The following is a 71,632-nucleotide window of genomic DNA, read 5'->3' as shown; positions in this document are numbered from 1 at the left end:
TATTAATGTCAATTAAACATAGAAAGCGACATAAAAACATAAAAAAATGGAGTCAACTAATTTCAACGCGACCATTTTTTTGCAAATCCAGGAATTGTTTTCCAGAATATGGCACATTCCATCTTCCAGAAACAAGGACTGCATAGCTTGTCACCATATGTGTCGACGAGGATTTCATCATCTATCCACTGCTAGTTTGGCAGATTCATACAAGCACAACTCCTTGATTGTAACTTAGCAAAAACCCGGAAGACCGGTTCGTGAAACTCGTGAGGCTTCTTATAAGTCCACAGATACCTGTTGATGTGCTGCATAGTCTTCCTCATCTTCGTTGCCTCTGCTGGAAGTAAACCGTGAATGGAGTTAAAAACATCATGGCTGCCATCCATAGTTAAAGAGAACATAACCATGAAGTAAGTAGCCATGAGGCATCCTCCCTTTGATGTCACCTTTATTAAATCAAACCCTGCTTGGAAGCTGTCTTCAAAGAAGATTAAAGAAACGCCTCTCAGGAATTGCGATGTAGGATTCATACACTCCCAACAACTCTTAAAGAATGCATCAACATTTCCATGTTGATCCCAGACCCATGAAATATTCTAATTAGATCAACGGCTCTTAAAAACACACCACAATCAAACATTCCATATTCCAAAATAACAAGACAATTCCTGTTTCCTCCTTTCAAATAGTATCTCCAAGTGTCAATTCATTCCACCTCAATTGCATCTGCATAATGTCCACGAATCGCTAGCATATACTCAACTCCCAAGTATTATGTGTTATGAGACTCAAAACATTTTTTCTGCGTTTTAAAAACCACTGACCGAGCTTCTCACGTATGAAATCCAAGAGGAATAATATGGGATAGCCACAAACCTTCTTAAGTGCACCATTTATAGACTCTGCGATATTGATAGTCTTAATATTGTATCTGTCTCCAACAAAATGAACTCAGGACCAAAAGGAGACATGAGCTTCTTCCAAATAGTCAGCAAGCTCAGGCTTGATCTGTCTTAACTCCGCCATGTACCGGTTGTAGTCATAGAGGTTGTAAGCATAAGCCACACGTTTGACCAAGTACAGCAAGTGTTTCCCCTTAAACTTTTTTACTATGTTATGTTGTAGATGATAGTAGCATATCTCTCGTTTAGCCCAAGGAAAAACAGTTTGACAAGCTTTCTTAATAGAAAGATGCTTGTCAGAAATTGTAACCAAAGGATAACCATCTGAGATACATTCACGCAGTTTAAAAAAAACCATGCTCATGAAGCATCATCTTCACCATCAACAATTCCAAAGGCCAAAGGAAATATCTGAAAGTTTCCATCTTGTACAGTGGCCACCAACAAAATACCTTCGTATTTCCCTGTTAGATGACATCCATCGACCACAATAACTCTTCTCATGTACTGAAAACCTGCAATCGATGTTCCAAATGCGAGAAATATATATTTAAATTTTTTTTATTGGAATCTACATGAAGAGCTGATACAGTTCCCGGATTGGCTTTGTTAACTGAATGTAGGTAAGCTGGGAGACTCGCACATCCATCTTCAGCTGTTCCCCCGACCAATTGTCGGGCATATATCAAAGATCTATATGAAATCGTATAATCCATCTTGATGCCAAACATATGCTTCATTGAATCCTTGATATGATATGGTGTAAGACCGTCAAAGATGCCCAAATGACTTATAAACAGCTTGCCAATATACTTCAGAGTAGACTTCCCACGCTGAGTCATTCACTGTCCTATTGAACATGTGTGGTCTTTCACATATTTTGTCACCTAAAACGAGGATGCATCATTCTTCACACTCGCTCTAACCATCCAACCACATCCTTCCACTCGACATTTAGCCATAAACAAGGTCTTCGTAGACTTCTCTGTTTTAAAAGCAAATTTTAATATGATCGCAGTCAATCTAACCTCTGATAACAGCTTGTCCTTTGTAGGGAAACTTGCTCTAACATATATATTATCGAACATGACATGGGCGTGCTTCCTGTTTCACCATATCCGTTTATGACATTATCAATACAGACTTCATCTTCATCATCATCTTCTTCTTTCACTTTACCGTAGACACTATAATCTTCCCCGTCAGAGTAAGTTGCATCTTCTCCATCTTCTCCATCCTTGCTCACATCAGAACTGGCTGCCTCATCATCGATAGAATGTTCTGAATTTTCTTTGGACTCCTCACCTAAATCTTCATCTGAGCCTTCCTGGTTCTCCTTAGTATCTATCTCCACTCGACGGATACACAAAGACGTACCATATGCACTTTGCTTAACGCAATCAAGCTTGAAACTTGTCTGTCATTGGTGACATGCATTAGAGGTGTATCTGGAGCCATAGTTTGCAACATTAATTCTGGTAGTGAGTAGGTTAACTCGATGAGCTCAGTCTTCTTGCCCAAGTTATAATCATCTCGCGCCATCTCAGTAAGCTCCCCCAAGGTGCAACCATTGTTAAAAAAAAACATTCTTCCACCTTTGCCCATGTCAACCACAAAATCCATGAATTCTTCTCAATCTTCCATTCCCCATACACAACAGGAATTTGAGCCATTCTCTAAAAATAACCATATAAACCATATTAGCAAACACTGCAGAAAGACTTTTGTAGCAAGAGTAGACTTCTCCTGCAAAGAACATTAGTAGACTAAAACTTGAAGTCTACTTTGATAAGATAAGTAGCTTAAAAATCAAAACTTCTGATTCCACAATAAATATCGAATGAAATGAAATGAAATTCACTGGGTAGTTCAATCTCTTACTAAAAAGCATTTCTAATCCAAAAAATTGAAAAAATACTTTATAAATTTGCTTAAAACGCATTTTTAAAAAAAAAATGCAATAAGTAGACTTCTACAACAAACTTCAAACGTAGACTGGAGGAGAAGTCTACTTTTTAATAGTGAAGTCTACGAAAGAAGTCCACTTAAAAACAGGTTATTTTTGCAATTGACCAATCCGTTGACTTTTTCTTCAGTAGACTTCAGAAGTATACTTCTGGCCAAAAATGTTACTGTAGCATTTGACCCAGCCATTGACTAACAAAGTAGACTTCTATCATAGACTTCATTTAAGAGTAGACTTATCTGACAGTCTACTTTTGAAGTCTACTTTTTCAATAGAAGTCTACGGTACAAAATATGTTATTTTTGCAATTGAATGTCTTGAGTAGACTTCACAGGGAAGAAAAAGATCTCTTCTAAGTTTGACCAGAAAACATAAGTAGACTTCCGGAATTTTCTGAATTTTTTTAAAATTTTTTTTATTCAAACACTAAAATGACCTATACGTTTTTAGTCAAACTATAAAAGTAACTTAAACGTAGACTTCTTATGCAGACGTAAACAGTAGACTTCATAAAGAAGTCTATATTAAAAAGTCAAAATACGGTCAACTACAAAAATAACCTCTTTTCTTTCGTAGACTTCTTATGCCTTCAAACGAAGTCTACTAGGATTTTTTTGGTTTTCAAAGAATATCGAATAGACTTCTCGTGTAGTTTAATGAAGTCTACTTTTAAGATGTCAATTGCAAAAATAACCTTTTGTTGACTAGTAGACTTTAGTATACTTCACAAAAAGTCTACTTTCGCGATATGAAAACTGAAATATGGAGAAATTGAAGTGCGACAATTACCTTTAACAAAATTGACCTCGCCTACGGTTCTCTTAAGCACCCAGAACTCACGATTTCACCAAAAATAAACAACCCAGGTGTCGAGTTACAAGAAATCACCGAAAATTCATGGCTTTTCGCATTATAACTTAGCCCAGATGTTTTGAAGAAGAAATTATGAAAGAATGAGGGAGGTTATGAGTGAATGAGTTCAAATATTTACTTATTACAACTTTGAAATTGGTTGAGAATAATCATATTTCGTGGTTGTTCATGGTGGTTGAAGAAATATAAGAAGATGGTATTTTCGTAATTAAAAGGTATTTAGGAGGACTAAGAAGACTTTAGCCAAATTAAGGAAAATCGAAAAATAGATGTATAATAGCATTTTCGTTAATAGTTTGTATAGAAAGGATAAAATTATGACAAAATGACAAAAGTTGTAGAGAAAAAAAGTTAATTTAGTATTTGATTTTTATAAATTAAATTAAATCTGAAACTCTCCTTAATTATATTTCGTTTGATGGTTGACGATTTACTAGCTTGATCGCTATAAGTCATTTGGTCTGTGTTATACAACCATAGACTTCGTTCACAATTTTCACAATTTTCTCCCTAATTAATAAATTAACAAAGACCAGTCATCAGCATACACCCATCTCTTTTTATATGGTTTTATGTACAGTACATTTATAGCTGGAAATGTTTCACTATAGAGCCGGACAGAGCCGTGCTTAGCTTGTTAGGAAAAAGGCATTTGCTTCAAGCCCCTGATTTTTTTATAAATATAGGGCCCCCAAAACCTAAACTTTCAACAATATATTGATTAAAATATTATTTAAAATTTAATGAGTGTAAGATTTTTTTTCCTAAATAATAATTGGTAAGAGATATTTTATATTCCCACTATTTCAAATAAATAGATAATTAAGAAAAAAATGTTTCAAATAGATAGATTTTTAAGTTTTTTTATCTATTTTATTGTTTAATGGTGATAAATTGTAAACTTAAAAAAAATAGTTTATTGAATTACTATTTGTTTAGAATTATATATAAATGCTAATCATAAAAATATGCATTTATGATTAAATTATAAGATATATTTTTAATATTTTTGAAAAGTTTAAAAAAATCTATTACTTAAATACCAATAGAATAATAATAGTTTTGGTGTTTTAAATTTTTTTTTTTTTGCTAGATCGAATTTCTAATAATCGTCTTACGCTCTTGTAACTCTGAGCACGGTACTGGAGCCGGAATATATATTTTTTTACTGAGAGATGAGAACTCAATTATTCAAATTTAATTCGGTATAAGTCACTCGCATTCTCCAATCATTACTGCTCGTATATTAATATCAAACCTTGTTTTATCTCTAATTATTTCTTTGTTAAAAATAAATGAATATATGTATAGTTGTGCTCTGTGCATTTCTAAAAAAAAAATCATATATATTTGTACTTTTTAAAAAAGAATAGGTGAAATATTGAAAATATAGCTTAATAATTCCTATAAAATTTGTTTAATATATTGTAAATTAAAATTAACCTCAGTAAAATTTTTGGCTAGCTCCACTACTGTATATAACTTCTCTATATTTAATTACAGGAGCAGACGTAGAGAAGTTTTGGGAGGACAGTACTTGCTATCCATGATTTTCTCAAAACTAGTTTAATTGTTTACATTTTTTGCAAAGAAAACTCTTTTTGATAAATCATTTTATGCTCTGTTGTTTTTTTTTTTTTATGTTCGGATAAAATTATATCTAAATTCGCTACTATTTGATAATATAGACATATAGTAGATCAATAATGTTGTAGATATTGTAGATAATACTATATCTACGCATATTTGCTTGGGTGGGGGAGGGGGGTTTAGGTGAATTCATTGATTGGTGCCTTACTTGTATGAAGTGTATATGTTAATGCTCTTTTAAGTATGCTTCTTGGAGCACGTGGCACATCCCAGACTGGTTACTACCACTACCTACATAATTTGAATATTTGGTATGTTTCATAAGATAAGCTTCAAAAATCTTATCAGCTCATATAGGTATGTAATTAATAACATAGGATTGGATTCTACAAATATATTCCGATTAAGACAGTTATGACTAAGTCAAAAAAAGACAGTTATGACTTATGAGGATCATATATATTATATTCCACTTCAAAAGTTAACATTCAAGATGGTTCCAAATAAAAATTTATATGCATGGAAGCCATACACAAGGAGGATGAATTCTTAAGTATGATCAACAAATGATAAACATCAAAATAAAAATTCTTAACATTAAAACATTAATTGAATTAAATTACACTAACAAATATTGACAAAATTTCTGGTACATATTAGAAAAAAGCACAGTCACTGATATCTTGTTACAGATATTTAAGTATTCCTCAGGAAAACGTAAATAAACATCTAATTAGGGAATAATAAACTAAAGTGTATTCTTGGAGTATCGCGATCGCTTGTTGTGTTTGCAAGATAATTAAGATGAGCGAAAATTACAGTGTTGCTACCAAGTGCCAACCAATTACCTCTTGTTTCCTATAAAAACCTTATTCTCATGTGCATGTGACAGCCATATATATAATGGCTGCCATTAATTTGAATTCTTAGAGATTTTGTTATGTAGATTATTCTCAAATTAAATTCGCAAAAGAAAACATATATTTCAAATGTACAAACTTCGATAGGTCCATTGAAAATGGTATATCCATACATAATATACATCTAGTTTATACATGATAACTCTGAAAGGTTTAAAATGTATTAGATATGAATCGACCTAGTATTACGCCACCCTTCTTGTATAATGTAAGAACAATAGTCACATTCTGTATATATTAGAGACCTTAAAATTCTCCAATATTCAAAAATAGTGTCCATCTATATATATAGTAAATGCTATAAATATAATTTCTACATGATAATTGGAGGGTTTCCCTTTACAGACGTCCGTCTCTAGAAATAGTGATTAGAATAAACCAAATGGCCCGATTTACTTTCTTAAAGTAGAAGGCGGACAATCTCTTATCTTTAAGAAAATCATATATGCTTTTCAAAGACGTTGAAAGGAAAAACATTGATTACGTTTTTGAATCACACCTGCTGCTTTGATACCTAATTGTATAATTAATTAGTATCCGATTGTTCAGTAATACACAATTCGCGCCAACAGTTTACTTAACACATCTGCAAATATCTTTTTGTTATTAATTAAACAAACCAATAGAGATCTCTTTCAAAGCAAGCATGCATGTTCTACGAATGAAAGTCCGACAAGTTAGATATTTGAGAGTTCAAAAGAGTTCGTGAGAAGAGAAGAATTAGGTTCGTCTTGAAGGCCGTAAAAGTCTCACAACCCAAGAATCCTAACTTGGGAAAATGGCGAAACGGTTTGCGACACGTGTGTGGATTGTATGGGTTGTAATCTGGTAATAATTGGCAAACCAGGATGAGTCATCAGGGCAAAAACTCTTTGCTCCAATTATACCAAAGTAGCCACGACTAGACCACTTCTCCTTTTTCTAAAAGTATTAAATAAATAAATAAACAAAATCCAAATAAAATGGTTAACTATAAGGTTGAAAAGAGAAAACGAATCGCATTCGGAGAAGAGATCACAAATGTATAAACGATTATACATGGAGGATGGAGTAATAAGTTTGCTTATGTACGTAAATATCTCCATTGCTGCGGAGATTGATCTCTCTTCAGGCAGATTGATTGGGGGAAAAAAAACAAAATACCATCGTTACGATTGAAGCTATATAGATTGTAATACTGGATGCTGGTAGATAGCCATATCGAGTAACACAAAACAGAGGTTATGTATCATTTGAGAATTTAATGTTCATGTGATCAATGAGAATGGAATGCAACAAAGAGAGAAAATGGTTCAAGCTTTGATTCACTTAAATCCCTTAAACACGCTCGACTTATGTCTTCGAGCAGAAGATATACCGATTCTTCACTGCTAAAAAGAAACCAAGTGTACAACACAGGATTCACAACGTAGAGTTCTTTAGATGAAGGTTTCGTGCACAACAAGACATCTTTGCAGGAGGGTAGAACACAAACCGGAGAACCAAACTCCGGATCGACATAGTTGTGTAAGCTGAATCGTTGCCTGAGCCTCCAAGCATATGTCGTTTGTAGCATATTGAGGTTGTGTGTTGAGGATCAAAGCCAAGTTCGGGTTGTCATGGAAAGTAGAATAAGAAGATATCAGAGAGGTCCATCGCTTGCTCACGTTTTTGCAAACCACGAAATCTCTAGGGTTACGTTACGTAGCCTGGAGAGAATCTCGAGCAATAGCAAGCTCTCAGGTAAATCATCTATGAAATTTGGTTCTCCTATTTCTTTTCTTCTTCTTTCTATTCAGTACAAATCTCTCTTTGATCTCTTTGTTTCTCTCAACGATGGCATCTCTGATCTCGCGCTCCACTATAATTTTCCTTTAGGATTGTAGTTACTAGACTTTTACCCGCGCATACGCGCAGGTTTTGTTCACATAATATTTTTAAAAATATGTTTGTGTTAATATATATATATAATTATAAAAATATGGTAATTTGTTTGATTGTTTAGTATTAGATTTTTTAAAAATAAAATCTTTGTAAAACAAATAACTGTTTTTAAAGATTGGAAGTAGGGTAAGACGGAAAATTATTTTTCTATTCTAGAAATCATAAAAATGATATAAGTAAAAAAACGTAGATAGAAGCCATATTTTTTTGGTTGAATTGCTTGAAAACATATAATTACCTCTGTTTTTTAATGTTCTCATATTTATGACATGCACAATTGCCATGATTCTGCAAGAATCACCCCATACTTCATGTTTCACAATAAAATGCAGCTATAATAATATGATATTTGACCCATAAAAACCTTCAAATCTTTAAATATAGAGAACATTACATCTTTACTTTCTTTCATACAACAAACTTCGAAAAATGTGTTCATGATGAGGATAAGCCGGAAGAAAAATTATCAAGTTAGTACAAAAAATATTAAAAGTTTTTAGACGAATACCAAAAGATTATAAATGTTGTTTATTTATTTATTTTAGGAATGTGGAAAGACTTAATTTTAATGTAACTTATAGTTATGAACATAAATACATATGAAATAAACATTAAATAGAAAAGTTAAGTTAGAAGTAGTGGTATTAATTAGTTTTTAATTTTTATTTTAAAATTTATGATTTATTAGTTGGATGAAATGACAGGTGTCCTCCATTCAGATGCTGATGTGACAGCAGGATGGAGAGAGTTCACCTAAAATCATATATATGATTTTTCATACCTATGTAAAAAAAGCTTGCTAAACCCTAGTCAATGTTAGACTATTTTTTTTAACTTTCTCATCTTTTCCTTTTTATTTTGTGATGATTATTTTCTGCTCTAAAAATTTCCAAATTACGGTATGTTTTAACGAAACTTCCTTTGAAAAAAACAATAAAAATTATAAATAACAATGTATGCCTCTGTTTTTCGATTAACTCTGTTTTGGTGTTGTCATTAGTACACTCTGTTTTATCTTTCCCATTTTAATCAGACGGGAAAAAAAAACGAGAAAAGAATAATGTTGTCAAATAATTAAATAAGAAACAATTTTTGAGTTGGAACAATTAGGTCCATGGTCATCAAGTTTTTGAATGCAGTGAGCTTAGTCACACAATCAGGAGTTATCCACATGCTGGATAAAATCAGGATTTATCCATATGCTGGCAGAATGCCTGAGGACTGGAGAATCAAAGATCTCTCTATCTCTCTCTCTGAACTTGGTCTTCCCATTAAGTCAAGGGATCATATGTTGCTCATAGCTCCATTGATTTCTTCTTCTAATAGATTATCATTTATGTTTCCGATATAGCTATGAGGATATATGAACCAGTTCTTCAGGCCTTCAAGCTAATGAGGAGAAAGAGAATCGGAGGCATACCCGTCATTGGAAGAACAAGTGAGAAGTCAGTAGGCAACATAAGCCTTAGAGATGTGATCACTTTCTCCTCACTGCAGCAGATCTTGTGACTATTGTACACCCTTAATTACAAACAATCAAACATACATTTAACTCAAACTATGACAAAGTAACATAGAAGACAATCCCCATACAAAAAGTTTATCATATAAGCGTTTTGATATTTAAGCAACAACACAACTATTGTCAACAAACAAGCATGACTGGTGTCATATCAAAGCAGCAACTGGCAGCAACTAGACACAGATCACATATAGTAAGTATGTGGTGTAAATCAAAGAACACACAACCATAATAATAGTACTATCAAAGCAAAGCAAGCAACACATAGACATATTAAGTAGGTGATTCGTAATCAGAGGAAAAAGTCTCACTCACAGAAGCTGCTTCAAACCGATCTTCTTCCTCACAAAAGCGTTGCCGGCAGCTTGAAATGATTTGCTCGTTCTCTAGATCAAGATTTCTCCAATTGTTGTTTGTTATCTCTAGTTTCAGATATCAACAAACCTCTTTGTAAGAAGGATTTTTGTTTTCGTAGAACCTTTAGATCCTGGATATTAGCGATTCTGATCACTGATCCCTCCAGCTTAGTTGCGTGACAATGGTTAAATATTCTGACAAACTGGATTCGTGCACTAGACAAAATATGGTGAGAATCGTCGGAAGGTAGGGACAACGGCCGAGCTATTAACAATGAAATATTCTCTGCCAACAGAAAGCTATTTTACTTTAGCCAACCACAATTTTACGTGACATTTGTAGTCTTCAATTGGTTATTTCTTTTTCTTTTCTCATTTATTTTACAAGTGTACTTCTCTTAAAAAGCGTTATTCATGTAACCGTTATTCTACAGTGCCTCCGAGTACAAGTTCAGCTCTGATTTTTTTGGTCATTTTTTGTGCGTTCTTTCACTGTTTTTATTGGCATGAAAAGGTGAGTTTACATTCAGAGTCGGATTTTGAATACTCTAGCTTTATGTTATGCGCAACTATCTTTTAGGTTGGATAAACACATGTATGCATGATTATTTGAGGTATTTCTCTCATGTTATAATTTTATTTTTGGCATTAAAAAAATTGTTGGATACGAGAACAACATTAACTGCAAAATGTTGAATATATAAAGAGACAATCTCATATATAACGAGTAATTTGGACAAGTAAATTGACAAAAATAATCAAAACAGAAGAAAAAATCCTAATGTAGTCAAATAATATGAGAAATCATATTAACTCAAATAACATCGCCATTTTTTTGGTTACCATTTGGTGCAAGAAAAAATAGTATTCTTCTGGTGCATTGTTGAAATCATTACAGATACTATATGAATGTCCGCGTTACGCGTGGTTAGTTTTTATAATTTTTTGAATAATGTTTTTAATTCCGTAACTACTTGGTTATTTTGGTTGAAAATAACCCTTATAAGTAAAAGCCGAGATGCAATATTGTGGTTTGAAACAGAAGTAACCAATGATAATTGGTTACATATTATTGAGCAAATAAAACTTGTTCAAAATCTAGGTACTCTCGTATTAGAATTTTCTCAGTCTTAATTCAATTTCATAAATCTCTTTTTTTTCTAAATGATCATGTCTGTTTTTCCAGTTTTAAGTTTTTTTTTTCTATAAAAATATTATTCTTTTTCATCTCCTTTTCAAAGCATTGAAAATAAACAAACATACTTACGTTTAACATACTTGCGTTTTGATGTGTACATGTCTGAAGTAGATTTTCTGGTATTTCATATTTGTATTTTCGGCTCTTGTCCTTTAATAACATCATTAATTTTGAAATACATATTTATTTGTTTATAAGAGGAAATAAGGTGTTTAGTTAGTATTTGTATCTTCTTTTTTGAAGAGCAATTTTGTTGTTGATTCTGCTTTTTTTCTTTTGTTCGGACTTACCAATCAAATTTATCAAACATTTCATTATTGTAACTATTCTTTAATCTACATACACTTGTTGTTGACTGAAAACTGGATTACACAATTCGTGGGTAGTTTTTTTTTATTCTCTGTCCACAACATCTTTTTGCTCAATAATTTTGACTTTTTGAGTGACAGAACCAATAATTTTAAAAGAAGCAGAGATACAAGTTTATCGCTCCAAAGGATATTAAATATTCCTAAATATTTACATATTACTCAACCGATACTTGTCCATTTTGGGTACAGTAAACTGGGCTTATTGTTGGTCCCTGCTCATAATTAGAGAAGCCATAAACTATCAGTGAGAAGTAAAGAAGCCATAATCTCACCGCAGGAGCTGCCTCCAGGGCTCCATCTGCAGTTGAAAACGTCACATGCTTTATGCCATTTGCTTTCATGAATTTGGGGCCGAGCTGCAAAAACCAGTTGAATCATTCCCAAATATTATATTGAAGCTATATACATCCTGAGAGAAAGTTAATGACAACAGCGCACCAGAGGAGAATCTATATACATCCCAAAAAGAAAACTCAAACATCAAAGTTATGATGCCAACAAAGCCTTCCAGAGTCAGAGACTCACAAGGGAATTCTGAATCCTATACGCTGACTTAACAATGGCTTACAAATGTCAAAGAATGGAAAAAGAGAATGAAAGTCAACTATTTTTTTCCTCTCCACTATGAGCATATACCGCTAAGAATCCCTACATTATGAACATATCAAAGCCCTTCACGAGGAACTAATCCTGAGCATATTCACTAAGTGTGTCAACAGACTCAAGACCAACGATACCTAGATCCAGATCTCCTGAGAGCAACTTCTTGACAATGTCTTTTGGCCGTTGAAACCAAATTTCAGTGTTTGGTAACTGGAGGACATGAAAAGATTACCAATATAAGTCATCACGATAGACAAAAACCTTCTAAAAAAAAACACACTGTCGTTTTCAGTTTGTAATCAATTCGCCTATTTGGGCTGAAATAAAATGAGTCATCCTCCTCGTAATAAATTAATTTATATACACAAAATGTATGAAGTATGTACTAACAAATTTTTCTAAAACTAAATTTTATTGATATTCGTAGTTCATTAATTCATACATATCTCTCAGTTACGCTTTGGGGGAAATGTCGGCATAAACTCCTTGGATTTCTGGAGAGGTGGTTCATTGAACCAGCCGTGGCTAAGTGCCTCGTCAACTGTTAGGCGCTTCTCGGGGTCAAAACTCAATAATCTGTTCAACAAATCAAATCCCAATTCTGAAAGAACTGGAGCTCCTGTAAAAGACGCAGCAGGAAATTTCTTACGAAGTAAATTGTACGGTTGCTTACGAAACTTGGCTTTTGCACCTGGCAGCGACGTGAATCCAGGCCAGGTTGTCTCACTTGGTGTTCCAAGAACCGCAAAGATCTGTTGAAGCTGGTCAATGTCATTCTGGCTTTTCCCTCTGAAAAGAGGTTTCAGAGACAACAATTCAGCCATAATGCACCCAATCGACCACATGTCAACTGCTGTTGAATACTGCTTCGTTCCTAGAAGAAGCTCCGGGGACCTGTACCACTGTGTAACAACCAGCTGCGTGTAGGGCTTTATAGGACTACCATATTGCCGAGCCATTCCAAAATCGCAGATTTTCAGCTCCCCACTGTTGTTCAATAGAAGATTCGATGGCTTTAGATCTCTGTGGATAATCCAGTTGCTATGGAGGTATTTCACACCCTCCAACAACTGTATCATCAGACATTTCACCTCACTTGTGCTAAAAGGCTGCTTCATCCTGTCCATTACGCCCCTCAAGTCATGCTCCAAGTGTTCCATGACCATGAAAACACTTCCACCGTTTCCCACCACAACTTCCTTGACGTTCACAATCGATGGGTGACTGCAAGATAAAAGGATGTTGATTTCCCTCAATGAAGTCAATGGGAATCCATATTCGTCTTCCATGTTCATCTTGATCATTTTGAGTGCCACAATCTCCTCCGTCTTCCTGTCCTTGGCTTTGTAGACAACACCATAGGTTCCTTCGTTTATCTTACTTAGCTTCTGGTATTCGTTAACATCTCTACTACCGGATAGCATGCTCAAGCCTCCCTCTGGTTCATCAGTTTCTGACTTGTTCAAATCAGAAACAGAACATTCTGCTTCGCCAATATCCGTATCAATAGGACTCTCCAACTCATGCTCTGAATGTTCATGAGCACTAAGGGGCTCCAAACTGCGACATCCACCACCAGACCCGGATGAGTTGGATCGCCGTTCCTCAAACGGCTCCACTTGCAATTCTCTGCTCTCGGGAGTCAAACTGCTTCTATTCCATCGGCAATTTCTAACAACATCAGCTATCAACTTAGGGGACTCCAAACAAGTCGCCCATTTAGACGTAGCGATATTTGGTGCCTGAACCACCTGCTCGTCTTCCAACTGGCCCTCCTCAAGATCATCAAAAAGATGCTGGTTAGACAACTGAGCTTTTACAATCGGCACAGACACTGTAGATACAAGCTCAACACAGACCTGATCATCAGAAGATATCTTCTCATTAACAAGCTGGTTGGATGTTATTGACTTCTCATGAAGTGGAGGGCGAACCACTTTCTCTGCTCTCTCCCATGCCAAAGGAGAACACTTCCTTCTCTTCTCAGATGGTCTTTGAACACCATCTTCTTCTCGGGCTTCTCCTCTTTGAGAAGCCAGGCGTGGTCCCTTTGACGAATCTCGTCGTCCATCCTTCCACCTGCGATCAAATTCTCTTGGTAAATTGGTTTGACGCCTCTCACCATCTCTGCGACCATCGCGTGAATAAAACTCACGGGCACGATCAAGGGCTACGGAACTTCTGGAAACTTCGACTCCTCCTGCCGCCATCGTATGAATAACCAATTGAAAATTCACGATTGAGAACAAAAAAAACCTCAAACCACCAATCTTCACAATAAAGAACACCTTACGAAAATCTTAACGAGCGATACGCAGATTCGAAGATAGCTTGAGATTTCTTCAATTATCGAATAAGAAAACAATCAAAACAATGGAAACAAAAAGAGAATCTCGACGAAAACAAACCAGATCTGGGAAACCAAGACGAAGAAAAGGAAAACCCTAAAAGTCAATTCCAGGAAGAATTATGTCTCTCCTTCCTCTCCGCCGATTAACACAGATTCCGGAAGGGGTTACCGGACGGCAAATCAGAGAATGAATCCAGAAGATTGTCGAATCAACGAGCCAAAAAGATCGAAGAGAAACTACAAAATCTTCTGAAATCCTCAATGAAAAGAAAGCAAAGACACGTTTCCTTTACGGCCTTTAGTTGGCGATTGTCTTATCCTTCTGTATACACGAGGTCAACTAAATCGGCCGTCCAATGATTTTCTTCTAAAAATTATTTATTTTTATAGGTGTTATCGAGGTGGCAGGTGTAAAACAATCACATGGGATTTAACCATTTTTAACCGGTAGATATGGTGAAACTAATCGAAACCGCTAGATTTTTTTCTATATCAGATTTAACGGTGACGATGATGCTAACTCAAGATGATCGAACGATTAGCATTTAGACGCGGACCACGCGGTTAACTTGATTTTTCAAATATTTTCTTCTGGCATGTGATCTTAAACAGTAAGGAAACAAATCTTCCTAGATTAACCATTGATATTGATTCCAACTTTAAACCATCTATATTGGGGTCGGTTTAGGCTACAGGGTTTTCTTTTGTGGGTTAAATAAGAATTGAACTAATTGATTAAAAAATAACTAAAAAACAAAAAAAATCCGACCTGCCGGAATCGAACCAGCGACCTAAAGATTTGCTGTCACAGACTACAGTCTTCCGCTCTACCAACTGAGCTAAGGTCGGATGTTGAAATCAAATCACATCATTACTTTATTAACCAAACAATACCATCGTAAAGCTATTCCAACCAATCGCTCTTAATTACTAACTCCTTCGGCCCACCTCAATGTTCATAGAAGTCCTTCGAAATTGGCTCCAAATCCAATATACGTGTCCGTACTTTATGAACGCATTGTAATGTTTTTTTTAGCATTACTTTACCTCTTGTATGATCTCAAGACATGGAAATCTTGCGGCCACGTATATAGTACTAGATATTTGTGTGTGTGTGTGTGCAAAAAACAGTTTTGGAAAGAATATAAGAATCATCACCAGCAAGAAGACTGCTAAGACGACTGCGCCCACGGCTTAAACATTTCGTAGGCCCTGGGGCAAAATTTAAAAATAGGCCCCTAACATATCATTATTTATCAAAAGCAAGCAAAATACAGCCACAAATAATCAAGTTTTTCATTGTGCTCTTCCTTCTTTCCAAGTTCTTCTTGCAATCGTTTGTTCACAAAAAAAAACTATTCACCGTAACATATATCCTAGGTATCTAAAAAGTAGTAAATAGTCATTTCAAGAAGATGCAAAATCATGAAATAACAATTTCAAAATCAATGCTTTCTGATATGTCATTTTCAATGCCTAAAAATAGCCAAATCATTCAGTATTCTTTGAGACATTGGAGATCTTAAATATTTCCTCAACAACTTAACATGAAATGATTCACTCCGAGGAGGCCACAGTCACAGGTGTGGTCAAAAGAAGTCGATACGCAATTGAAACATTTTGCTAACAACCCACATTTTCAACAACTTCAAGAATTTCACTAGATTCCGTAGGTTCATCAGGCAAAAGGGTTTGCAACCTTATCAATTCATAAAGATCATTAGGATCAACATCCGAAGAACTAGCTACCATGAGAAACGTTTTGTGAAAATGATCAGTGCAACGTTCTCGTAGTTTACTTTCATCTACTGTTTTTAATTTTATTGATTAAATAAGAACCCAAAAGACATTTTTTAAATTCTTCAATTGAACAGATCTACTATTAAGTATTAACAGAAGTTATTAACCACACCTAAAAAGTAGTTAACTCTAAAAGCATCCTCACTTGATTGTATTTCTTCACCAAAATTAGCTTCACCATTTATATTTTGCAGTAGTCTTACCGTATTAGTAATATATATAAATCACTATCTTGTATTTTACATGTTGTTTCAAATATAGAATTAATATGTCGTTCAAAATGTGACATGATCATGAGATCATCAGTGACTTCTGCTCTTGAGCTTCACCTTTAGTCCACCAGCCATATGAGCCGTCAAAAGAGGAACAAAAACCGGTCTGTCCTTATTAACCGGCACAATCTCAAACCGACTCAAAACAGAACCGACAACGTATTTCATCTGCATAAACGCCATTTCCTTCGCTACACAAACTCTCGGTCCGGCCTGAAAAATCGGAAACTTGTAAGGACTAACGGGTTTCAAAACCGGTCGTGTACCCTCCGGTTCAGATTCAAACCACCGGTTCGGTTTAAACTCTTCCCAATCTTTTCCCCACAGCTTCTCCATCCTCCCCATACCATACGGGAAATAAGTCACCTTATCTCCTTTCTTGACACGAGTCCCGTCAGGCAAAACGTCGTCGTTTGCAGCATGCTTAGAGTCCCACGACACTGGTGGATAAAGCCTCATGGCTTCACATAGACAAGCCTTCGTGTAACTCATCTCTTTCAATTCCTCAAACCCTAACCCTAAACTTATCAACGGCTCCACTTCCTCTAATAGCTTCCTCTCCACGTCACCGTTTTCAGACAACAACCAAAACAGCCACGTCATCGCCGCTGACGTCGTATCTCTTCCCGCCATAATAAAACTAATAAACCATGTCTCTTACCGCTTCGCCGCCGTCTCCTGCGGCTAAAAACCTCGACAGAAGATCTTGCTTGGCTTCTTCTCCGGTTCCGATCTCGAGACTCTTCTTCCTAGCTCTGACAATCTCAGAGATCAACACGTGTACGGTCCTGATCGCCTCTCTCAACTTCCTCTCGCTTCCCACGTTCAACACACGCTTCACTTTCCAAACAGCGTAAACCGGCTCCGTGGCACGGCGAGCACTAATCTCGGCCGCGGTATCAAACGCCTCCGCAAGTGGATTAACGGGTCGGGTCAGATCCAAACAATCCGGGTCCCAACCCAACGAGACTTTACAAACAACGTCGAAAGCAAAACGTTTTAAAACATCTTGCAAATCCAAAGTCATACCAACATCAGCCGCGTCCGAAAGCACCGGTACGAGCCGGTTTTCGACTTCATCTTTAAGAACCTCGAAAGCAAAACTCCTGAGAGAACGAGTCGAGAACTCGTGGCTCGCGAGTTTACGCTGCGAGCTCCACGAGTGACCGTCGACGTTGAAAATGCCATTTCCGAGGAGATCGCCGAGGAGATCGGTAAAAGGCTTTCCTTTAGGGAAGTTGAAGAAGTTTGTTTTGAGAATGTATTCGACGTTTTGTGGGTTTGTTGTGACGATGGTGCGACGGTTTCCGAGGAGAGGGATTGAGATGGTTTGCGACGGAGAGAGACGGAGGAGTTCTGTGTACCAATGGAGAAGACGGTGACGGTTTTTGTTGAAAGAGAGTATGGAGCCAATGAGTGGATACGACGGTGGTCCATTTTCGGTGGTTTCTTGGGTTTTTTGTTAGAAGATGAAGAGAAAGTTGAGATGATGATGATTATAAGAAACGCTAGAATTAAAAAGTTTGGAAGAAATGCCATTTTTTTTTTGTTTTCTTGAAGTTTTTTCTTGTGGGTTTAAGAGAATTTGTGAATAAGATTTCAATTTGTATGTGTCTAGGTTCTTACTTCTTTGTGGGTATTGCGTGTATTTTTATAGGCGGGAAAAGGTAGCGGGTCCGACCAATCGTCCAAAAGGATATCGTGTTAAATATTTTATTTTGATCCACATTCCACATGACACGACATTGTCTGGATAGGTAGATGCTATTTTTTTGGTTCTTTAGGAATGTTTTTAACGAAAAGATGTGAATATTTAATCCGGCTATTGTATCGAGTTTCTAATAATATTATATAGGTTTGATTGATAATTGATTTAAGTAATAAATTCCAGGCATGAGGAAATTGAATTATTGTAGTGTAACTTTTTATACGAAATATAGCAGCTGGATAACATTGTAAAATACATTATACATGCTTTTCTCTGCGAATACCTTCTATTTTCGCTACATATATCTTCTCTATATTTAATTTTATTAAATAAAAATAACAATAATATATTCCTTCTGTTTTTATTAGTTATCGTTTTAGAGAATTTTGTTTGTTTTAAATTAGTTGTCGTTTTTAATTTTCAATGCAATATTTATTAGTTTTTATTTTTAATAATTATTTTTATTATGTAATTTGTTTATTATTGGTTGAATTGTATTTAAATAGATAATTAATGATGTTTTTATATTGAAAAGCTAATACAATTAATTTTTTTTTAATTTGTGTGCATAATTTTAAAACCATAAATCTTAAAATGAGGGAGTACATAAATTAAAACAGTTACATATTTTTAAAAAAACGAAGATATAATATATTTTTTATTCAGCTTAATTAGTCCATTCGGGTCACACTTGACACTTAGTCATCAAAATATGACGTGTTGTAAACGCTTTGGAGAAGTGTAAGTCAACAGCTAATCACGTGGCATATTCGCCGACAAAAGTCACAAAACCACTATAGAAAGAAACTATGACGCCGAAATAAGATCGGCTATATAAAGTAACTATATTATACTGTACGTTGTTGTTACTTATGAAGTTGGCAAATGCATATATTTTTTAAAAAGGGCTAACCAAAATTCAAATTACATACGACATCTCCAATAATGGTTAAACTAATATGGAAAATCCAAACTTTTATATTTATATATATTAAATCCAAATTCAAACCTAACCATTTTGTTTTTAGGATATATAGACCAACAGGTTGTTAAAGAGTTGTTAACTCATTTTTAATTAAAAAATAAAGATTAAAACCCATTAATCTCACGTACCGCTTCTTGATGAAGAGATTTTACAACCTATGAACAACCCCTAATGTGTCAGCATATGATTGGTGCGACGAATTAAAATTAAGTTTTTATTTTTTTTTGCTCAGAAAATGGAAAAATAGGTTCTCATTTTCTCTCTTTCTCACATTTTTTACCCGAGACATTTTTTTCTTTCTTCTTCGGAGATATGGAAACCACAAATAGAGGACAACATCTCATCTGATTGATCTTTCTGATGATTTCGATTAGCGTTTTCTTGACCTGCATTTTTAATCTAATCGATTGATTGTGGGGTTTTAACTTCAAAGTTTGTGGAAGAGCAGCTCCTGTAGTCGGAAATCTCTCTCACCGATTTTTTTTTTTTAACAACTCCTAACTGAAAAACATCCCATTGGAGGCTTAAAAACATAAAACCTCTTACATATGTTTATATAGGTGTATGTAACTCAAACAAATAATTAAAAAAGAACCAAGAACTTCAATGGGTCTCAACCATTGGAGCTGCTCTAATAGTAATTGATATTTTAACCTATTGGTTTAACTGAATAAAACTTTTTTTTAAAATGAAACTTGACAATGCAATTATGCAAAACATAGATCTAAAACATGAATTTAGCTCCAGTTTACATAACGTGTTATCTTATTAGAAATTTAGAACGTCTTAAAAACTGCGGAATGATTAGGATTTTGATAAAATGGTCGGGTGTTAGATAATTGTCGAGCCGAAATGTAGGAAGTAGACATTGAAAAGAAGAAATGAACAAATACCGTTCCCACTGGCCACTGGTGCTTTTCATTTTTGCATGTGCTTATTTAGTGTTGAATTTCATGATTATTTTCAACCACGTGTGACTACCGCAAAATCACCCATTGTTTTTTTTTTTTTTTAATAATAATATTATATTAAATATCACTCAAACCGGGAATTTGAACTTGTTTACAAAATGATAACCGAAATAAAATTAATCAAACTAAACCGGAAGTTGAGATGAGGTTGATCGGAGAAACACCACCGAAAGAGAGATAAAATTTGAAGAAAAAGTTGAAAGATTTCTTTTGCCGATCGACATCCTCACTGACGGCTACAAGATTTGAGCTTTGCGGCACATCGCAAGATCGTTAATGTCAGCCGAGAGCCGACCTCAGCTTCCAAATCTAATCGACGAGGCCTGATCCCCACTCGAAATCTCCCGGCGAGAACAAAGCCGGTCAAAAGAAGCCACAGTTAAATAGAAAAGACACCTCGACGAAATTTGAGCATAAGTTCACCATCACCTAAAATCGAACCCCTCAACAACTCACCGGTGGCCGATTATACCAACCGAACCTTCAATCCGGCTAAGGAACCAGAGACAGCCTATTAGCAACAAGGAAGAGAACCTACCCATCTGTCGATGTGATGAACTGTTTACCCGCATAGGTCGGAGACGACCACCACGATACTTCCTTAGCCTGTAGTGCAACCCACCTAGCCGCCGCGACGAAATCCGCAACTTCACCGCAGCATCTATTCCAGCCGCCAGAGTTCCTCTCACATCTCGTTCGCCGTGCCCTCAAGCAGCTCCGGAGCATCTGGAAAGCTTCTCGCTCGCTCGCCGTTATATCTGCCACAACACCGTCTCGCCGCGTCGGTTGAACCACGCCACAGCACCACCGGAGAAGGAGCCGTCGATTCTTCAAGCCTCACTTCGCAACCAGATCCATCATGAAGAGCAAACACAAAGGAAAAGAAAGGGGGGGACCCTCGCGGTATTAACAAAATTAACGAAGCTGTTGTCTAGAGAAAAAATATGTTAAGCACGTTAGATCCACTCGCGCGCTCAAATGAAATTATTTACTCAATCTTTTTATCACCCATAGTTTTGTTATTATTATTCTCTCTTACCACCATTTCTTACGTCTTACTATCTCTTAGAGCATGTCCATTGAAGTTTTATAAAGGTTTGTTAAGGATTTCTAAACCAATTTTTGGATTTTAAATAAATAAAAAAAGGCTCATTTTCTATGGATCGGTCCTTGCATAAGGAATTTATAGACCGATCCATAGAAAGTTTCATAAGCCACGTGTGATGATATTATTGGCTTGTAGAAGAGATGTGTATGGGAAAAAAAAAATTTTGGGCAGTAAAATTTCTTTCTCTTCCTCGTCCACATCGACGTTTTCTCATCACGACGACGGCGACGAGGCTCCTGAACGAAATCGGCGTTTAGCGAAGATGTGATCGGATGTGTAACGAAGATCCCAGCATAGATTCGTCAATGTTTGTCTGTATTTTATGGGTTTATTATTCATCTCTCAAAATTAAGATTGAGTTGAAGATAAAATTGAGAATTTTTTGTGTAATCGATAATTTTGGAGGATGGTGAAAGGATGATGATGCTTAATGATGATGATGATGATTCCTGTAGATAATTTTGGAGGATGGTGAGAGGATAATGATGCTTAATGATGCTGATGATGATTCCTCTAAAAACCCCATAAGAAACTCTTACCTGGTTCACTAATGGAGAAGGAAAAGTATAAGAGTTTGTTAATTTTTCTTAACACACAAAAAAATTAATAAAATTCTTTGATGTACATGGTCTTATCACCATCATTTTACCGTTATAATTTGCCGAGAAGAGTTACTACCTAATCAGATCCACTTTGTAACATGCATAGTCATAAATACAAACAGTATCGTTCAACTAAAAATAAAACCTCTACCTATGAAGACATTGACGCATGAATACATATCAAATATGCGTAGGGATGTTTTCTTGATGCATTGTATAAGATTAGTTTAGCTTATAACCTCTTCAATGAAAATCAATGATAATTGATAAAGAAAGTTAGGCACTGATGTATAATGTATTAATACGTACGAACTATGAGTATCAATAAAGTCGGTTTTTGAAGAAAATATTATATAGTAGGCTTCCTACATTTTGTTCTAAGTACGTGAACCAAAACAATAAAAGAATGAGGTCCAAATATAAGTTATTATTTTTTAAAAATGCTATAAGTATATTTCTCTTATATAAGATCTTCAGGAAAAAAAAAAGATATCTCCATGAAATTGATTCCAGCCACTCACGCTAAGAAAAGTGTCTTCTCGTGCACAAAATGATGAATGGGTCAAATGACCGAAAAACAACGGCGCCGTTCTATGAATTATGTGGTAGCAAAGTAATTTGATTTGACAGCGAAACAAAAAAAAACATAAGAAAATGAAAGAATTTGTTAGAAAATTGTCAAAATTAGATAAATAGAAAAAATAGTAAATTAATGTGACATTGGTCTAAGACTTAGGCTCTGATTGGTAATCTGCGGAATGGCGGAATTGTGTTTTTAAACACAATTCCGCAGGTTTTTTGCTAATCAACAAAAATCCGCGTAATGAAAAAATACACACAGAAACGCAGATTGCGTTTTTGCTTAACAAAAATACAAATAAAAAGTCATTCTGCAGAAAAGCGACTTATAAGTCGCTTAATCTATTCCACAAAATTTTTTCCGCAATTCCGCCATTCCGCAAAGTTATCAATCAAAGCCTTAGTGTTATAACTCTTTATCCTTTCCTTTTGTTACGAGTCTTTTTTTTCGTATGGAGTTTCTCTCTCATCGTCTTTCTTTCGTTAACATATAAATTATACAATTACATAAATTGTTACCATACTATATACTTTGTTAGCATGATAAATGTTATGATATCTTGTTAACACTAAACTTACATCAATAAAAACTATATTATCTTGCTAACACTAAATTTGTATTCGCTAATACTTTATTTATCATTTCGAATATACTATTTTTATCCGCTAACAATTTATTTATCACCTCTAACATAATATTTGTATTTACTAATATGTTATGTTTTTTAATACATTGATACTTAGCTAGAGCTACGATGTTAGCTAGAGCTACGATGTTGGTAAAAAATAAGTTAGATTGATAACAATAATGAATTATCTATATTGTTATAGATGTTATTTTTGAAGTTAGCGGGCTATAAATACATATAACACTCTAGATGTAATGTTAGCATTCTAACAATAAAATTACAAGAGGAAACAAACAAACCTTCTTCATCAATTTTTGACGGTTATCAGTATGGGCGGCGGTCTGAGGACGTTTCCCGGCGGTGTATCAAAGTAGCAGTGGAAGAAGATGCAGGCGAAAAACAGAAACAGTTCTTCAAGGCGCGTCTATCCCATATATCTCGTGAACGCCAGATTTACGAGATGCGGAAACGAGCCGAGCTCAAGGCGGCGGTGGCCGAGCTTGAGCGGCCATGGGAGCCGGTTCAAAAGTCACCAAATTTATTCTCCATATGTGCCGACGAGCAAGTCAAGGTCCTCGCGGACCGATTTCAGAAACCCGGCGGATTCGATCCATGGACCGATCGGGATGGTCCGCAGCTGTTTGAGGCCGTCGATGAAAATCCAAATCGAACCCAAGCAGGTACGTATTGAAACGATTGAGGAAGAGAGACAACAACAAATTGTTCATCGCTTCAAATTGTAGTGAAGAAGAGAAAATAATAGGTGAGAGAGAGAAAGAGATAGGTGATAAAGAGATTTAGAGAGATGGGTATATAGGGGATAAGATAATATAGGGGTAATAGTGTATTAATGAAAAATATACCGTACACTTTCCTACTTTCCTAATTATGAATAGTGTTGAGGTTATCTCATACATTTACTTTAAGAAAATTGAGGAGTACATATAAGCTATTTTTTTTCAATAATTCTTATCAATTTCACTGTCCAAAAAGCTCGTGGTTAAAGAAGTTCCAGATATATCCAAGATTTTGTTGTTATCGTCATCTATACAAATGTACTTTTTCCCAAAACAAGTTTAATTTTTTGTTTTTCAGCATCTTCCAAAACAAGTTTTATTAAACAGAAGAAGACCATGAATAATCATCTTGCAGATATGATTTATTTAGACCATCATTATCGCTAACACCCCATTAAGGGTTCTTATATTTTTTTTATTATTAATTTTGGAATAAGAGTTTAGATTAAGAACCTTCTTATTTATAATGGTCCATTGGTAAAACCTAGATAAGGTTTCTTAAGCAAATTTTTTAAAAAAAAAAATAATTTAAAACAAAGATAATAATTTGATTATAACATAAACACATTCTTAACGTAAAATAGAAATTAACATTCTTAACATAAACACACTCAGACATAAAAGGAGTATGAGAACAATACTCCATTTGGAAAGAGATAGAAGAAGCAAATAGATGAGAGCTTATGAAACAAATAAGGAGAAAGAGAATGAGAATAACAGAAAAGAGTCTTAGAAGAAATAACCAGAATGAGAAGAAGAACATAGAGTTAAGGAGAATGAGAATAACAGAGTCTTCTGCATTAATAAAAAGCAAAGAAGGAAGACAAGCATTGAAGATGCATTGAAGAGAAGTAGATGAAGCATTGAAGCAAATAGCACTCAAGCAACCTATTTTTTCTATCTATCTACGTGAACCAAAAGAGCATTGAAGCTCATTGAGAAGACATTTATCTAACTCTAAACCATGCTTTACATCCAACTTCACACCAACTAAAATCATTCCATCATTTATTACCCTAAACACCATCTCTAACCAACTATTTTCTAAAACTAACTAGGTATTAATGAGAGAAGATGTGAGTTGAATACATACCTTTGTCACTAGGCATCATTTGAACATTTATGGTGAGAAGTGTGTGAACAGACTAGCCTGCGGTTCACCTTCCTCAATAGCTAGTTCTGCATAAAAAAAAATACAAAGTTTTATCAACCTTTGCATTTCAAAACTTTAACACCGTCAAACAAAAAACCATCGAACAGGTTAAGACCATCGAACATGTTCAAAATTCTATCGAATATATTCAAAACTTATAACAATTCTAGTTCAATTACTGAATCATTCAAATAACATCAACACATCTTTCATAACATCAACACATCATCAAGCCTATTTCAGATATATAAACCGATATAGAACATAAAACAGATTGAAACCGATGACAAACTAAATCTTCCAACCATAACCTATTTCAGATGCTCTGATTGAGCAAATCAAGGGAAGAAACCGACATGCAGAAACCAGTGAACGGAGTAGGTGAGAATTTATCTGGGAATTTGGTGGACATGCAAAAACCATCGTTCCGTCGATTTGGCAAAAAAGGAGCGGAGGATACGACCAGCACCAACGATTCACCGCCGTCACAGAGTGGAGGAGACGACCATCGCCAACGAAATCGGGACGAAAGACACGTTGGAAAGGATTTTTCTGAGCAGATTTCTCGGTTTCGATATGGGAAAGGTCGAAGAAACACCGGGCAAACCGAAAGATGAAGCCCACGTTTTTTTAACCAATCAGCAGGACACACCTGTCCAAGAAGAATCATTTCTCCAAGTCCCAAATAAGAATCGATTTTTTTTTGATTTTGGACCATAAAACATTTTTTCTAATTCAAAAAGGCTAAAGAAACCCAAATAAGCCACCCCGATAATGATGCTCTTAGCGTTGGAGATGGAGAACAGTTGCACATATTACGTACAAAGAGTTAATAATCATTCGCAAATAACATAGGATTGACTGCTGAGGAGTGGAATTGAATCCCCGTAATCAAGTTGTTTCTTTCCGCTTTGTTATCTACCAAGTACTAAATGTTTTAAATTTAATCTTATAAAAAAAATTGAAATTGATCATTTACATATTTTAACGAATCAAATTGGTCATTTAATCTCATTTTACCTTTCTTAATTATACACTATTGTCAATATGATTAAGAATTTTTCATATAGCAAAAAGAATAGAAAGAATAGATCAGACAAATTTTAACCCCTTGATTTGTTAGAGCATTTCCATTTATAGGTATCTCAATTAATATGTCAATTTTTATTGAGTGGATATTTCAAATAGTTAAAGTCCATCCAAAAACATCTCAGAATATTTCAAATAAGATACTTTTGTGTGGGGTTTTCAACTATTTGAGTTTATTGTTATTTTTTATTTGATGCTATTATAAATACTCATTTAAGATACTCTCATAGGGATGTTCTTAGTTTTATATACATTTTTCAAGTTTCCATTGTATTTCTAAAATAGAAATATAATGCGTTTCCAAACTGAGATTTGAGAAATACTGAAATACTGTATTTCAAATACATGTCCAACTCCTTTGATATCTTCTAGTTCAAAAACATTTCCAACTCGTTTCCCATGTTTCCAATGCGTTTTTGTTTTCCCGTCAAATATAAGAGAGGGTCATTTTGAGTTGTTATTCTTATATATACAAGCTTCTTAACAATAGTTCATGTTGACTTTTTTTTTTTTACCTTAGTCATCTTTTCTTCTTTGGCACTCTTTTTACTTTCTAATCTTTAACTTTTTTCCTTTGTGATGGATATTTTCTGCTCGACAAATTTCCAAATTCTGTAACGAAATTTCTGCTTAAAAATCATAAGATAATAAATAACAAATTATATGTCTCTGCTTTTCAGTTTAGTAGTTTACTTGTTTGGTGTTATCATTCTATACTTTATATCATCGTTCGATTTTAGTCAGACAAAAAGCATTAATAAATAACAATATTAGTTCTACTAATAGCTATAACAACAATTTTCTCCTCTTTAGATAACAAATATTGTATCCCCGTCATAGTTCCCTATCATAGACTGAAATAAGAATTTCATTTAGATTCAAATCTTGGTTACTAGACGAATAAGTTAGAGACTGATATAAATGACTAAAAAAAAGCTGACCTAAATTTCTATGTTTATTTTCTAAAGCACTATGAGTCCCAAAAAATCAATCTTCGAACTTTCAAAAACTCGGTTCATTCTTTTCTCCACTAAGCAAAAAATACACACGACTTATTGAGTGGAAGCTCAATGGCTCTGATGAACGGTTTTCCTAGAATAGGCAATAATGAAATCACTATTTTAGTAAATGATTTTATGAATTTCTACCAATCACCAAAAAATACCGTTATCTAGATCTTCTACTGTCAAGTTTACAGTTGATGAAAATAGATTTTCCTTTTCACCTCTCAATGTCTGTATGTTTGATAAAATTATTATGTTTTAAAAATAAAATATAAATTAACCTGCTTCCCCGTCAAATATAAGAGTGTCTCCTTTTGAGTTGTGGTGATTATAAGAGCATCTCCATTAGTGTAACTGATGTTGAGTTTTTTAGGATTAAATTATTATTATTTTTTTAAGATAAAAATAATTAAGAGACTCTTGTATTTCTCTCCTCCATTAGTGTAACCCATATTTTTTTAATAATTTTTAAACACTTTACCACAAGTCTCGCACTTGAATCTCCCTTTTCCTCCTCTGCTCTTGCTCGATTTGTAATCTTCACATTCATGATTCGCCTCATCTTCTTCTTCTTCCACTTTTTGCTTTGTTATCGTCTTTTTCTTCTTCTGTTGCTTCCATTTGTTTCCGGAGAGCATTATGAGACAAAAGGCGAGATCTTCCTCCGTCGTTGTGTTTCAGGGTGGAAGTGAGAAATGGAAGGTCGACATTATTTTGGTTGGAAAATTGGTCATCGATGGGTCCTCTCATGTCTGTAACTGGTGCTCGTGGCTGTCTGGACATGGGGATACAGTTAGAGACTACAGTTGAGGACGTTATTTTAAGGCACAGACGTCGTCGGCACAGGCGAAACATCTTAAACAGAGTGGAGGATGAGATCGAAGCTGTTAAAACTCGATATGTTGCAGGAGAAGAAGATGTTCGCATGTGGAGGACTAAGGATGACACATATACGAATGCATTCAGTACAAACGCAACGTACACTCAGCTGAGACCTACGCACCCTTTGGTACCTTGGTCGGATGGAATTTGGTTCAAACATAACCGTCCAAAGTTTAGCTTTATAACCTAGTTGGCTATTCAAAACAGGCTTTCAACAGGGGATCGAATGGTGAGTTGGAACTCAAATATTCCAATCGCTTGTTCTTTCTGTAGTGCGACAATGGAGACAAGGAATTACCTGTTCTTCGTTTGCCCATATTCGACGACGATATGGCGTAATCTTGCTGGGGTCCTATGTACTGCGTTTACCACAAATTGGGATGCAGTCGTAGCGTTAGTCTCAAGGTCTTCTCGGGATAGAATTCAGGATTTCACTGTCCGATATCTATTCCAGCTCACGGTTTACTCTATCTGGAGAAAGAGAAACTCACAGAGACATGGAAATACTCCGACAACGGCTTCACGTATGATCAAATGGATTGACAAAGATATGCGAAATCGTTTTAGTTCGATTCGGCTGCTGGGTGATTTGAGGTATGAAGAGGGGATCCAGGCCTGGTTCGCATCAAGGCCTACTTCTTGAGGAAGCTGATTCTTTTTGCAATTCTTTACTTGGTTCTTTTGTAATTTCGAGTTCTAAACTGCTCTAACTAAAAGCTCGCATCACAGATGTAGACAAGCTATTTTTTTTGTTTGAACACAATTTAACATTCACTCAAAAAAAAGAAGAAGCTGAACTGTGATGCTCTGGCTCGGTCACTGACTCAACGGGTTGGGTCCTTTTTAGCTTCTTAAGAAAAGTTGGAGGAAGGACCTCATCCACAACAGCACGTGCAAAGATGATAATTCATACAGAGACAAGCCGCTTGATGAAGTAAGGATGATACTCACTTGAACCAAGTTCAATGATGGAAGCCACAGCTTTCTTGTAATCATCTAATGGGTCTGAGACGGTTGCACCAACAAGCTCGAATGGTTCCTAATATAAACAAGAAACACAACGAGACCTGATCATAAGAACATCTTCAATGAAACTACAGAGCATGGAAAAAGCCAAATCCAAATCCAATTTCTTCAGTTACTTTCTCAAGTAACATTGCACAGAAGAGTAGAAAACAGAAGCAAAACCCAAGTATCTATTGTAGCTCGATGCAATTACAAAATCAGAAGGTTAAACAACGTAATCAGTATTATTATCATCTTCTAATCACGCAAATTGAGATAAAAATCAAACTATGTAGACAAAATCAAGCTTCGATGAGGGACGTGAAAGAGTGTTTTTGGCATAACCTTGACACCAATATGTAACTCTGTCACATCAGCTACCTTCTTCGCATAAGCTGAAAGATCATCATAACAATCAGCGATAAACAACAAACATGAATCCAAGGAGATCAGATCAAATCAACCACATTTTTTTAAATAGCTAATGTAAAGCATTATCAGATCGATTGCACAGGTATGGGTGCGAAAACAGAGAAGATCGATGGGATGAATCAGATCGAAATTAAAAAAACACCGAAGACATTAAAAGAGAAAGATAATTCACCTAGTGTTAGAATTCAAGCAGAACCAAAACTTGGGAGAATCCTTCATAATAAACCCTCGATTTTTTCTTCCATTTTACTGTCGATGTGTTCTGGTTGAAAATCGTCATAGGAGAAGAAAACGTCGACCAAAAAAAAAATGAGAATGAAGAGATTCTGGATAGAAGAGAGGGTTTCTAGAAAATAAAATAAAAAATTTCGTTCAAAAATAATAAAGCGCCACATGCTCTATGAAACTGTCTCTTTAAACTCTGATATAAGAGATAGTTAGTTAAAAAATAGGGAATTTTGGTGTGGTAGCATAACGACAAGGATAAATTAAGTGCGCGAGAACTAATTTTTCTATAGGGTGGAAAGTACTCAATACCCCCTCACCTTCAGTGCACTATAACACACTTGATGTATGATAACGTTTATGTCTTAACATTTTTCAATTTATCTGACAATTTTCTCTTTCATCCCACTTTACCTTTAATTCAAATTTTTCTATCCACGCCTTTATAGGGGAACTTGGGTCGATGAAATTCATTTTGAATTTCAAATCAGTCACAACCCAGTATTACTGTTTTCTCCCTTTCTCCTTCAATATCTGAGCTCTTTCTCTCTTATCAGACGAACGGCGACTGAGGCTAGGTAGCGACGTCGTCTTTTTTTGGGATATCAACCATGGTCGGCGAGTCTTCTACGTCACCCAGTTCTAAATCGACGGCGGATTCTGGAAGGTATAAACTTTTTTCTTGTCTCCTCTAGCACTCCTTGAGGTGTTTCCGTCATTTCGCTACAGTGAATGACACGAACTCTGTTATCACTCGCACCCACGCGATTTTATATCTTAAAGTGTTAGATCTGATTTTCCAGTTATTTTCTAGGGTGATTTGCATCAATATTATGTTTGCCAGTTTCATTGTCTTCTTCACCCACCAGATGTTTTATCTACAGATCTATAGTCGTGTATAGTAATCGACTACTAAATTTCGGTAGTCATTTACATTTAGAATTGGGGTAGTTAACTATTGGACAACATATACTTCACTTTCATGATAAGTGACTACTGTAACTTGATAGTTAACTTCTTTTTCTGTTGTATTTCGTAGGCATATCTCGATCCTCGGAAACCCCAATGTCAATCCTTTGGCAAATGATGTGTTTCCGCATATTCGTGATGCAGTAATTGGCATATTCCAAAGAGTTGGTACGGTATCTGCAGAAGACGCTTGCTCGTTTGCATCATCTTGTAAGTTCCTGAACCAAACATTCAAGGAACCATCTGTGACAAGGGTTATTAACATATCAGCTTTCGTCAAGAGACCGAGTTTAATTCAGGACTACCCTACCTTTTTTGAGTCAGCGATCAACTCAGGTAATCCAATTGCACTCTATCTCCGTGGGATGAGCCGAATAACGGTTGCTAATGATATTGAATGTTCGCTGAGGTTTTTGAACCAAGCCTCAAAAGGTGGAGTTGAAGCGGCGACTGTAATGTTGGCAATCTGTGTTACAGCTGTTGGGCACTATCCAAAAAGCATGGATATGTTAGACCGTGTGGTTGGTTGGAGAGTAAAAATCGAGCATATGATCTCCATTAGGGAGCAAGTGATGGATTTAATCACGAAAATGGTGGTCCCTGATAGTCATACATCTTTACCCCAACTAGCCCTTGATTTCCCCAGCTGCCGTTTGAAGCATCAGCTAATGTACTGCGAACACTGCTACCTCTACATTTACTACCACCATGCAAAATTCTCATTAGACCCCTAATTAGTTGAGTATGTTGTTGCCTTATATTAAACCATAATATCTATTATATTCGACTACTATTAGTTGCCTACTTATTAGTTAGCTATTACCAATTTCCAATGTAGTTGACTATTATCAGATGGGTTTAGCTCTTAAGTACTGTATTAATTAATGTAAGACTAAATATTATTGTGCAATTTATTTTGGGACCCTCTAATCTTAGCAATATTTAATTTTCTGAACCATTAAGCAGGAGGGAAAAATGAAATTTTATTCTCGCTAACAACCTCTGATAACCGTTTTTTTTTAAAAAAAATGCAGAAAAACCGCAATTATAACTTCCTTTACTGCCCTTCATAAGTTCCCGTCTGCCATTTCTTTTTTTCTTCTCTCACTCCACGAACTTATTTGCAACTGTCATTTCTCTCTTTATATCCCTTATTCTCTTTCATCTTCCCTGTTATCTTTCATCTTCCCCGACGCTTTTCTTTAACCTAAAAAGACACCCAGCGACCGACTGTTTTTTTTTCTTGCGTCCGAACCGCCTCCGCCGCACCGATAACGACGACCCAGTCGTCGTCTCTGTTGCCCTGCCCCTTTCAATTTTAAAGGTAAGCTCTTTCACTGTTTATTGTACTTCCCCATCCTTTAGATCCCGTTTCGCCGCCGCCGCCGTACGCAGAGGCGTCCCTGAACAACCGATTTCATACTCGAATTTCGATGGCTATTAGTAAATAATTATCGTAATAGTCGTATATTTTCAATGAATAAATGTAGTTTATTTCGAATTTGATATCGTTTCTGCTCCAATTTCAGATCTAGGTTTTCGTTTTATCGTTTTCAACTATTTCTAACTTGGGACTCTAGGGATTTCGGGGTGACACCCGACTTTGGTTTGGTCCGATATTATAAAAATTAATATACAAGTAACCGACTATTCTATCACAAACCAGTTTATGTCCAATTCGATTGTATAATCGATCGTAACTGGCGTATACATGAATACGTTAGTTGATTACCAGTAGTCATTTAGGTAATATTTGGCTATTTTCTTCAACCGTTTTTTGTTGCCGGTTATGATAATTATTCATCTGCAAATAAACGATTACTTGTAGTTATTAAGGTTTAATTGGCTACTATATTCAACCGGTAGTTACTGACTTATAGCCATTTATCTATTTTACAGAGTACAATCCATGACCCGGTTTCCGGACTGACTGTTTGCCTTAGGCAACGAACCGGCGAATAAAAAGGTGAATACCTACTTCCAGCTACCTTATCTCGACACTATCAGTCATGCTTTGGAAGAAGACCATATGGAGAAGCTCTCTCTGTCCCAATTTGGAAAGATTATTGAAACAAGCAACAAGATAGCATCGTCAATCAGATTTCTTCATTTCATTTTGTCGAGACAGCTGGTTACGAAAAAAAAAAGCTTTGGTGCCTCTTTGCTGGGCAGCCAATTCGCTTTTCTATCAGAGAGTTTGCTATTACGACGGGGTTAGATTGCTCCAATTTACCACCGCCGAAAAAGTTCAAGGAAGACCAGGTCAATAAATATACCATTGAATTATTTGGTTCTGAGAGGAATGCAACCCTTGGATGGATAGCGAATACCCTTGCCGGCAGACCGTACAAAGATAAAGCTACCAGATTCAAGTTGGCATGCCTACTCCTCATAGACGGTATTGTCTGTCCTACCTCCAAAAATGCGAAGATTAGTGCCGAGCACATCATGTTGGTACAAGATGTTGACAAATTTCTCGAATATCCATAGGGTCGAAAATCTTTTGATCTGACTATTCACAGCATCAAAACTAGGACAGCTACGACATCATACCTTTCTCAGCCAACCTGTGCTTTTCAGGGTTTTCTACATGCTTCACAGATGGTTTTTTTGGAGTGTGCTCCTTCTATTCTGCAGAAGGATGTAAAAGGTAAATCAACCAAGCATACCCTGAGGGATGACGATGATGAAGAAGATGAATTCCCAAGTGTACGGCCTGGTTCTATGAAACCGATTAATATCTCGATGCCTCATGTGAAGTCTCTCGACAATAATACCAAGGTATGTTATATATTTCGGAATACTGGTAACTGGTTACTAGTAGTCAATTCATTTATCATCCGGATTGCGACTACCCACGGCACGTAAAAGTTATGTTAACCAGTAGATATCTATTGATAATCAAAGACCTGATAGTTACCTACGCGTGAAATTTAAACATTGTATGATTGTTAGTTGTCTACTTACAGGTAATTAAGACTACTTGTAATGTCGCATAGGACTGGAGTGTAATAGTAGTTCCTAGTGTTATATAATCAACTTCTAATAGTTAACTACTTGTAGTGTAGATTTGTTTTGTTCGCGATGGTTACTACCAGCGGATATATTACTAATGAACTATTAAAAGGTGTATACTTGGTAGCTACTTACTCGTGGTAATTTATCATCACAGGTGGCTGTCACAGCAATCTTACCGGACGATGAACACCTGTTGGATGATACCGATTTTGCATTTGATGATGATGTCCCGGACGAAACCGTAGAAAACTTACTCGCAGCAATCAGTGATGGCAAGAAATTTTCTAGGAAGACATGGAATGGCGGTGAAAGTGCAAGTCTTCTTCAAAACCAGCCAAATGCACCAGCGTCATCGTCTCGGAACACATCTTCTGATGTGGATTTAGATCTTGCTGCTTCTTCCATGCTTGAAAAGGTTGTACGTGAGACCGAGTTTGTATTATCAGAGATTAAAAGTCTTCGTACCGAGTTTGTTGACCTTCGTTCCGAAGTATCTTCCACTTTGAGTACCTTTAAGGATTATATTCGGAGCCAACAGGATCCTTCGCCTAAAGTTCGAGAACCTGCTAAGCGACCGCTTGGCCGTAGGGTCAAGTCCATTCCACTAAGAGCCAAGCACGTACGATTTCAACAGGTTTCTTCGTCCGAGGAGTCCAAGTCCTCAGATCCATCAAAAGAAGATGACGGCGATGACGGTACAAAGAACAAGGATTCAAGCAGTCCTTCTACCGAAAGTGACGACGTTGTGGATACCAATGTCGGTGATGTTGTTGAAATTTACGATGGTGATGCCTATGAAGATAGAAGGGAACCTGACGCTGAGGGATCTGGAGATGTTGGCGAAGTAGGTAGACAAATGCCAGTTGACGTTGATGATGTCCAAGACGCTGCTACACTCGCGAGCAACCAGATTGCGAGTGTGCTGTCTGATTTATCAGACCAAGTACAGGTACGTAGTCAACTACTAATAGCCATATACTTGCAACTAAACTACTCACTCACACTTGTCTTGTTAATGTAGGTTAATGTAGAGCCGTCAATAATCCAGCCTGTTCCATCACCACCACCATATGTGAGTATACAACTAGTTAAGCATACAATCTCGTGTCTTAGTACTCGATTATATGATACAATAATATCAGGTTGTACAGCCGAGGGACCAAACCGGTGCCGATAAAGATGTCCCACCTGTTGTTACCAACGAAGAAACCGATGCTGCTGAAGATGTCCCACCTGTTGTTACCAACGACAGAACCGATGCTGCTAAAGAGGTTTCACCTGTTGACACGAACGACCAAACCGGCCCACAGGAAGATGTGACACCTGTTCAGACCAACGACCAAACAGTCCCCCAGAAAGAAGTAGCACCAGAACCCCAGGTTCGTTAACTTTATTAATATCATCACTCAGTAGTTGTGTTTAATGTAGCTATTTACTAAGTAGTCAATTATTTGTAATTTTGACAACACACTTATGTATACTAGATCATGCTGGAGACCCAACACACTATTCCTGAATCTGCGATCTCAGCCGGCACACAGATGGAAACGGTTTGTACTCTATTATTTCTTTTTCCTTAGAATCATCTAGGAAGTCTAAGTTAAGGTAGTTAGCTACGTGTAGAGGACTACTGTTCGTTCATCTTTCGGTGATAATTCGTCGACGTACCAGTTTAGTTAGGACCTACAAATTCCTGTAGTCAACTACTAATATATGATTTTTTTTATGTCCCTTTAAGGGATTGGGAGATGATGTCCCAAATGCCCAGAAAGAGATCGAAATTCCAGCAGGCGTTGATCCTCCTGTGTGGTCACTGGGTCTTAAACAGGAAGAGAAAAATATGGCCCAAACATCTAAGACTGGAGGTGAAGAACAGGGAACAGATGACCGACTATATAGTCCCACGAACTAAACGCCCGAAGAAGTCTGATAAATCAATTGACATGTCGCATTGGTTTCCAACACCAAACTTCGAACAAGTCATCCTCCTACAAAATAGAATGAAAGATACTCGGTAAGTAAACGTTTAATTGATTTTTGTTTACTATTTGACGGTAGTTAACACTGGGTCCTTTGCAACGCTTGTTATCTGTAAGACTTTTCCTAGTTGGAATGGGATTGTCCTCTCTGTCAACATTTTGAAAGAAATTGTTGACCTGAAATTCACGATCTCCGTGATGGTAATTAGTAACTAACTATTTATCAATAGCTAACTATTTTCAATGTGTCTACTATGTAACTGACTACTTTCTCTTCTATCTTTTATATTAGTCTATCGACAGCATTATTAGGTTATTCCGTCATCAACTGGCGGAATTGAACGACGATCGGTGCACTTATGACTTTGTCGAGTACACGTTCCTTCACGGCATCGCTGAACTCCTTCCGCATTTCACAAATCCCCCGAAGAAGAAACTTGTCTCACTCCCTCCTGGTTCAGCTGCATACGTCAAAGCCAGGCGCTCATGGTACACTCAGGTTGCGCGGATTTATTGCCCTTTTCAAGTGGATGACCGATACTGGGTGGGGCTTTGCATCGATTTTGAAAGCCACGAGATTCTGGTACTGAATTCATATGCGACACTCAAAGAGATGAAACTTAAGACAAGTGTCGCGCCCCTTGCACAGTCTCTACCACATTTTATCAGGAGAGTGGCATACAATACAGAGATGAAAGCAGACGACCTGACGGCGTTCACAATAAAAATTGTGAAACCAACTTTCCAGACATCGACTTTAGGTATCTCCTATTTGTAGTAATATACATATACGTGTTAAACGTTTACAGATAGTTAACTATTTTTCTGCACGACCAGGTCATTTGGGTGTGCTGGCACTCATGTCTATTCAGTTTCATGCTGCAAATGTGCCTCTGGACAATGATGTGGGTGATGATGTTGTTCGTGACGCTTCCCTGAAGTTTGCTTATGATCTCCTATGTTTGATTGAACCGCCTTCTCTAGCTAATGCCGTAATTCCAAAGGACCCTGCGTCTTGATGCCAACATTGCATCCATGTATTTTAACAACTTATTCCCTGTCGAACATGTCACATCATTTTAGACACTTATCCCTTTATGACTTATTGTTATGTTTCTGTGTTTTATGAACTTCGACATATTTAATTATTAGTAGTCGTTTATTATCATCAATCGGAATGAAGCATTACTAATATTTATGTGATAGTAACCATCGCGAACAAATAAGTCTGTATTACAGGTAGTTAACTAGTAATAATCACTTATATAACAATAGAATCTACATTTACACTCCAGACCATTGTGACATTTAAAGAATTGTTAATTAACTACAAGTAGACAACTATCAATCATCCAATGTTCCAAAAGAGACTCCAATTTCGTACGCACACTCAAAAGGCAAAGACTATAATTCCCAGGTTAACAAATAGTTTCTATGCTACAGATAGTTATTTATTAATAAACTCCTATATACTACGACAATCTACTATTTAAATACAGCCCAATGCGGCATTTCTTAAATGTGATAAGCATATACAAGTAGACAATTATCAATCATACAAGGTTTTTAATGGAGATTCAAAATGCGTAAGAGCAATTAATTATCACTACTAGAAGGTCAAGAACATGTTTCACGATGCGTAGTATCACATTCAATAATAACAAAATAACTAAGGGCGGAAAGTTGCTGAGGCATTACAAAAAGTATCCAAGATCCAATTACTTATTTTAGGATGCATAGTTCCAAAAAAAGCTTCAAATTTCCAGGAGATAAGAACCAACATAAAATGTTGACCCTTAACTTGCATTTGAAGTGCATCATATCCGATTCTCCCCTGCCTCATCCCAACATAACCCATGCCACTTCACTTACCTTTCATGCACCGGTAGTTTGCATGAAGCTTTGTTGTGTCCCTTTCCAAGACATCTGCTGCAAACCCTCGCTGCCTTCCTCGAACGCCTCTGTTAAGTTAGAGAACGTCAATAGATGACTACGATTACCGAGTAGTCATTTACGACATAAACAATTACTAACTAACTAGCAAATAATCGTTACCTTAAACTCTCCATGCGATGGGATCCTTGTTTTCCTTGGTCGCCCTGGGGGACGGCGCATCAATGGTGGTAGTAGTTCGGTCCCACCAGAACTTACAGGAGTTGGTACTGGATGGAAAGCTCCTTCGTAAAGGGATCGTCGGTACCTTGTGGTGTACACCTCCCCTACAAGCTTATCTAACTCAATTTTGCTCAACGAAGAAGCTGCCATTGCATGGCGGCATGGTATGAGAAGCATTTGAACTTCCCTGCAGCTGCACGTCTTTAAACCAAGGTTCACTTCGAACCTTTCCCCCTGTATGTTGTAAACTTCGTACTCATCCTCTCCGACCACAACCACCTACACATCAACAAAGTCAGCTACAAGTAGTCGTATACAAATATACAACATAAACTAGTTAAACACAGGTAGTCCGATAGTCCACTAATCGACTACTATTTACCTTTAACTCGGTGGAATCATGGTAGTTCTCGTCCATCAGGTCACGGACTTTCTGATTGATAGAATGTTGCTCTGCGGCGGATGCAGCTTTTCTCCGTACGAACCAGCTGATTAGACTCATCCGTATGGCCTCAAGCATTGAGATTAATGGAAATTCCCTACACTCTTTCAAGACTTTGTTGAGAGATTCAGCAACGTTTGTGGTCATTACGTTGTACCGTTCGCCAATGCAGTATGCCCTTATCCAGTGTGGTAACCCTAAATCAAGTAAGTACTTGGCACAGCTAGGACTTACGCTTTGGAGATCTGCAAATATCTGCTGAAACTCGTACACGGTATATGATTTTGCAGCTCTGACCATCAGACCAGGTAGCCGACTTTCTTTAAACCGTGCGGTTATGTTCCTTGCTAAGTGAACCAGACATGCCCCATGACCGGCATCAGGGTACACCTAATATATCAAAATAGTTGGTTATTAATAGACAACTATATGTAAGTAACTATGAATCTGTGATTGGTCATTATCTCACACCTTTTTGAGTCCAGAGTAGATGCTCCCGTGTCTGTCTGAAACAAACATAACATCACGATCATTGGGACTGATAGTGTTCAAGCAATTGAAAAACCATTCGTAAGATGCATCATTCTTGCTGTCCACAACAGCATATGCAATTGGATAGATCTGAAAGTTCCCATCTTGAGCACTAGCACATATGAGACAGCCCCCATATCTGCCTACCAGATGAGTCCCTGTAACGATGGAGAAGGATTTATGTTTTATTATATATAATGGGTAGTTACTTATCACGTAGTTGTATATAAGTAATTAGCAACTAACCATCAGTAATCACCACTGGCCGTAAGTATGGGAGTCCAGCAATAGAAGCAGCAAACGATATGAATAGGTACTTGAATCGTTGACAACCATTTTTGTCCAGTCCGAACTCAGTTTTGCAAACCGTCCCAGGGTTAGAGTTCTGTAGGTATACCAAATAAGTAGGGAGCAATGCAAAACTGCCAGAGACCGATCCAAATGCCTTCTCCAATGCAAGTTCCTTGCATCTCCACGCCTTCCAATATGAAATGTTGACCTACATTTCGTAATTCGAGAAAGACCGACACATCATTTATGTAGCCGAATAGGCAACTACCCGTAGACAACTACACTACCTATACGTAATACTAAATTTACCATACCTGGAACTCCTGAAGCATGATTCGCTGGATTTCGATTGGACCGGGGCCTTTCTCCCCCGTGAAAAATCGTGTTTGGATCAGCTCACCAATCACTTGTGTTGTCGCCTGTTTGTGATATTTCCGACGGTCTTCAATGGGGCATGTGTGCTTCAACTTCGCCTTCTTAATTTGGAAGTTCCCAGTGGCATCCATGAGGGAAGCGTATATCCGCCAAGGACATGTCAAATTGATGCAAAGAAACTCCATGTAGTTTGGTGTTGAACGCGGGGTCCTGAAGTGGAATTTCCTATTGATGGCGTGAATAGCCAATTTAATTTTACACTCAACTTTGTTTCGAAAAATTCTCCCAACAAAAATTCCATCGCCTTCGTATCGCATGTCTCGCAAAGCACTGTCTATCCCTGTAATTCCAATTAGGTGAACCAAATGATAAACATTGGTATACATCTATTAAGGTAGTTCACTATATATATATAACTACCTACCATCATCAGAAACATCATCCACTACCGGCGGAGCATCCCTTCCAAACATAGCTGGCACCTCTTCCGTCTCAGAGAAAACACCATTAATAGTTTCATCTGCGCAACTGTACTTGCTTGAAGGGCGGCTACACTCTCCTTTTTCCAATCCGTGACTGGCTGGTACATAACCAGAGTCACCATCCAGCACCTTAGCCTTCCCTTTATCCCGAGCCCTCGCATTATCGTTGTTGTCCTGGTCGGGTTTCTCACCAGCATCATCCACATTTTCATGGATACCCTCACCGGGGATATCATCATCCTTCACAAAGTCCGGCTCCTCTCCAGCTAAACTGATTACAGCTAACTCGTCCAGCCTCTCAGAATTTTCTTCCTCATACGCTTCTGTTCAAAATACGTAGACAACTATGTTAATAGTTTTCTAAACCACATCACGTTATTACACACGTAGTAGTTAACTATGTGGTATTAGGATATTAACGATTTAATAGTTGACTACGCCGACACAGTAGACAAGGTTCTATACAAAATAGGTAGACAACTATCTCGTATTAGGATATTAACGGTTTTATAGTTGACTACTCCGACGTCATAGACAAACTACCAACATCAAATAACGGACTACTCAATAAGTAGCTATTATATTCTGCTTACCGTCACCAGCCGCCTCATCCTCCTCCGTCGTGCCGTAGACAACCAAAGCTTCTTCATTTTCCCCAGGAACCCTCACAACATCATCGTCCGTATTTTCATCTGTGGTTACGCACAGATTGAGCTGGTCGATTTCCGCTCTCATTTCCACAAAGAGCGACACTTCATCATCCGACGACATCAGCACAGGTGGGGCATCGCGACCGTCGTCCATCAGCATGAATGCCGACCACTGGAAAGTAAGTGTTACGCCCACATCTTCTTTGATACACAGTTTTTCCTTAACGAGCTTCACAACTTCATAAAAAATCATCCGCGAGCTTAGGAAAACCGCTTTAGTGTTCCCTCTGCGGTCCGTAAGGAAAGTCCACATTCCGTTGGTCTGTTCGAACCATTTCCCTTTCACCAACAACACCATTTGCCTTCCTGCCATCTACACAAACAAAGGTCAAGAGGTCATAAATATCCAACTACATATGTTAAGTAGTCATAATTTATCCTCAGAAGTAGTTATACCTTCGAAACCAAGAAGTAGACAAACCCTAGACGATTGTTTACTAGCGGCGGTTTATGGAAATTTTCGTCTTAGCTATTTATTTGATCCCAAGGGTCCCCTCCACTAAACATATCCGTACAAATTGACAACACGACAAAACACCTCGGATGGGCAAATAAGGAACAAAAAGTAAGTGATGTTACTGTCTCAAAAACATGGTAGCGTCTGCCTTTAGCTAAGTCCGTGTGGTCCCTATCTGCCACAAAAAACTGATCTCTACTTTTTGGGGAGCAAAGAGCATACTGTCATTTTCACCCTTATTTTTTCGTTGACTTCCGCTACTGAGTGAATTGACTCTTATTGGATGTCACGCGCTTAATTTGCTTCTCCAAATATAATATTGATGCAAATCACCCTAAAAAATAGGCATTTTTTTATTTTTTAAAATATTTTTGCTTAGAATTCTGTACTAAAAACCCTTTAACAACTTCTGATGGAGGTGCTTTAAGAAACTTCATTTTAATTTTAATAGATAAATAAAATAATTAAATAGGATGTCGGCTAACCCAATTAAATAAATAAAATATTTAAGCGCTGACACGAAAGAAGATAGTAGGGATAAGTATGACTTCGACAAAAATAGACAAATATTTATAATCACGTTTCGCTTTCACGACCAATACCCAAACGATTACGATACTTCTTCCACGTGTCAAGAGCCGTTTAAATCAACGGCTCAGATCTTTGAGTCTACTCATAACTACAGTCTTATCATTTTACATAAAATGGAAAAACCAAAATTAAACTTGGAAAAAACTAAAAAGAAATCACACTTATACCCGATGAAATCCAATTTTTTTTTAAAATAACCCCTCATCTTTATGACCAAAACGAAATTCCATGGATATTTTTGGTAGATTTGTAACATATAGGATCTTATTCAAAAGATTCAAGACATTTGGGGTCCATTTTTCTTCTGAACTTTTTCTCCGCTTCTTGATCTCTATCTACTACTATGGTGTCTCGATCGTAATGGCTATTTCAATCTCTGTTTCAGTTCAAAGATCATAGCCAATAACAGAAAACTTCTGACCTGAGAAAAGAGAGGATTTTTGTTTCTTTTTGCGTTTTTAGAGAAAAAAGACGGTACCTTTTCACTGTGAGCTTGCCTGGAAAGATGGCGACTGTGCCGGAGATAAAGATAGTGAGGAGCGAGAGCGTAGGGCATCGAAGTGACGTGTCGAGCCCAGAAGCTAAGCTAGGTATGCGTGTGAAAGATCTCTGGGATGAGCAGAAACCACAGCTCAGCCCTAACGAGAAGCTCAACGCTTGCTTCGAGAGCATCCCCGTCTCTGCTTTCCCTCTCTCCTCTGAATCACAAGGTAACAAGATTTTATCTGAATTTGATGATCTGGGTATTTGATCATGAGCTGATCTTTAGTTGAAGTTGGTAGTTTTTATGGGTTGTCATAGTGTTGAATCAGCTTTGATTGAGTTTTTAGAGATGTATGTAGATTTTTCTGTGTAGCAATTACAGTAACGGCTTTTTCCTTGCTTGGATACATGATCATGTACGAAAGTTAGATGGTTGTTTGATCTATCAAAAGTATGAAAATTGATTATGGAATCTGAGATACAATGATATCCTTATTAATGGGTGCCATGATCTCTTGATCAGTATCTGTTGATGAATTGTAGTTGGATATGTGGTCTGATTGTAATTCAAGAAAATATAAAGAATTCAAGAAGTCAGAATTTGGAATCAATCGCACCTTTCCGGGTACTCGTGTCAGTTCCAGTTCAAGGAATCAGAACTAGTTGTTGATGGTTTTAGTTTTGTAGTCCTCTTTTGTTGTATATTCTTGAAAAAATCTTCTAATTTAAAAAAAAAGAATTGTTACTTATAGCTACATCTTACTTATCACGTTTTCAGTTCTGTGTTCTAAACTTGGTCCTCATTATCTCTTCCTGGTTTCCTTATCTAGACATTGAGATCAGATCAGACACAAGTTTGGCGGAAGCTGTTCAGACACTATCGAAACTCAAGGTCTTGAGCGCGCCTGTTGTAGATGTTGACGCACCTGAAGATGCCACCTGGATTGATCGCTACATCGGTATCGTGGAGTTTCCAGGCATTGTTGTCTGGCTTTTGCATCAGGTCATTGTTCCCTTTTAACTTCTACTTTCAAACATCCAGCTTGTTAGTCCCAATCAATTAGATTGTGGTACTGAGTGAACTAAAGTTCATGTCTTTGCTTTTCTTGTCTACTTTATAAAAAAACAGTTGGAGCCTCCATCTCCAAGGAGTCCTGCTACTGCAGCTTCAAATGGAATTTCTCATGACTTTAACGCCGATATTCTAGATAATGGAAATTCAGCAGTAACTTCTGGAAACTTCTTTGAGGTCCTTACTTCTTCAGAGATATACAAGAACACCAAGGTGAAGCTTGTATCTTTATTAAGGGGAAAACAGCCCATAAATTTATTAACACTTTCCGTAGATTTTTCTCCTGATTACGGCTCTCCTGAAACGCATTGGATATTCTCTCTTGCAGGTTCGAGATATCTCTGGAACATTCCGATGGGCACCGTTCCTGGCTCTGCAGAAAGAGAACTCCTTTTTAACAATGCTGTTGCTTCTTTCTAAGTACAAAATGAAGAGCATCCCAGTGGTTGATTTAGGTGAAGCAAAGATCGAGAACATAATCACACAATCAGGAGTTATCCATATGCTGGCAGAATGCGCAGGGCTTCACTGGTTTGAGGATTGGGGAGTCAAAACTCTCTCTGAAGTCGGTCTTCCCATTATGTCAAAGGATCATATCATAAAGGTCAGTGTGTTTTCTTGCTCATAGCTCCATTGAGTTCTTTTTCTTCTAATAGATTATCGTTTATGTTTCAGATTTATGAGGATGAACCAGTTCTTCAGGCGTTCAAGTTGATGAGGAGAAAGAGAATCGGAGGCATACCCGTCATTGAAAGGAAAATTGAGAAGCCAGTAGGCAACATAAGCCTTAGAGATGTTCACTTTCTCCTCACTGCACCAGAGATCTACCATGACTACAGGTTAAAACTTTACAAATCCTTATAAGACATACCGAGTTTTGTGGCATTGGTCAATCGTCAATGCTTTCTCTTGATCTTTTTAAGGTCAATCACAACAAAGAACTTCTTAGTAGCAGTTAGAGAGCATCTGGAGAAGCGTGGGGATACATCGGCGCCTATTCTGAGTGGTGTCATCGCTTGCACTAAGAACCATACGCTAAAGGAACTGATATTGATGCTAGACGCCGAGAAGATCCATAGGATATATGTGGTCGATGATTCAGGTAACCTTGAAGGACTCATCACTCTAAGAGACATCATCGCAAGACTTGTCCATGAGCCATCTGGCTATTTTGGGGATTTCTTTGACGGTGTTATGCCTCTACCCGAAAACTACCGAGTTTAAGAAAATGGTCTCTTTCTTGTGTAAATTTTTCTTTGGTTTTGTATGTCTGTTTGTGCCAAATTTCTTGAAATTGTGTTATAAACGATCAAACAGAAATAATAAAAGAAGAAAGAGCCAGTCTTTGAGTGACTATGTCTGAAATGCAGTAAATTATACTCTGATTTGGCCTAAATTTGTGAACAAGAACAATCTTAACATTCTCATATTTGGTCCTACATTTTGAATTGAAACAATTAGGTCCTTGGTCAGAGCAAGTGTTCTTGGAACTTTATCAAGATCTGATCCATTTCTGGTTGATGTTTCCTAAGCTGAAAATTTGTTTAAGATAGAGTTGAATACCAAAATAAAATCCTGAAAACAATCACTGTAATGAACTTATTAACCTAAGAAGAGACTTACTTTGATGTTGGCCATGGCTAAGAGCTTGTGAGAAGGTACTTAGGCAACATCTGAGTCATTTTATCTCTTTTCCACAAAATAGATTACCTCAGCAACACCAGACTGTGCAACAACAACAAAGAACCAAAATGAAGCAAGTCCATGTGATTGTGATGATCATGCTTTGGTTAAGTTACTCGGTATAAATAGATCACTCGGGTTTCGGTGTTTTATATCAAAACAACCGGTTAGCTGTGGACACTAACCATATAACATTACTATAGTACGTTATTAGGATCCAATCAAATAAATCCGAGTTGTTTGAAGAACAAACCTGTATAATAATCTTGGCACATTCGTTGCAAGGGAACATTGTTACATAAAGTTTCTGCAAAATATTTGAGGAACACAAACAAACATAAATAAACTATTCACACAGATATTTTAGCACAGAAACTGTATATGGGAGGGTCAGCTCAGGGGGCGAGCGATGTGACGCTAGCCGACCTCTTGTCCTAATAAGTAAGGGCCCGAAGTTTTTTTGATATATATTTTTATTAAAAAAGAAAATTAATCATAAATATTAAGAAAAAAATGGGGCTATAAAACTAAGAAATAAATAAATATAAAGGGTCCAAACATTCTTTGTTCCGTAGGGCTCATAATAATGTGTTTTAAACACAATTCTCGTTTGTTTTGAAAAGCGAGTGAAAGAGTCTGTTGACATAAATATTGGGTCTTGGTCATTATTGGTTTGTAGTTTGTCAAACATTAATTAGGTTTTTCTTGGTTAAAAGTTGCTACTGCTGGTTTGAAATGGGGACTGAGTGTTGTTGGTTTTAATTGTGAAAGCATTGTAGTGTAGTTTTTTTTGGGCGTTCAGTGTGAAAGTCTGAATGTAAACAGAGATGTTGGTGTCCCTCTCTAAGCAACATTTGAGATATTGATTCTGAAATGCTGATAGAGAAAGAAGAATGAAGACAATTTTGTACTGCGATAAAAACTTCATTTCCTTACTCGGAAGGAGTGTTAATGTAACACATATTCATACAATATTTGTCAAAACAAGTTATTTGACTTACACAGTGATCTAATCGTGTTAAATACAATGTTACTTGCTACACAAGTAACATGCTCACACATATTTTTTCATTAACGTTATCAACATCATGATTTATTCGTTTACTTAATTTGCAACTTGATCAATTAAAAACTACTCTTCATGCCGCCATCATGTTATCTTTATATGTCTCAAATATCTAAGTCCATTAAGTTATTAAAACCTATTATACCATTCTTCCTTCAAACATAACCATCATGCGATTCAATTCCTTACGATTTTTAATTCTATACGATTTAATGTCAATACCCTACTAATCAATATATAAGATCTATCATTCTTACCATTTCCATTTTAGGTCATTACGTTGCTAAACCATATGTTTTTGCTATTAACACATCAAGCATTAACAAATAAACATCATTACATATGAGTTGAAGTCTAAATTTCCCTTCCATCTCGAGAGAGCCCTTGATTGTTATCCGTTCTATTAAAGTATGAGAGCTACAGTTCCCACCGCACAACCAACTTGATTGAATGATATTCACCACTTTAGGTTTTGATTCCAGAGTGAATCAAATTTCATCTGCAAATAGGTTTGTGGTAAAAACATATCTTTCCAAATATCCATAGCGAGATCTGGGAATTTACAAAATGGGAAGCAAGTGGATTCTGTTCATTGATAATTGAGTTTAGGTTTTTAATTATACAAGTAGTTACGTATATTAAGTCAAAAGGTGTGTGTTAAGGGTCGTGTGTTATAAGTTACAACAAAGAAGAAACACAACTCTTTACTCATGTCTCTTTGTTTACTATTTAAGTCATTGTCTTTGTATTGTAAATTTCAAGTTTTGGATATTCAGTAAAAAGTTTTAGTAGTTTGTGATACTCTGTTCTTTTGTTTCTCTTTCTCTATCTTTGGATTATCAAATTCCCAACAGATTCAACGCGAGTTGGCCCCCTTTAGCTTCATTGTGTTAGCCATTAGCTCGTTGAAATCACCGACCAAAAACCACAGAGAAACTGGATCTCCATATAGAAAAAAAATGTATGATTGCTGTTTCAAAAACTTAATTGTGTGCTTTTTGCAGCTTATTGAAGTAGTCAAGTTTCTATATTCACACTATAGTTAGGTGTGATTGTATTATATATATATAGCTTGTATATTGATTTTTAAGCATTTGATAAATGTTTTGAAATTGGTCTACATTAGACCAGATTTTTGACGTGGTGAGGCATAGTCTAAAATATAAATTTCAGTGCATCTTGTATTTTTCAATGAAAAATATTTTTCTCTCTTGCCTTCATCGATAAGCTCTCTCTCAGATTTACTTTGCAAAGCTCTGTGCACAAACCATGCACCAACTACTTCTTCTTTCTACCTTATGTTTTCTTCCTACATACTCCTTTTATGTAACATAAATTTCATATTCAAGTATGCAAAAAAAGATTTTTTTTGGATATTAGTAATTGTGAGACCTCAAATGGTGTCAAACATGTTTTATTTTTTAATACATCAATTCAGAATTTAGCATTGATGTTGAAGATTTAGAATTAGCAGCATTGATGTTGAAGATATAGAAGTAGCGGCGATAGGTAATCATTCCAAACATGATTCACTCTGGACAAAACTCTCAGTCATCTTTAGCAAGGGACTAATAAAATGGACATCTGAAATCTAGTATCCTGTTGGCAGTGAAGATCTGGGTTATTATAAGTTCTTTCAAATAAAAGGAGCAGAACGCTTTGTTGTTTTATAGATCCGGGCGCTCCAGGGAGTTGGAGACGTTGTAGAGTGCTGCTTTGTCTAGTCAACACTAACAAAGATACCGTTTTCGGATCCAGAGTAAAGCTTGGGAAGGAAGGCGTCAGAGGTTTCATCGAGACGGATATGGAGGGACTTTCAAAACACGAGGCAATAGAGTTGTATTTTCTCGAGGAAAAGCTACTAGAAGACATTCATTGTAGGATTTGTTTTGCAAAATATGGAGTGCTTACGACGAGTAGGATGAAGTTGAACAGTTATGGAAGAGAATGGAGTTCTGGTTTTGAGAAGGCTATAGATTGTTACTAGATCAAGGTTATGTTTGAGGATACTACTGAATTCTGATGGTAAAGGTTCTCACCCTTTTTTCCCCCAAAAACTTCTTACCAGTGATATGTTTGTTACAATGTGCCTGCAAAATCTCTTTGTAGTCTTTTTTTTTTGTTGCCTCTTTTGCTGAATTTGAGTTTCTTTTGTTGTTTAGCACCTTGAATTTTATAGCCATTTTGTCAAAATTTATAGAAGTTGAGAGACTCTTTAGCAAATTTTCAGATGATGGACTTTCATATACACTTCTTGGATAGTTGGTTTGGTAAGCAAGGGAATTTGGTGAATGCGTTTTAAGTTAAAAACCAAAGTTGTTCTAGAGAATCTCGAGCTTGACCTGTTAACCTGGCCACTATTATTAGATATTAGAATTCTCTGAAAGATAACTATCCCGCTTTCATATAAAAATTTATATAGAATCTTTGAAAAAGACTCTTTTTTTTTCATATATTATAAAAAAGAAAAAGACCTACACCACACTTAAAAAAATTAATTTGATTGTTGAGGCAAGACAAGCTAAGAGCTTGTGAGAAGCTACATAGGCAACATCTGAGTCAATGTAGAGACACAGAGAGAGAATGGTGGTAGCGTGAAGAGCAAGCAAATGGACTTGAATTCTTGTATAGTTGTGTCTATGTCAAAGAGACTTTACTCCGACAAGAACACGAGGCTATTTCACCATAGTTCGGTTTAATTATCGGAGACATGACTTTTGGTTGAATCAAGGAGACACAACTACTGTATTTTTTTTTTGGTCGTCACAACTACTGTACTTAACCGTACTAGTTAGTATACTGATATGGAATCGGCAAAAAAATGTAAATATTATCGACAAACTTTAAACACAAACTTAATGAAAACAATTGTAAAGTACACTCGTTACTCAAGGGGCGTTTGTTTATTACAAAAGGCCTGCCGTTTGACCTCTACGTGCCTAAAAATATGGATGCAACAAATTCTCTTCGAGTATCTCTAGTTCGAGTTCAAACATTCTGTAAGAGCCTGCATGTTCTCTAGCGTCTCAGGCAGCGTTCTGCTATCAGTCTCATCGCATCTCAGATGTTTCATTGGACCGTGCAGGATCTTGTTCACTACAGCTCGGGTTAGATCCTCTACTGCTTCCTTCATCTTCTTGTCCATGTCCTTGAATGGGTCAAACCAAAACACAAAGGGCAAATTGACAAAAATAAAAATTGGGGAGACTTTTCTGAAATTTTATTGGATTTAGTTATTACATGAGAAATATAAGAATGAAAGAAAAAAAAGTGATATTTTCAAAACCATCTCTGGATAAACAACCTTCTCTTCTTCAACAAGTGACTCTCTACAGAAATCTTAAGATTCTCATACTTGGACCTACATTTTGAATTGGAACAATTAGGTCCATGGTCAGAGCAAGTTTTCTTCGAACTTGATCAAGATCTGATCCATCTCTGGTTGATGTTTCCTAACCTGACAGTTTGTTTCAGACAGAGTTAGATACTAAAATGAGATTTTCCCAAAACGAACATTGTAAATGAAAGGTCATGACAACTTATAAACCTAAGAAGAGACTTACTTTGATGTTGGCCATGGCTAAGAGCTTGTGAGAAGCTACGTAGGCAACATCTGAGTCCTTTAATCTCTTTTCCACAAAATAGATTACCTCAGCAACACCAGACTGTTCAACAAAAGAAAAAAAAAACAAAATGAAGCAAGTCCATGTGGTTGTGATGATCTACTTGCATTAAGCTACCGGTATAAATAGATCACTGGGATTCGATATCAAAACAACTGGTTAGTCGAAGACATTAACCATATAACATTACTTTATTACGATCCAAATTTGACAAAGTAATCAGAGTTGTTTGAAGAACAAACCTGTATAATAATCTTGGCACATTCGTTGCAAGGAAACATTGTCACATAAAGTTTCTGCAAAAGATTTGAGGAACATAGATACACTTCAATAAAATATCCACACAGAAATATTTCAGAACAGAAACTGCATATGGCTTTTCATTTCAATCTCTTTGCAGCTGAAAATCTTCGGTTTTCTATAGGAAAGATTTAAAAAATGTTTTGATCTTTTAGCTCAGTTGAGAAACCCCATGTGAGAAAACGATGTTCAAAGGAACTAACCTGTCCAGCCGCAGATGCGTGGTTTGTGTTTAGTATGGCATTGACTTCAGCGTGACAAACATATCTAACAAAAACCAAAACATCAGAACTTAGCAATGAGCTAAAACGGATGAGGATTATAAAACCTAGCATCATTTGAGATTTGTACTTACGGATACTTTGTCTCCAATGGGTCCCCAGTTTTCGATTTCTGAAAATTGGCAGCAGAAAGTTAAGAAAAATGTCTAGTGGAAAGTTACTTTGCTCTTCTACAAACTGTGCCTCCTCTGTTTACACATACTCTTAGTTTAGTTACTACTTGAACGGTTGATCCTAGTTTCGATGGTACCGCAAATACAACACTTTTTTTTTCTGCCATACATTCAGAATTTTATTTCTACTTTGATTTCAAGGGAAAGTAATAGAAATACCTTGGCCCAAGGAAGTCTGTCATCCGAGCAACCTCTCGGAAAACCATTATAACCAATCCCTAAAATGAGAGATGAAAGTACTTTATTTATCTTTTTTAACTATGTCAATCCCTACAGAATTCATTTTTTCATATTGGTGAAAAAGATGTCAAAAGACAAGTGTGATCCATCATCTTACCAAGAATTACACCATTTTGGCTCACCAAACACGCACCAACCTGCCGCAGCATAAAAATGGGAAAGATAGTTAATTTTAAATATTTGCAACATTCACGAGATCCAAACTTTTTGCATATGGTCCATCAGAAAAGGATATCAGATTGTCACTAAAAGAAGTCATGGGTAGTCATATTTAGTATCGAATTTGTAGTGCAATTCTTAGATTCAAATTTCTAGCCTTTAAGACCTTAAAGTCCGTACTATATTACTCAAAACGTGCTAGACATGAACACAACAACGTAAGAATCAGCCAGTGTGCTATCTAAACACGGAATCTCTTAGCTGAAAGAACCTCTAGTCTATGATACCAAAGAAATTTACAACCATTTCATATATAGATCTATGGTAGTGATAACAATAGAAATTAAGAATCATAAATTTCCATATAACCACAATCTTCTGATATAGACAAGAAACAAAAGCAACATCAACTTTAAAACTTCACTCGCAGATTGGCTATTTGATCTCAGAGAATCAAATATTTCTTACCTGAGGAACTACCTAATTGAATCTCAATCGAAACTTACAAAAGCTGCAAGGACTATTTGGATACTCATTTTATTTATCACAAAATGAGAACAGAATTTACCTGCCTGTTAGGATCCTTTGATCTTTCTGCTGACAGAAATGCAATCGCCATGAAATAATCATCCCACGATAAATACCTTCACAACAACAATCAAAACAAAAAATCATACATTAAATCAAAGCAAAGTCTACCATCTTCGACACCAAAATTCACCAGATTCCAGCTACTTTTTTTCCAAAAAGAAATTTGTTTCTTTTCGCTTTAATCCTAAATTTATACAAAACAGATTTTTCGAAGCTCGAGGTAAGCATCTGATTTTCTAAAAATTATAAGATTTCGCTAGAGATGATACCGGAGTGCGAGCTCTAAAAGCAGCGAAATTCGAGAAAATTAGATGAATTTAAGAGAAATCTGACGAACCCTTCTCGCTTCAAAGGACTGAAAGGGTCTAGACCAGGAAATCTTCTGGAAACTGCGGCGATTTCCGTCGAAGCAAATCTTCGGGATTTAGGGTTTTTAGGGTTTGATGAGAAGAAGCGAAATGCTAGAGCTGAAACCAAAGCACCGAAAATTGCAGAGGTAGAGACGATTGCGAGATCTCGAGAGTTCATGGAGCTTCAAATCGGTAAAGAAAGAGATTATCAACTGAAAAATCTTCGCTTTTGGCGAGAGAAGAAGAGAGTGTTCTATGTTCCCTATCAACGGAACAAATCTAGCGGGAAACCATGAGAGAGTAAAATTCACGCGCTTCTGGTTCAGGTAGGCGATTAGGTCTATCGGTCCATATAAATCTTGGTTTATAGTTCGTTTTTTATTGTATTAACCAGATCGATTTAGGGTCTGTGCTTTAGCCTTTACTGCTTTTTCCTCGGCAGAAAATTCTGGCAATCAACAATATGAAAGATTAAGTTATATAATCTTTGTAATTCTTTGACCAAATATTTTTATCTTTGTACTATCTGGCCATTTAAAAAAACAACGAGAGTCGAATATGTCTAAGAGTTCAAACACTGAATGACTACATCAACATGTTCTAGCCCCACAATTTCTTACTTAACCAAAAAAATTATATACATTTCTTTTTCTTTCTATTTTTTCGAACAAATTATATATCATTTCTAACTTTGACAATTGTGAGAGGTCACCAAAAGATAGACCAATTTTGCAATTGAAAGAAAAAAATGTGATGTTACGTTTTCGTGAAGGTTCATATACTGTATGTTTTTCTTTTTAAGTGTTTTGCGAAATCTATATCAATCGCAGTTTATAGATTTCCAATTCAACATCAATTAATAATATTCAAAATATTTCCCTTTTTAAAAGAATCCACAAATTATGAATACAATAAGTGTAATTTATGTGTTTCTTTTTTTTTGTTATTAATCTGTTTCTTATTTCTCATGTATGATATAACTCCGATTCTAAAATAAATAAATAAAACACAGAAATTAGGATCAGAATCAGAGGTTTATAATGAGAAACATGCTTAATAACAAGAAACAAAAATACAGAAATTACAGCTTTGTCGTATACATAATACATAATACCGTTTTATGCTAAAATTTGCTTAGATGGCTCAGATATTCGTACTTAGTTAGTATAGTAAGCTTGTTAGCTTTTGGAACCCATTAAACCACGTGCATAGCCAATTATTACACAACCCACATCCTCATTTATCATATCTTTATAGAAAAAAAAACGGATATATGTTTATATATATAATCGCAAAGTTATCAGTTATAATAACATCTGAAATGAGAAAGATGATGAAAAAGTGAAAAGGGTTTCTTTATAAAGCCTCTCATGCCTCAATAACGTGATCCGTTATATCCCATCTTCTCTGTCTTTTCTCGACGGAGATTCTCTCTACAAGCTTAACTATTTGTATTCTAGTTTCTACCCTCGTATTACCAAACTAACCTCCATTAGTGTTACCGATCATAGTTAATATTAATTGGTCTGAACCTAAAATAGTTGCATGAAAATCATGATAAAAAACATAGTACTTAAAATTTTGGTTTTCGGTGACTATTTATTTTAAATCTTGATATAATTTTCTCTATATTAATTAGCTATATCTTGCGTGAAGTAATTTTCAAATTGCAAACGAAATATATACAGTGGGTCGTCATGTGGTAAATGTAGGTATGTATATACATAATAAACATCATGTTAGCTAGATGAGAATAATTGTGGTTATGTTGGAAAAATTAACCATCTTTGTCATCTTATATAATAACCGTTTGTTCATATTTTGAAATCTTCTATTAAAAAGAAATAAGTCATAATTGTAAGCATCCGTTGACAAAACAAACCAAATCCGTGTAAATTGTAATTTAAAAAAAAAAAAAACTAACTCATAGAATGAAGAAATATATATATATATATATATATAACCTAATTGTTATACAATCAAATCATTTTGTCTAATCAATCGAGATAATCAATTGTGAACCACACTTGGCAACAAATTAACATAATGATGGCACGGTCGTCGTTTGTTAGAGAGAGTGTAATCGATATCTAAATTCAGTCTACAAAACACAAATTATCAATTAGGCTGGGCGTTCGGATATCCATTCGGGTTCGGTTCGGATAATTCGGTTTTTCGGATTTTCGGTTTTTAGATTTAAAACCCATTTGGATATTTTTGGAATTTCGATTCGGGTTCGGTTATATTCGATCGGGTTCGGTTCGGGTTCGGATATCCAAAAAATAATAAAATTAAATAAAAATAATTAAATTTAAATAAAATTAGTTAAATTCAAATAAAATTTGGCAAAATTTTAAAAATATAACTAAAAACTTGGTATGTTTAAATTATTTTGGATTTTTCATCATTTTCAGAATAAAAATAATTCATATTTTGGATTTATAATTGTAATTTTAGGTTATTAAATCTAATTGTAGTTAGTATTTTGGGTATATAATTGTATTTCGGATATTTCGGATATCCATTCGGATTTTCGGTTCGGTTTGGTTCGGTTTCGGTTTTTCGGATTTAGAAATTTAAAAACCGTTCGGATATTTTATCAGTTTCGATTCGGGTTCGGTTTCTCTTTTTCGGGTCGGGTTCGGATAAATTATTCGGGTTCGGATAATGTGCCCAGGCCTCAACCAACTCAAAACCAATATATAAACGTGGTAACTATAAATTGGCTGACATATGGGGTGACTAGCTAAACTTAACCAATTTAATATTAATTTTATGGGGGATTAGTAAAAAATTATAAATTGGTTGAACCTTTGTAAAAGAGGAAGATTTAGTGAATTCCTTAAAGAAATGTAGCTAGGTAACAATTACAATGAATAGAACAAGAAATATGTCTGAAAAATTATAATTATTCATTCAAACTTATTTTTGGTTTTGTTATGCTAAGAAATATCCCCCTTACTCAGCTAATTATAAATTTTACTAGTTACCATCATTGAGATTCTACACAAACTTCCCATTTGTACTAAAGTCACAAAATGAAAACAAAGTGGGTACAAGTGGGTATATATATGTGTGTGCACAGATACGAAGCAGCTTACATATAAAGTGATTGGTAATTGCCACCCCCACACACTTATTGAAAACTGCAGCCTTTTAGCTCCCAACAAAAAACAAAACCAACAAAAAAAAAAACATGGCTGAACAACAACAACAACAACAAGATCATCACAAAGAGCTTCAGCTTTTACCTTCTCCACCGTCAACGGAATCTCCGTTAAGAAAATTCCGACCAACAGTTATAACAACCGATCACCACCATTCCTCCTCCATGATCCACCACGATCTCGACCTAAAACTCTCCATCAGCCTCAGCACAATCCCAACGGCGACGGTGGAGCATCCGAGCAACGGCGACGGCGGAGGTGTGGAGGCGTTGAAGTGGCAGGCGGCGGAGCAGATAAGACTGGCGGCGATAGAGAAGGCTTACGCCGAGAGAGTCAGAGAGTTGACTCGCCGTGAGATGGAGATGGCTCAATCTGAGTTCGCTCGTGCAAGGTAAGCGAGTTTCATCAGTTAAAGTCGTTCCGGTTTGGTTTGGTTCGGTTTGGTTCACGGTTTTGAGTTGGAACCAGGGTGATGTGGCAGAAGGCAAGGGAGGAGGTGGAGAGAGCAGAGATGCTGAAAGAGAGATCAATTGCGAAGATCGATACGGCTTGCTTGGAGATCACTTGCCACTCTTGCAGGCAAAGGTTTAGGCCTTAATTTTAATTAAGTCTTTAATTGTTTCTCTTAATTATTGTTATTATTAATGGAAATTTGAGAGAGAAAGAGAGTATTGGTTTAATTAGTTTGAAAAATAATTTGAAAAAAAAAAACGGAAGCCATTCTTTTGTTTTAAATTCCATTTTGTGGTTAGTTCAGTTTGTTTTCATTTTCGAGTTTGGTAATATCAGGTCCTTTCTTTTTATTTTCTTGAAACCGAAGGAAAACAATCAGATTAATCACTTTTCTAACTACTTTACTTCCTCTACTTTTCCCAACACAATAGCAAATAAAAGACACTTGAAAATTCTCTTAGTTTTCATGAATTAATAATCACACAAATTAGAAACCACTCTACAGATCACTTCGGAATTTGATGGACTAAAATTCAGATTAGTTACGGTGTCTACATTGACCATCAGCTTTATCAAAAAAAATAAAATGATAAGCTATATATACTAATATACATATGCTATTATAGGGAGTATTAAAGTCGAACTATGACATCAATCAACCTGCAGAGCAAAACTAACTGTGACCAGTTAGTTAAATGCTTGATATTGAAGTAACAAGAGATAGAGTGAATAATAAAATAATTAATGATGGTAACGTTCATAATAAAGGAACGTGGAAACTAGAAAAAGAATAGACGACGACTTGCATGATTTGAATATAATTGGCTAGACCCATGGCTCGTATTATCTGTAATGTAATTATCTTTCAAAATGTTCGTTCAGCGAAAATTGATGATTAAATTTCTGAAAACAAATAATCAAACACACACGTACATATAAAGACATATGCATGGAGATGATGGCTATAATTATTGCATTACCATGCTCATTAATTTCGTCTACTTTAATATTAGTAGTATTGTGTGTTTGCGTACGTACTTATGTACGTCTAAAACACTTAATTAACTTATTACAGTGTTTTTTTTTTTATTTGAAACATAAAATGTTCTTGAAAAACAAAATGATTTGGACTAATCCAGACGTTTTGTAAAGTAATTAAATAAATTAGATAATACATAAATTCATTTCTATTGTTTTGAGATTTAATTTTCCAGATATAATTTTCCTTCGTTTGATTTTCTCTTCCAAATAAGTTTTTTTTTGGCACTGAAAAAGCTATAATGTTTTATCAATGAAATTAATTCTGCAATGTAAGAATCTTTTTAGGACCAAACTCTTATCCAAAGAGAAAAATACAAAATAGAAAATAACTAAAATCTATATCTACTACCCAAAAAATACTAAAATCTATATCTAAAACGATTCCATGAAACCCTAGAGCTTATTTATTGCTCTTTGGATGTAACACAGGTTTTTTGTTTTTGTCACCAGAAAGATCTACTTTTTAAAGGAATAAATTTTGTATTAATTACTCCTTCTGTTCAAAATTATTTGATATTTAAGATTTTTGCATATAGATTAAGGATGTATTTAATTTCTATTTTTTTACACTAAAAACATTATTTATAATTTATTTAAATGTCATTTAGCCAATAAAAAAACAATCTGCAGAATATAAAAGGTTAAAAACAATAAGAATTTATTAAATTTTATATTGAAAAGTGAAAACATCAAATAATTCTGAACAAACAAATCCTCCTAAAACATCAAATAATTCTGAAAAAACATCAAATAATTCTGAACAGAGGGAGTATATAGAAATATGTGAATATACATATTCACAGAAACAAAATCCATTCACAAGCGTTTATAAACAAACACGTACATGAACTTGTAAATATTTTCTTTTAGAAATAATATAGTAATCAAAATTCCAATTTGGGCACTGTCAAATGCCAAATATATAAATATATAGTTATACATATATATGTAGCACTTCATGAACTACTATTCTTACGTGCGTGTGAAGTTGCAATCTCTTAGTGATTTTCTTTTCTCGGCAAGATTTTTAAGATCAGTTTTGTTGTTCAACTATTTCGGCTATATCAAGTTCAGGACCTTCAGGTTCGAGCAAAAATTATAAATTTAAGTAAAACATTGTTTTTCGAAAATACTGCGGAGTAAAGAACCTTGATTATTGTACAAGTAGATAGTGATGAATATAACACATAGCCAGGTAAGTTTGTCTTTAATCAAGAGAATGATCTCTTCCTAGCCAGAGAGAAAACAGATCAGAAACTAGTGCTAGAGAAGCTGAAAGAAAAAATTTACATACTTTTTATTTGTTTCATGCACGTATCATCAACAGCTAGTATTAAGACTTAGAGAAGTCTAGACCGAATGCTAAATATTTTTAATTATTTTAATTAAAATGATGAAAATATGTTTTCTTGATCAATAAAATTATAACATTGTAAGCAATATATGGTAGAATAAATGTATACTTGCATGTTGAAAATTTTGATTCGTGATACAAACAAAAAGAAGATAATTATCTATAAACAGCGTAGGGCCAAAAAACCATTCGTCCACGATGCTACAAGTAAAAGAACAAATAGAAGAGAATAGCAATGAAATAATCCAAAAAAAAAAGCGAAAGGGAAAGGGGAAACAAGAAAGGTTTTGTAAATTTTTTATTTGGAGATAGAAAATTGGCAAGTGTGTGTTTATAACCCATGCGAATATATCAATTATTACGTCAACCAAAAAAAAAGCTCGATCCGAAATCATATTGGACTATAATTACAGAAGTTATTTAAATAGTAACAAAATGGAGGGGCCATGACTCATTTTTTTGATGATAGGAACCTTTGATAATGAAAGATAGAAGCAAATGGATCAATACAAAAAACCACAATCTATCAAGAAAAAAAAATGATGAATAATTGATGAGAGAATTACAGAAACAACAAGGGGTGGGAAGGAGTCGGAGTATCCACTTGTTTTCAACTTCTTCTTCTTAGACCTTTCTCTATACACAAACCCCAAAATATATTTTTTGTTTATCAAATCAAAATTCAAAAATTACTGCTTAGTGCTTACAAAATATCATTTACTTTGATATATATATATATATATATATATATATATATCTACCTTACTACTAACTGTTTCACAAGTTCAGTTGCTATAAACTACTTTTGAATTCTTCTTTCTTTTTTTTTTTTGCTCGATCTAGTTTTGGATTCAATGAACTACTTCTATTTCTTAAAAAAAAAATTAGATATATTCATTTTCATGCATGCTCAGTCGAAAAAAAAAAAAAACTTTCATCTTTAGTAAATTAGGCGTAGTGTATATTAGTATGTAGAAAGATACATATACAGTATTTGTTGTACAGTCACGGAAACGTACCGGTATGAACATTATGAGTGTGTCTCTACATACTTACAAAAAAACAAGGAAATGTATAATCACAGTGTTGAATTCACCAGAAGGAAAGAGATGTGTCTCAAAAATTGGAAGATAATGGAAACTGATGAGATACTTCAAAACATAGCAATCTTGCCCATTGTGACACAACCTTAACATTTGTCTTTTCACATTTGTCTTTTTACACAACAGTTTTTTTAATAATATACATAAATACACATATACAGATATAGATGTGTAACATCTGTGTTTATACATACATTTTGTACATATATACGCATGCATATCAGTATATCACTCATATTGGTGTTTGAGAGTGAGAAAGAGATCAAAGAGAGCCATCATTTTCCAAATGTGTTTTCCTTTGTTCAGCTTTTTCACCAATTTATATATTTTCTGAATCCCATGTGGGATGGATCTCTGCTTGTCCCCTCTTGTTAGATTTTTTTTTCCTAAAAATATATAATAAATCTCAGTCTAATTCTTTTCTACGATATAAACCATTTAATAATAAGTGGTGTTGTCTCTTATAGTTTATATCCTTATGACAGATATATGTTTAGTTTCGACATCCATATATTTTTGTGGTCCTTACACAAGTTAGCTTCATTATTGTACATGCATATCTCTTTTTATTCCACCTTCTAGAAAATTATGTTTTAATGTGTATTTCACAATGTTCATTTCTATGCAATTTTATTTCATTTTAGCTATTAGGACTCTTATATGTGGATGTGGATTGGAATCAAGACTAATCTTGCAACGCGCAGATATGGACCTATGTATCCTTAAATTTTAACTAAAGATAAAGATATTTCTAATTTAATCGATTAGTTATTAATTGTTGTATATAACTGGAAGTTTAATTAGTTCTAATAATTGGGAGAAAATGAAACAAGAAGATGAGGCCAAGTTTGGTTGGATTTAAAAGAGAAAGTGACAATGCCCTTAGAATGGAAGGGAATGAAAAGACAGTGTTAGGGAAGGAAGAGGGGACAATGGATGATGGAAGTTACTCTCATCATGTGATCCATCACTACCTTATATCTAATTTACATATATTTTATCAACTATTTACCAATTATATATTTATGTGTACATATATAAGCACCTTATAAACAATTTCACACTTCCTTTTGCATCCATTCTTTTTCTTTAATTCTCTTATTTTTATTCAGTATTCTTGGATTCTAAAAAAAGAAAAAAAAATCTATACAATGAACACAATAATTAAAAGAGATAGATTTGAACTAAAGTCATTTCGAATTTAAAACCATTATCCAATAAAATTAAGCGACATAATTTCAAAGTGATTAACTAACCAAAAAACTAAATAAATATTTCACTAAATAAGTTAAAATTAGGATATTATGATTATGTATATTTTATTTCATAAAATTCAAATTTAATTAGAAACTATTTTTAAAAGTACTGACTCCGATTCTTAAGATTTTTCATTTATAGTTAGTTTTTTTTAAAAAAAAATATCCCCTTTAAGCTTAGAGATCAGTTTTCAATTTAAAATTTTTAATAAGTTTTGAATGTATCATAATTAATGGATAAGAAACAAAATCATTGAAAGCTTTAACATGCTATAAATAAAAATAAAATTATAATAAGAGGCTGTTTTAGGTTAACCATAAGCCATTTGTAATATCATTCTTGTTTATCAAATATTTTAGACTAATTAAAGTGGAATATTAACAAATTTTTTTCTTACATCATATACAATGAAATCATATTATTAACTCTATCTCTTAGCGTTTAATATCATTTTTGGAAGGTAAGAAAAAATTAAAGACAAGGGAACCATTTTGAGGTTATACTATAATTGTTTTCATAAAGTTCTGATCGATTTTATTACCGGTTGTAAATGTTTCACCCCTCCAAAGTCACATGGAAAAATTAAAATATCAGCCTGAAAAACTCTTGAATCCATAAAATTACAAAGCAAATATTTGAATAGTGCGAAAAAAAAATCTTATGGGAGGAATACAATTTGTGCGAGAATATTGAGGGCAATGATAGTATATACAGTACTATATAGATGGCCCAAGTAGACAGAGTATTACCTATGATCTTTATTTTAAATATTAGTTGTTCATTAACAAAAAACTGAAAAAAAGAGAAAGTGAAAGAAGGAAAAGAAGATCGCAAGTCAAAAGATTTTATTGTGTATATAAATGGGCCAAAAGTAAACTGAAGAGAAAGTGAGAGTCTTACTTTTAATGTCTGAGAGAGGTCAAAGAGTCTCACTCTTACAACAATTCACCAATTACAAAATTGAAGATTGAATTGAGTCATTGACTATATATTTAATTAATATGTGGATGCTACAATATACGTTTTTTTCTAAGGAACGTGCTATAGGAATAAAGGTTGATCCTGATTTTACATGTACATTGAAAGTATGTAACATAAATATTATGATTTTTTCTTTATTTAATTTGGGTCTACTTTCTTTAATTATTTGTATTCAGTTTCTTTGTATAGATTATTAGTATGTAATTTCGATTACAAACTAGATTTATGCAGTTTGTAGTTTGTTCATTTGAAAATTTATATCAACCAGATATAAATAATTTGATATAAGTTTTATTTCTGTTTAAATTAAATTTCAGTGTCAATATACATTCCAAGTGATTGTTAAGTTTAATGGATTTTCAACTTAAAAATTAATTGACAATGAATATATTAACTCATATCTCTTATATATCTTAGATACCATTGAATTTCAGATGTGAGATTCCTAACATTCCCTTTGAAACATAGTGATCAGCCAAAAGTTCATAATATTTTGGAAGTATTATTTACAGTAATAAATTAATTAAAGGCTATGAAAAGAGAAAATAAAAGAGATCCACATCCTGCCATCATAACCTCATGCTGAAAAGAGAAAGGAAAATAATTTAAAAAATATTTAAAAAATAATGTACGAATTTATTTTATGTCTATTATTATTTTAGTTTGAACTTTGAACAACAAAGCTTCTGTCACTTGCATCACCAAAATAAAAATAACTTTTTGGATTTTCTTTTACTACTTCCAATGTCTGATTAGTGCTTCTGGGCTACTTTTTTGGATCATGTGAATCCTAAATCAGAAAAATCTTTATAATACCCAATTCAGTATATTTTCATAAATTCTGACAAAATTTATAAGAGTTTTCTATGTTTTTAGCTTTTTTTTTTCTGATGCTTAAGATTTTTATATAATGAATTTTGTGGCGATTTACTTCAATATTTTCTCGTCGTCCAGATTACTTTTTTTAAATGACAAAATCAGAAAAATGTAACTTTTATTTTGTCTTTGGTTATTATTTTTTAAATTAAAATTATATTATTTTTATAAAAAGAGTTAAAGTCGAACCACACCCATATCAAGCTAGATTTTAGATTCCCATATTTCTTCGTAGAAACACATCAGTCGAAATGTGGACTCGGTATCGTTCTTTTGTTTTGTTGGTAATCATTGGTCAGACTCAGATAAGTACTTATTCGTAAAACTGACAATTTTTTTTATTAAAATCCTAATCTAATCCCTGAAAATGCCAAACAAACCCAATGGTAAGGGCAATTTCCTTGCAATATTCTTAGTACTAAAACAGATTAGTACTATTGAGTATGAGCATACAAAAAAAGACTTGCAAATTCATTTACTCAATTTCCATTTTCTTACGCAGTAACCAAAGAGAGCCATTCACAACAACTAAACCGAATCGGTTTATTTATTATATATAAACGAAAAAGGAGAAACAACAACAGTAAGTCAGTCTTGGCGTAAACCAAAAAGCAGTTCAACAACTACGAATCCCAAATTACCAAAAAAAAACTGGAAATTGCAACTAGGTTATTACCATATGCAACAAGACCGTAACAAAGTTCTGATAACCACCGGTTCTATTAGGATACTTGGTTTATTCCGGTTATATTTGGTTTAATTAGAGCTGACTAGAGTTGGTTTACTGTAGTGTGTATATAAGAGAGTGATGAACTAATTGTACAGATTAACAAAGATAATGACATTCTTTCTTTCTTAATCTTCTTCTCTATCGTCTTGATTCTGAGCTTAATCATCTTTGATGGTAACCTTCAATATGGTATCAGAGATTATCTGAATCTTCTTCCGCTTTCTCCGAATCAATGCGATGAGCTTTCCGATTTCAATTTTCTCTTGATTCGTTTCGATATTGTATTTCGTGATATCTGAAACTCTCACTGGAACGATTTTCTGTATTCTCGTTCTACATTTGCTGTTTTCTCTTTGATGTGATCTTCTTTTGATCAATATCTTCTTTCCGATTCCTTTTTCGGCATTGCCGGTTTTATCTTTTCTTGAATTTTCATGGCGGCACCTCGTCCTTCTTATTCAGCTTCATTGGATCCACCGGTTGATTCCTCACATTCTTCGACCAATCAATATGAAAATCCTTACTATTTGCATAACAATGACCATGGTTCTTGTCTCCGATCGATTGACGACGGCATCGGATTTTCATTCTTGGAGAAGATCGGTTCGAATGGCTTTGAATGTGCTAAACAAGCTCGGCTTCATTGATAGTACGATTTCTAAACCATCAGAAACAGATCGTGACTATGGTGATTGGTCTAGATGCAACGATATGATTGCTACATGGTTGATGAACTCGGTTTCTAAGAAGATAGGACAGAGTTTATTGTTCATTTCTACAGCAGAAGGAATTTGGAAGAATCTGCAATCTAGGTTTAAGCAAGATGATGCACTTAGGATATATGATATTGAACAAAGGTTGAGTAAAATTGAACAAGGATCTATGGAGGTTTCTACATATTATACGAAATTGCTTACTCTATGGGAGGATCATAAGATCTACATAGAGCTTCCAGTGTGTACTTGTGAATGTGATGCAGCATCTAAATGGGAGAAGCTGACAGAGAGGAGTCGTGTTACCAAATTCTTGATGGGAATAAACAAGTCATATGAGCAAAAAAGGAGACACATTTTGATGTTAAAGCCGATTCCTACCATTGAAGAAGCTTTCAACATTGTTACGCAGGATGAAAGACAAAGATCGATAAAGCCTCATACTAAAGTGGATAATGTTGCTTTTCAGACTCTTGCTACTTCTTCTACTGGATATGTTATTCCCACTGCTGAAGAGAATGCACTTATAGCAGCATATAATGCTAACAAAGTAGCTCTGAAACCTGTGTGTACACATTGTGGAAAAACTGGTCACATTATCCAAAAGTGTTTCAAGCTACATTGATTTCCACCCGGGTATAAAACCAATAAGAATGGCTTTCAAGCTTGGCCACAGATGCCTTTTCAGTATCAACCACAAGTGCCACAGTTTCAGAATACTCAGCCTATATAGTTCCAACCAAGGATGCTGATGCAGAGTGCTCCTAATCCTACTACTTTCCAGCAAACAAATGCCATTGCCAATTTTTGTTCGGATATGGGTTATTACAACTATGGGTACCCAATACCTAATGCTTCAGTTTCAAACATTACAAGTGGAGGCAACAATCAACATCTTCAGACCTATACACCACAACAGGTTCAACATTTGATCTCCCAATTCAGTGGTCAAGTGAATACAAAAGAAGATGTTGCTCCAAATTTGAACTCCACATCATCAATTACTGAACATGGTGTCATGGCTAAATCATCAACATCGGGTACTGTTTCTTTTCCTACTACCAGCCTTACATATGAGAATAATGATCTCACTTTTAAAAACCATTCTCTTTCTACTCTTCAGAAATTTCTTCCACCTGATGCTTGGATAATAGATAGTGGAGCCTATAGTCATGTTTGTTCGGATTTAGCCTTGTTTAGATAACTCATACCTGTTTATAGTGTTATGGTTACATTGCCTAATGGTACTAGGATCCCGATCACTCATATTGGCACCATTCATATTTCATCATCTTTAATACTATATAATGTGTTACATGTTCGTGACTTTCAATTTAACTTGATAAGTGTCAGTTGTTTAGTTCGAACCTTATTCTGTTCGGTGATATATCATGGTTTTTAACCATGGTATATGTCTTATTTATAGAGTCTTTTTAGTGTCTTTCGAGTCTTTTGGAGTCTTTTCAGGTCATAGGTACGTTTGGAGCTTAACTGGAGACTTTGGAGCACTTTGGAGCTTAATCAGGATCAAATTCGTCAAGAATGGATTTTGTGCCTTAGTGTCGCTCGACACGATGGAGAGTGACGCTCGACACTTGTCAAAGAAATAAGGAAAATGCGATTTTGTTTCCTATTTGAAGAAGGAGTTGGGCCCAAACGTTTTCAAGGAAGCCAAGACGTGTCTTAGAGATATATATAGGATTTTTATTTCCTTTTTACGATAACTTTAGATTTTTGAGAGAGAGATACTCTGAGTTTTCGGCTTTTGCGATTTCTGAGCTTTGGGAGACAAGTCTGAACTCTGTTCGTTTAGAGGGAAGATTTTGAACCCCTTTATCTATTTTGATTTAATCTATTGCTTTCTATTCATCATGTTTGTTGTCCCAATAACCATGTCTGAGTAGATCACCTGTTAGGTTTAGGGTTAATTAGGGTTTTCTCTGAATGTTTGATTTACTTGCTAGTTATGGTTCATATCTATTTGTTCTTCACCTTAGGTTGTTCTTAAAGCTAATTCTAGACTGATCACCTTGAACTTAGATCTTAGGTTGCTTAATTGACACGGAAGTGTAATTGAATAACTGGAAAGAACCTAGGTTGAGCAAAGTAGCTATTCGCAAAGGAATTTGGTTTAGATACTTTGCGAACATATCGAGCTTTTGCATTAAGGCTGGTTTAATTATGTAGGATTTGCAAAGGAATTTGGGATTCTAGGATTAACTTAGATAATTCTCACAACGGAAGTTGGTTAATTTTAATTCTGTGTTTCGAGTTCAAGAACCGAGCTTAATAACTGAACCCTGATTAGTTAAGTCGATCTGCATTCATTGATTTCCTGAAAAACGCCCTAGACCTAATCCTTATCAAATCGAATTCACAAACCGTTTTCATTGCTGTTTTATTTATTTCTGTCGCATTGCTGTTTACTTCCTATATTTCTGCTTAGCGTAACTCCATCTACACAAGGTTTATTGAGTGATCTCTTGTCTCTGTGGTTCGACCCCTAGATACTACAACTGCACATCTGTGCTCTTGCAGAGTAGCTTAGGGATTAAACTTTGAGCAGATCAAGTTTTGGCGCCGTTGCCGGGGACTTGATTTCGCCATTAAACCTAGTTTTTGAGTTTCGACTTAGTGTCGTGGTGTCGCGCGACACCTTTCTTTTTATAACCTAATTTACTTATTTCGTTTTCTCTCTTTGTTTTTGGTGTTTCAGGTTTATGCATACTCGTGGAACCAGGAGCAACAAGGACATCCCGCTAGTGAATTTGAGCAACGAGGAGCTAGCCGAGTTAGAGCGAATGAACATAAAAGCAAAGGATCCGGCAATGATGGAAAACGCCAATGGACTTGTTCGTGATGATGATGGAATCTGGAGAGACCAAGAGGGTCATGTGTGCAATGCGAGAGGCCAGAGGCTTGATGGAGATGGTAACATCATTCCACCAGCGCCTTTACCAGTGGATGTTGTTGATCAGAACCCACCACCTGCACCGCGTGGGAATGCTGTGATCGTTCCAAATCAGAGGAACGCTCCAGAAGATCGGAATGTGAGGGAACCTGCACATGCAGCTGGCCGTGGACGAACACTTGGAGACTACAACAAGCCTGAGCAGTTCTATGCAAATCGTTCTGCGATTCGCGCCCCTGCGTTTCAAAGAAACGATTTTGAGCTGAAGCTTGTGTACTACACTCTTGTGGGTCAGCATCCTTTCCATGGCCACTCTCATGAGCACCCGATGGACCACATCGAAAGGTTTGAAGACTTGGTCACCAGCATCAAGTACAATGGGGTGTCCAATGATTTCTTCCTCTGCAAGCTGTTTCCTTACTCTCTTGCTGGAGAAGCAGCTAACTGGTTGAAGCAGTTGGAGCCAGGATCACTCACCACTTGGGAAGAGACCAGGAATGCCTTCCTGCACAACTTTTTCGATGATGCTAGGTCTGAGGAGTTGAGGACGAAAATTTCGACTTTTTCTCAGGAACCAACTGAAGCGTTCAAAGCTTCTTGGGTGCGATTCAAATCGTACCAGCGAGACTGCCCCCATCATGGCTTCAGCGATGTGCAGTTGCTGGGTATCTTCTTCAGAGGTATCGATTGGAGGTATCAGATGGCTCTTGATGCAGCGAGCAATGGAAACTTCAACACCAGATACCCAGACGAAGCTGTTGAGCTCATCAAAAACTTGGCATCTAGCAATAGTACCAAGAATGCAGACTATCAGCGAAGGAAGCAGGCTGGGAACATGGATAGATCGCAAATTGATGAGGTGAAGGCTAAGCTTGACTCTGTGCATAGTCTTCTTGTGGGTAAGAAATCTGTCAGATACCCTGCAGAAGTTCAGAATTTCGGACCAGATGACGCTTTTGAGGAAGAGGATGTTAACTTCATCAATGGAGCTCGATTTCAGGGTCAGAGATTTGGTTATGGGCAAGGGAACACGAATTACAATGGAAATAATCAGAGGAGTACCTTCACAGGTAATCAGAACTCTTCTGGTTACAGCTCCAAACCTCAGTACCAGACATCCTACTCCAACAACAGATTTTCAAGGAACTATGGTTCTCCTCCTACTCAAACTCCAGATAATGAGGTGAAGTCTATGCTGGAACAGATCCTGGAAGGTCAGCAGAAGATGACTATGGATTTCAATGGGAAGATTGATGCTCTGTATCTGGATCTGAATGGAAAAATCGAAGCTTTAAACACTCATGTCAAGCAGCTCGATACGCAGGTTGCTCAAACTGCAGGCTCTGTTAAAAGGCAAGAAGGTTTTCTTTCTGGGAAGACTGACACCAATCCAAGGCATCACTGCAGTGCTATCACGTTGAGGAGTGGTAAAAATCTGAGTTCTGAGCCCAAGAAGACGCCTCCTGCACCTGAAGTCGTGGATCTGGAAGGACCTGAAGAAGTTCTTGAGATTGCAGAACCGGTGTCGAGCGACACCACAACCAGTGTCGTGCGTCACCAATTGCAGAGCAAAGCTGATATTGCTCAAAGTCCGAAATCTGCTGAAGAAAGAGTATACAAACCTAAGGTTCCTTACCCAAGGAGTCCTAGGAAGTCCAAGCAGGAGATAGGTGATGCCAGATGCAAGGCTTTGATGGAGAAACTTGTGCTTGAGATTTCTTTGGTTGATGCTGTGAAGATTGCTCCTACTCTCAGATACTATGTGAAAAAGATGGTGACTAATAATCTCAGCCATGAACAAGGAGTGATGATGATCTCTGAACAGGTCAGTGCTGTGATTCAGAATAAGATTCCAGAGAAACTCTCAGACCCAGGAAGCTTTGTTTTGGACTGCTCTATCTTCTCTGAGAGATTCAAGAGATCGCTGTGTGATCTTGGTTCGAGTGTCAACCTAATACCATACTCTGTAGCTGTTAGCCTTGGGATGACTGACTTCAAGCCAACTAAGATCTCTTTAATCCTAGCAGATCGATCTAAAAGAATCCCAAAAGGTGTCTTGGAGGATGTTCCGATTAAAGTTGGTGATTGCATAATTCCTACAGATTTCGTGGTTCGGGAATATGGAGAGGTACCCAAAGATCCTCTTATCCTGGGAAGATCGTTTTTAGCTACAGCTGGAGCAGTAATTGATGTCAAGCATGGTAACTTTGATCTCCACCTGGGAGATACCATCATGACTTTCAAGATGGAGAAGCTGAAGGATCCCACCATAGATGGTCAGACATTCCAAATCAGTGCAATACCTGAAGTGATAGTTGGAGATCAGAACATGTTTGATGCTGAGAAGGTGAGAGATCAACCTGAGTTGACGAAAAAGTCTACAGAACCAGTGACTGCTGTTGATCAGGAAGCTCCAAACATTGCACTCCATCCATCTCCACCAAAGCAAAGGTACGCACTTCTTGAGCCTAATCCTAATTCTTGCGATATCATCAAAACTGATTTGAAAGATGCAGATTCGGTCTCTCGACGCAAGCTACGAGATTATCGTAGAACACTTGGTTTTTCTATTGATGATATTGCAGGGAATAAGTTGAAGCCACCCAAACACAGATCTCACCCTGGTGCTATTCCTGCATTCCTTGGACGACCTCATGCGCACAACGCTTACACACCACCATGGATGAGACGAATTTCACAGAGGCACTCTTTGCCAGTGTCTGATCCACCAGATGCATAGTCTATCCATAGTCAAGCTAATGACTTAAATCAAGCGCTTGGTGGAAGGCAATCCACTGGTGAGTCTGTAAATAAGTGTTTTGTTTCAGTGATTTTCGTTTTTCTTTTTGTGTCTTAGGTGAAACAGAGGCTGGTGTCGAGCGACACCACCTTCGGTGTCGCCTGTCACTTGCTATTAAAAAAAAAAAATTAGGAAATCAGGAAACTGGAGTCAAACCAGAAATTCGGATTGGTCTGCTGCAATTCGGTATGAGGAAACAAGCGTCGCACGACACCATCATCAGTGTCGCGCGACACCATCATTGCAGCCAGGTAAGTTCTCCGTTTTTCTTGTGTTTCTCTGTTTCTTCTCTTTTGTCACCAACTTCGGATTTGATTACACTGGGGACAGTGTTGTTCAAGTCTGGGGGAGGTAGTTGCTGACATTGTGTTTGTTTTTCTTAGAGTTAGTTGTGTCAAATTGTTTTTGAGTCAAAACCAGTTGGAGATCATGATGCTTTTCTTGGAATTATTGTGCTGACCTTTCACCTAAGTGACCACTGCTGCAGATTCAGTCTAGATCCGACTAATGAAAAATCCAAAGGCTGACCACTTGACTAGAGGCGTCCATGTTTCCAACAGAATCCACTAACCTGAGCTAAGTTCTTAACTTCATTTTTAACTCGTTGATGTGACTGATGCCTTAGAGCTTGATTCCTCATTCGTACTTGATCAATGAAAGCCTGCGTGAAATTTAATGTTGGTGTTTCTCTCCCTGTATCGAGCTAAGAAAAAGAAAGAAAGAAAAAAGGGCGAAAAGATTGAGATGATTTTCGCTTAGGAGTGAAGGGCTAGGAATGTTTCCAATGATCCCATTATTTTACTTCTAAGTTGGAATGATCACACAAAGGAAGGAAGTGAGGGGTAGGAAAGTTTCCCATGACCCCATTATTCGCTGAAAACCTTTGATACAAGGTAAGAGGACAACTCGGGGACTCGATGGCAAACACCATCAGTACTCGCAGCTTTACCCTTATCGAGTATATGCCATAAAAAAGAGAAAAGAAAAGATGATGAATGTGCGAAAAGAACAAGTCTGGGGGAGAGAAAAATACAAAAGTTTGTATAGTTAACTTGTTTGAGTATAGTACGGGAAAGAATCTAGAAGGTTCTGGGCATTGGAATCATCAGTGAGTTCCAGCGATGAGGGTTTATGGACTATGTTGTGGAATTTTGGACTTAATCTGGAAAGCTGTGAATGTCTGCGGAGAAGTACATGGTGGTTCGATTTGGAATGATGAAGCAGTAGTTGAGTTGCAGGGTGATCGGTCAAAAGCGATGTTCCAATGAAAGGTTGAGTCTCTGCGTTTTCAAACTTCTTTCTCTTATTTGGTGTTCTGTTTGCTTGAGGGCAAGCAAATGCTAAGTCTGGGGGAGTTGATATATCATGGTTTTTATGGTTTTTAACCATGGTATATATCTTATTTATAGAGTCTTTTTAGTGTTTTTCGAGTCTTTTGGAGTCTTTTCAGGTCATAGGTACGTTTGGAGCTTAACTGGAGACTTTGGAGCACTTTGGAGCTTAATCAGGATCAAATTCGTCAAGAATGGATTTTGTGCCTTAGTGTCGCTCGACACCATGGAGAGTGATGCTCGACACTTGTCAAAGAAATAAGAAAAATGCGATTTTGTTTCCTATTTGAAGAAGGAGTTGGGCCCAAACGTTTTCAAGGAAGCCAAGACGTGTCTTAGAGATATATATAGGTTTTTTATTTCCTTTTTACGATAACTTTAGATTTTTGAGAGAGAGATACTCTGAGTTTTCGGCTTTTGCGATTTCTGAGCTTTGGGAGACAAGTCTGAACTCTGTTCGTTTAGAGAGAAGATTTCGAACCCCTTTATCTATTTCGATTTAATCTATTGCTTTCTATTCATCATGTTTGTTGTCCCAATAACCATGTCTGAGTAGATCACCTGTTAGGTTTAGGGTTAATTAGGGTTTTCTCTGAATGTTTGATTTACTTGCTAGTTAGGGTTCATATCTATTTGTTCTTCACCTTAGGTTGTTCTTAAAGCTAATTCTAGACTTATCACCTAGAACTTAGATCTTAGGTTTCTTAATTGACACGGAAGTGTAATTGAATAACTGGAAAGAACCTAGGTTGAGCAAAGTAGCTATTCACAAAGGAATTTGGTTTAGATACTTTGCAAACATATCGAGCTTGTGCATTAAGGCTGGTTTAATTCTGTAGGATTTGCAAAGGAATTTGGGATTCTAGGATTTTAACTTAGATAATTCTCACAACGGAAGTTGGTTAATTATAATTCTGTGTTTCGAGTTCAAGAACCGAGCTTAATAACTGAACCCTGATTAGTTAAGTCGATCTGCATTCATTGATTTCCTGAAAAACGCCCTAGACCTAATCCTTATCAAATCGAATTCACAAACCGTTTTCATTGCTGTTTTATTTATTTCTGTCGCATTGCTGTTTACTTCCTATATTTCTGCTTAGCGTAACTCCATCTACA

At 35.9% G+C, this 71,632-nt stretch overlaps 6 protein-coding genes and 2 non-coding genes across 10 annotated transcripts; 3 read left to right on the top strand and 5 right to left on the bottom strand.

Annotated features, from left to right (window-relative positions):
• Positions 1–12,505: 12,505 nt before the first annotated feature.
• On the bottom strand, positions 12,506–14,915 carry LOC18021558 (cyclin-dependent kinase G1). 3 transcript variants are annotated; one of them, XM_024157584.1, is made up of 2 exons: positions 14,087–14,915; positions 12,506–14,002 (listed from the first exon to the last, which is right to left on the bottom strand). In XM_024157584.1, exons 1-2 carry the CDS (start codon positions 14,435–14,437, stop codon positions 12,677–12,679), a joined length of 1,677 nt encoding a protein of 558 aa, XP_024013352.1. In that variant the 5' UTR covers positions 14,438–14,915; the 3' UTR covers positions 12,506–12,676. The 3 variants fall into 3 exon arrangements, with proteins under 3 accessions (XP_024013352.1, XP_006404245.1, XP_006404246.1); XM_006404182.2 differs by having other exon boundaries at positions 12,506–13,993; positions 14,087–14,913; XM_006404183.2 differs by having other exon boundaries at positions 12,506–14,915.
• A 425-nt stretch (positions 14,916–15,340) lies between these two features.
• Positions 15,341–15,426, bottom strand: TRNAY-GUA. The gene is given in 2 exon segments: positions 15,341–15,376; positions 15,390–15,426. It is a non-coding gene; the product is annotated as a tRNA-Tyr (tRNA).
• Positions 15,427–16,576: 1,150 nt separating this feature from the next.
• LOC18021557 (cytochrome P450 94B3) lies at positions 16,577–18,188 on the bottom strand. The gene is given in 3 exon segments (XM_024157995.1): positions 16,577–17,294; positions 17,296–18,111; positions 18,114–18,188. Coding segments are annotated over 3 exon segments (1,506 nt in total). The 3' UTR covers positions 16,577–16,679.
• Positions 18,189–33,388: 15,200 nt separating this feature from the next.
• LOC112087826 lies at positions 33,389–36,803 on the top strand. Its single transcript, XM_024157839.1, has 9 exons — positions 33,389–33,568; positions 33,960–34,754; positions 34,827–34,877; positions 34,948–35,184; positions 35,290–35,355; positions 35,544–35,670; positions 35,864–35,985; positions 36,077–36,367; positions 36,594–36,803. The coding sequence occupies exons 1-9, from the start codon at positions 33,389–33,391 to the stop codon at positions 36,801–36,803; spliced, it is 2,079 nt and encodes a 692-aa protein (XP_024013607.1).
• A 5,318-nt stretch (positions 36,804–42,121) lies between these two features.
• On the top strand, positions 42,122–44,689 carry LOC18021555 (SNF1-related protein kinase regulatory subunit gamma-1). The gene is made up of 6 exons (XM_006404178.2): positions 42,122–42,488; positions 43,092–43,264; positions 43,391–43,546; positions 43,662–43,937; positions 44,009–44,172; positions 44,257–44,689. Exons 1-6 carry the CDS (start codon positions 42,284–42,286, stop codon positions 44,555–44,557), a joined length of 1,275 nt encoding a protein of 424 aa, XP_006404241.1. The 5' UTR covers positions 42,122–42,283; the 3' UTR covers positions 44,558–44,689.
• A 4,490-nt stretch (positions 44,690–49,179) lies between these two features.
• On the bottom strand, positions 49,180–52,100 carry LOC18021554 (deoxycytidylate deaminase). The gene is made up of 9 exons (XM_006404177.2): positions 51,787–52,100; positions 51,427–51,502; positions 50,797–50,836; positions 50,619–50,677; positions 50,361–50,398; positions 50,209–50,272; positions 49,948–50,001; positions 49,646–49,747; positions 49,180–49,539 (listed from the first exon to the last, which is right to left on the bottom strand). The coding sequence occupies exons 1-9, from the start codon at positions 51,975–51,977 to the stop codon at positions 49,477–49,479; spliced, it is 687 nt and encodes a 228-aa protein (XP_006404240.1). The 5' UTR covers positions 51,978–52,100; the 3' UTR covers positions 49,180–49,476.
• A 2,805-nt stretch (positions 52,101–54,905) lies between these two features.
• Positions 54,906–55,750, top strand: LOC18021553 (protein SHOOT GRAVITROPISM 5). The gene is made up of 2 exons (XM_006404176.2): positions 54,906–55,357; positions 55,435–55,750. The coding sequence occupies exons 1-2, from the start codon at positions 54,996–54,998 to the stop codon at positions 55,562–55,564; spliced, it is 492 nt and encodes a 163-aa protein (XP_006404239.1). The 5' UTR covers positions 54,906–54,995; the 3' UTR covers positions 55,565–55,750.
• An 11,173-nt stretch (positions 55,751–66,923) lies between these two features.
• LOC112087934 lies at positions 66,924–67,030 on the bottom strand. Its single transcript, XR_002900339.1, has one exon. It is a non-coding gene; the product is annotated as a small nucleolar RNA R71 (small nucleolar RNA).
• Positions 67,031–71,632: the final 4,602 nt, after the last annotated feature.

The sequence above is a fragment of the Eutrema salsugineum genome, unplaced genomic scaffold, assembly GCF_000478725.1.
Source record: "Eutrema salsugineum unplaced genomic scaffold, Eutsalg1_0 scaffold_16, whole genome shotgun sequence".
NCBI lineage: Eukaryota > Viridiplantae > Streptophyta > Magnoliopsida > Brassicales > Brassicaceae > Eutrema > Eutrema salsugineum.
Note: the sequence above shows the minus strand (reverse complement) of the source record. Positions and strands in the feature narration are given on the sequence as shown.

Excerpts from the sequence above, each read along its gene's own strand:
- LOC18021553 (XM_006404176.2), top strand. The coding sequence starts at position 54,996 with ATGGCTGAACAACAACAACAACAACAAGATCATCACAAAGAGCTTCAG. Across the intron at positions 55,358-55,434 it reads TCTGAGTTCGCTCGTGCAAG|GGTGATGTGGCAGAAGGCAA; the intron begins GTAAGCGAGTTT and ends AGTTGGAACCAG.
- LOC112087826 (XM_024157839.1), top strand. The coding sequence starts at position 33,389 with ATGGTTTTTTTGGAGTGTGCTCCTTCTATTCTGCAGAAGGATGTAAAA. Across the intron at positions 35,185-35,289 it reads AAGTAGCACCAGAACCCCAG|ATCATGCTGGAGACCCAACA; the intron begins GTTCGTTAACTT and ends TATGTATACTAG. Across the intron at positions 35,986-36,076 it reads AATTCACGATCTCCGTGATG|TCTATCGACAGCATTATTAG; the intron begins GTAATTAGTAAC and ends CTTTTATATTAG.
- LOC18021554 (XM_006404177.2), bottom strand. The coding sequence starts at position 51,977 with ATGAACTCTCGAGATCTCGCAATCGTCTCTACCTCTGCAATTTTCGGT. Across the intron at positions 50,837-51,426 it reads CAAAGGATCCTAACAGGCAG|GTTGGTGCGTGTTTGGTGAG; the intron begins GTAAATTCTGTT and ends ATGCTGCGGCAG. Across the intron at positions 50,678-50,796 it reads CCAAAATGGTGTAATTCTTG|GGATTGGTTATAATGGTTTT; the intron begins GTAAGATGATGG and ends CTCTCATTTTAG.
- LOC18021555 (XM_006404178.2), top strand. The coding sequence starts at position 42,284 with ATGGCGACTGTGCCGGAGATAAAGATAGTGAGGAGCGAGAGCGTAGGG. Across the intron at positions 43,265-43,390 it reads TTGTCTGGCTTTTGCATCAG|TTGGAGCCTCCATCTCCAAG; the intron begins GTCATTGTTCCC and ends ATAAAAAAACAG. Across the intron at positions 44,173-44,256 it reads GAGATCTACCATGACTACAG|GTCAATCACAACAAAGAACT; the intron begins GTTAAAACTTTA and ends GATCTTTTTAAG.
- LOC18021558 (XM_006404183.2), bottom strand. The coding sequence starts at position 14,437 with ATGGCGGCAGGAGGAGTCGAAGTTTCCAGAAGTTCCGTAGCCCTTGAT.